The following is a 72,089-nucleotide window of genomic DNA, read 5'->3' on the forward strand; positions in this document are numbered from 1 at the left end:
TCGGCAAATTTTCAAAAATACATTGCTAGCACCTCTCTCAGGGCCATGGAGGGGGTCTCTGCATGTAAGTAGCTCTAACACATAAGCTCTGTGGTTTCACCAGAGGTCTTGGACTCCCAGGTATGGTGGTCATGTGCTAAGGGATGCATGTGTGTCTGTGTAGACAGCCTGAAGCATCAAGAGGAGAGCTTCCATTCTGAGCTGTCTCCTTTGCCAAAGGCTGATCCTGGGCTGTGAGCAGTTCACTTCTTTCTCTTCAACACTGCCTTTTCCCTTGGCAGAGTCCTCTCTTTAAAACGCTCCATCCCTCCTGAGGAGTGGCACACAGTGGCAGTGGCAGAGTGAGCGAGACAGATGGGGTTTTGCCATGGCTGCTTCAGCATCATGCTAGCACAAAAGCTTTCCGAACCGTTCTTGTTGTGCATGTGCTAGCATAATTGTGTCATATGTGTCTTGGTGTATTTTTGTATGTAGCTGTCCCATTTTCTCAGAGGATGTCACATTCATTAAGAGTAGAAACAAGTCTGCTGCACCTTTATTATTTTTGGGGAAGGATCACCTACTGATGAGCAGGAATGCTGCCCAAGAGATATGTGGGGGATGTAGGCTGAACATTTATTGACATTAATCTCTCATGTCCTAGCTTATTTTTTCTTCTTCGAACCCATTCATCCTTCCTGGCCCCTACTACCTTCACGTTCTTTTTCAAATAATACATGTATTTATATTTTCAAATAATAAATATATACTTCTGTTTAGATATATATATTTCTAAAGATAAATATATATATTTCTAAGCAGAAATCCTTTAGACTAAAGAATGAACAGAAACCTAAGTGATAAAATAGCTGCCTTGGTCAAAATAGGGGCCATGGTAAAAAGCTCTGGCCACTTGTCCTCTTCCTTCCCTTGTGGCAAGTCTCTGAAAGGGCTTCCAAAAGCCCTTAGAGCTTCCTCTGAGCAAAATTTGAAAACCCTGGTATAGAACAATGAAGGAGATCCTGCTGAATAGCATTGAGAACTATGTCTAGATACTCATGTTGCAACAGAAGAAAGGGTGGGGGAAAAACTGTAATTGCAATGTATACATGTAAGGATAACCTGACCCCCTTGCTGTACAGTGGGAAAATAAAAAAAAAAAAAGAAAATAAAAAAACAAGCAACATTAAAAAAAAAAAGAAATCACACAATGTATATTCTCATACTACAAAGCAATTAAATTAGAAATCAATAGCTCTAAAAAAAATGATTCCTAGATAATTGGAAAATGTGGGTTCTAATTGTGACTTGCATTTCTACTAATAGTTTGACAGTAGGAAAATCACTAAATTGCTTTGAGCCTCAATTTTTGCATTCATAAAATGTGTATAATAATATATTGCCTTGCTCAGCTTACATCAGAGTGGGGCTATGAGAATGAAATAAGTCATAAACGTGAAAGCCTTAACCTCTCTAATAAAATCACCCTTTAGATTATTGAAATCACAGAATCACAAATAATGACATCTGAAAGAGCTATCTCTGATACTTTGTGTCCTTGATAATATCCCAGGTCAGTAGCCACCCACTCCCTGTTCATGTTGACAAGGACATTGTGGGAATGAGCGTGGTGTTTTCCAACATGTCATGAGACAGAAAGCCCATATACAATGACATGAAGGGCGGTGACTAAGCATAGCAAGAAAGAAACAAAGTCACAGTGGGCTATAGGCTGTCCTGGCGTTGGCAAATTTCTGGCGGGGTTAACAAAGTAAGGATGACACCGTTGATATGAAATGGTAGGCATATGATGTGCAGACATGAAATATTTGGAAGTGACAAATTAATCTCATTTGTGCCCAAGAATATCTGACTTGCAGAATGTAAAATGACAGGATATAAGAAGAATTTAGGAGTTCCCATAGTGGCTCAGCAGTTAATGAACCCAACTAGCATCCATGCGGACTCAGGTTCAATCCCTGACCTTGCTCAGTGGGTTAAGGATCCACCACTTGCTGTGGCTGTGGTGTATGTCAGCGGCTACAGCTCTGATTGGACCCCTAGTCTGGGAAACTCCATATGCCGTGGGTGTGGCCCTAAAAAGACCAAAAAAAAAAAAAAAAAAGTGTTTAAGAAAGCAGAAGAATATAGGACAGGGAAAAGTGAATAAAAAGTATTTGGGCTATTTGACTTGAATAAAAAACCCCAAAGAGTGATCTGATAATTGGTTTTTAGGACACAAAGACATTTATTATATAGAGTACGGTCTGTGGTTAGCTCTTCACAAAAAAATTTACAAGGTCTCATAGGCCTTGGCCATCAGGGAGACTTATAGAAAATGGAAGAAGGAAGGCAGCCTATCAGAAACTGCCATCAAGTCCATTTGGCTCCTCTGCCATCAAGTCCATTTGGTACCTAAGTCATTTCAGAGAAATGAAATCTCTCTCATTTTTTGAGATAGAATTGATCCTAGATGGGATTAAGGGTGGAATGAGATGGAGGAATAGGACCCGAAGCATGATCTTGAAGAAAAGCTGATGATTGACACTGGGCAGATTCAGAGCCAGGAGGTGGGGAGAGGCATCTGCTTAGCAGCCCTTGAGTCTTCAGAGATGACAGAACCTGCTTCAGTTATCAGAACAGATTGGCTTCCATACAAGATAGATAAGGCCAGAGAATCTCATAATAAGCAGCTTTCCTTAATTGATATGTGGGATGGCCCTGGCAGGCAGAGAAGCTCAACCTCCATCAAAGATAAGCTTGGCTTGTGGTCAGGCTGAAAGGGCTTGTCTTGAGTTGTTTCAGGTCATTAGGAACAATTTTCACAGTTGGAAGCCCTGAAAAGGAGAAATGATACACAAAGCACAAAGTGTCCTCTATGGGTTTATAGACTTTCTGCATCTTAATGCAAAGGATTCATCACGTTTTGTAGAGTTAGTCCACATAAAACGAATGTGTGTTTATGCTTTTAAGGGTCAGTGTTCCTTATGCTGTTCACTGAAATTCCATATACTGAGGAGTAGGTTGGAAATACATCCCCCAGGCAGGCCAGAGCAATTATAAGTCTCTTACGCCATAGACAGATTTCCTGGGTAAGGTATTGCTGTCTGCCTTTGTAAACCACTGGACACAGGCCTGACCACCTTCTAGGTTTGAGGAGAACAGAACATGATCTAAGGAGTCAAAGGGGTAAGAAACAAGATTTAACAGGTATCACATTTTGTTGTATTTTCCTTTCATTTTTCTTTTGGGAAAGATTTTAATTGTCCTGTGGTCTAGCTAAAAAGAAATTTTACAGACCCCTCTAGGGCATAAGGCTAGAGAACAGTTTTTATATCTACTTCCAACTATCAGACAAAAGTTTAAGCAGCTCTCATGCTTTTTATAGTGAATTGTTAGGGGTCTTTTAAAAACCACCAAGAGTTATGGTCACCCTGTCTTTACTTCTTTTATTCCTTGCTGTACTGATGATAAACCATTGTCTGGAGTGATTTAATGTTTTAGTTGTGTCTCAAGTCTATATTATTAATTAATCAATAGAGAAAACACTCTTCTCTATAGAATGGGGTCAATCTACGTCATAGGTTATCCTCAGAAAGTGTTGTTTGGTTGCCTTGAATTTGGTTCTGCTCTAAATTGGGATTTCAGTGTAAAAAGGTTAAATTTCTTTGGGTGGCTTTGCATTAGTCAGAATTGAAACAGAATCTGTAACTTATAAGGGGTTGTGGAGAGCAACGAATTCAAGACACCTGGGAGTTTTGGCCAATATAATCCAGCTAGTTAATGGAAAAACTAACACCATGATATGTTGAATTTTTTTGCATGTAATACATCAGAGCACCTTTGTCATGCCTATGTCTAGATAATCCCCAACGTGGAACTAGACTCATAGGAATATAATTGGGATGCATTTGAGCCTGTAAAACACTAGGTGGCACCTGTTTCTTTGTGCACTTGATAGGCAGATAGTGCTTCAGTTAGACTTGCGCATTGAGAGAGGAATGGGCAATAATTTGCAATCTGTAATCTTTGTTCTTTTATAGGTTTGTGTGAGCTATTATGGCACCTATGACTTATGAACCAGTGAAAGTATTGCAAGTAAGATGTACCAAATTTTTGGTGGATATAAATACTCCTTGTAAGGACAGCAGTGTTTAAGAAGTATTATTTACCTAGCCCTCTTACCTTGGACATGAGGTATCTAGAATGTTTTAAAAACCTATGACTTTATAAAAATAATCAAAAGTATTGGCTAAGAGAGAATGAGCCTGTTTAATGGAATGAGAATTATATTATTATACTATGTAAACTTTGAATGATAACAAGTGGCAGTGTGATATTAACTTCAGTAGTGTACCTTTAGTAGAGTTTGGTAAAACCATGTAATCAAGTGAAGGTAAGGGAACAATCACTGTTCTGAACCAGTCTCATTTTCTTAAATTTTTAGATTCTAGGGATCATACTGTGGAGGGATTAATGTTCCTCTCTTCCATGTTTAAGATACTGATGTCATGTTCTTGAGTCAGGAACCTCTGCTCCCCTGCAAAACCACCTACAGAATCCCTGATTTTTGTTAAGTCTCCCTGGAAGTTCTTTGTTTTTCTCTCTTCAGCTCTGCTATCTGTATCTTTACTCAGAGTACATGGTTTAGCAAGATGCTTACTGCTCTCCTTCAGCAGTTTTAATTTTGCCTCTTTTGGTGGAACTTCTGTAACTTTCAGATAAAAGCTGAAAACATGTCCCTATTTATGGAACTATAGATTTCAAGTTCTGCTATCAAAGGGAGTGATCCTGTAGACAGATCCTGGATAGCTGGGTACAGGGGTTATTACAGCAAAAATGAGCCCACTGCAGATTCTAATGGAGTCTTAGCCTTGCTTTGTTTCTGTGTTTTCTTCAAGATCTTAATAACCATCATGTGATAATATTACTTTAGAGGAGGAAAAGAGGGCCTTTCAAAATTGTGATCAAAGTCAATGTCAGAATCTCTTGCTAATGTCCCCATCATCTTTCTATGATCAGAAACAGATTTGGTATTTTACTCTTTAATAGTTTCATTCTACTTGAATACAACCACAAGAATCTCTCTTTGCCTCCAAGCTAGGCATTAAGGAGGATTGTTTAGGTTGCCAGTATTGTTCATGGTAGGTATGGTGGGGAGGTTGGTATCATGTTATATTGGCAGAAGGTGCAACTTGACTCATTTAACATGTGTGATGGTCTGCATTGAGAATGGTGTGTTTTAAAACTGAGACATGGAAGTAAATAAAGTCATGAACATAGTTATCAAATACCAAGGTGGGAAATTTTAACATGCTAATAAAAATGTGAATTTTCATTAAGCTTCCTCTACAACCTTAAAGAGTAAATCTTATATACCAGGATGCTGCATATTCTACAGAGAATTATAGAATAGATGAATAGCACCTATATAAAGAAAATCTAAAAAATCCTTGACAAAACACCAAATGCCAAATGTGTTTATGATGCTTTGTATAGAGGGGAGAAACTTGAAGAAATCTCATATAAAATAGAGAAGGGAAAACAAAGGCTCACTAACATTCTTGTTGCCATTATGAATCTTTTTTTTCTAGGGTTAATGGCTGTACACAAGACATGTACATTCATCTACCCATGACATCTGTGCAGAGCATGGAACAGGGTATCTCTAAGTCTGTAATTGCTTGCCACCCTGTGCTGGGGAAAATGAACTCCTGATATTTGAGAAGGAACAGATTTTGCTGTTTTTTTTTTTTTTTTTTTTTTTTTTTTGGCAAAGCAGTGGTGTGCTTGTCATTTAAGGTTCTTAGCTACATTATAGACAAACAAAAGGGATCTATTGCTACTGACTACTTATAGAAGCAGAGAAATTGTTTTTGAAAAAAACATATTTGGTGCATAAATATGCCAAAGGAAAGGTTCCAATAGCAGATTTGCAAACATTTAGGATGGCTTTTAACACTTAATTTACTAGAAGACACAGAACCACTGGTTTAAGGTTTCTATTGTATAAAAAGGAAGAAACGAACACACTTCAATATCAGTTTTTCGATGGAGAAAATCATACTCTGCTGGGATAAGTAAATCTTCCATCAGTGAAGGACTTTGAGGTCCTTGAAAACTTAATAAAATCTGAATAGAAGCTCTCACTGGCATTTTTGATCTAGTCCCTTTCTTAATGCTGAAAGCCTTGCTCTCGCTCCAGTTAATACATTAAGTTTGCTTACTTTGTATGGCCACACATCAGCCATTGCAGTGACCAGAGAGGAAATCTTGGTTTCTTTATTTTGTCACACTGGTGGGAGCTCAAAAGCTGTACTGAAAATAAAGTGCTTCTCTTGGTTCTGCTTTGAAAATTGCAGTTGATCAATGTGATGATGCTGCATTGCCAGTATGTTTTCTGGACTTTGCATGACACGTATTTCCTTAAAAAGATGAATGCCTCTAATAAAAATGAAAGAAGAGCTGGCACAAGCAGAGTATCAGCAGAGTACATTATTAGGGAGTCTTCAGAGTCTCCAGAGAGGAAAATGCTTTTAATAATAATTTAACAAGTATTTATCGAACACCTGCTTTATTCTAGGCATTGTGCACGAAGTGATAAATAAGACAGAAAAAGCCATGGCTTGACTGGAGCTTATATTCTGGTGGAGAAAGATGGCCAATAAATAAGTAAATACATATATAAGTAATTTAAGGTCATGTTGAATATTTTATTCCAGTTACCCATTACTGTTGTAAGGAAGGAAAAATAGTTTTTGTTCTAACCATTCTGAATTCTTGGCTGAATCTTTATAATCAAAGTCAGATTAATAAGGGAAAAACAAATAGTTTACTAACATGTGTATGTCATATATACTTGGGAAATACACATGGAAATTAAACTCAAGCCACCAACTTAAATACCATATTCAGCTAAAGACAAAGATTTGTTGGGGAGAGGGAGGCCAGTTCTGGGAGCTTACCAGGAAAAGCACCATAAACCACGGTAAGGTTTGCTGAATAGGATTAAGTGTACAATCTTCTCCCTGACAAGTTTCTTTGTGATTTAGAGTCATGCTTCTCTTCCTGGTATAGAGAGGAAGACTCTTACAAATGGAAATCTCCTTTATGTAACTTTCCCTTAAAAAGCTTAGCTTATAGCTTGTTTTCAGAGCTTCTGCACTGTCTGCTCCTTCTCAAAAGTAATCAGCTCAAAATAATCTTTATGCCAAAGAAGCATATTTTGGTATACCATATTCTGCTCTCCTTCACTGTATAATAAATCACCCCAAACTTAGTGCCTTAAAACAACTGTTTTGTTCTTGATTTCAAGGGCTACAAATGGGGTGGATTTGGCTGGATGGGCATCTCTGATCCCACGGCATTGCCTGGGGCAACTGGGCATGGAGGTCTTACATCTAAGATGACATCTGCACTCACATGTCTAGTATCTTGGTGGTCTTGCCCTCCTCTTTCTCTTGCCATATCGGCTCTCATCCTCCAGGATGGGGCTTAGTGTGAGTGACTCTATCTGGGCCCAATATGGTTACTTTAATAGCAGATTTATCACAAAATGGTTATCTCTTGGGGGTCATACTTTTTACGTGGTGTGTGGCTTCCAAAAACCGCAAAGTACCACTGATTTTGGCAGTGGTACAGTGTTATTTTTGATGTATTCAATTGGTCAAATCAATCTCAGTGCCCACCTAAATTCAGGAGGGGTTTGAGAAATAACGTCTATCTCTTAATAGGCAAGTGGTAAAGTCCAGTTGCAGAAAAGCAGGTCTGTCCATCTTTGGAAAATATAGTAGATTATATGCTTGAAGAAAAGGAAGCATTGGAGAGAATGGGTGGGGGAATGATGGAATCATTTTTAGTTACAGCAGTAGCCATGAGCAGGAGTGTGAGAAGGTTTCAGTCAGTGTGCAGTAGGTTCTAGTCTGAGCAAGCCTGAGAAAATGACCAGTTTACATTCACATAATGTTCCATGAGCAATATTGATGCCAGAGGTTGGTAAGTAGAAAGGTAGAAGTTCAACTGGTCTTATTTATCTACCTCCTCTGGACACTCGCTTCATTCATTTCATCCTTACTCATTTACATTCTTCTTTTCTGCTTACTTGCTGGAGGCGATAAATTTCAATGCTGAATATTTAGATATGGTTGTGATGCAAGGTTCCAAAATGTAACACAAGCAAAAACAGATGTATCAAAATTGATATTTCTTGTGAATTCTCATGTTCCAAATAACTGGAGCAGGGTTGTAGGTGGCAGCACTGTGAGATGGGAGCAGAGAACTCTCCAAGGCATTTTACGATAATGTCCATCCCAGTCCAGGAGTGTTTTGTCTCTTAATATTTTTGCAAAATCATCATGGATTATTAACCACAACTTCTTAAAGTCTTCCCAGGAAGTCATGTACACCATTGGCAAGCTATGTGGTCATGTTAAGCAGCTCAGCCGTTAGAGAATTTCTTTGAATTTCTAGTACCAGGATCCCTTCTAAGTAACCAATCCTAGTTCTATGTGTGCCTTCAAGTAAACAGTCCCCAGATGTGTTGTTTAACATCTCTTGTATCAGTGGCTCTCATTTTTCTTTTCTTTTGTTGCCTAAGAATTTCTAGTGGGCTTTTGAAATGCAGAGTCCCAAGCCTCACCTTTGGACACTCTGATTTAGTAAGTATAGCAGTAGACCTGGGCATCTATATCGTTTAAATACTCCAGATCATTGAAGCAAGTGCTTAAAGGATATACTGCTTTGAGTTAATGGCTCTATATGATTGTTGGTAGCCACAGTAAAAAAAATTTTAGGTCATATAATAATATGAAATCCAAGGAATGCTCAATATATTTAAGAAACATAATTTCTTTTAACTTTGATATAATCCTGACTTGGTTAAGGCTTCATTAATGCCTTTCTATTTAATTTGATTCAGTAGCTGTTCATTAAGCACCTGCAATGAGTAAGAGACCATGCTGGGTGCAAAGAGAGTCACAAGATGAATAAGACATGATTCTGGTTCCCAAGGAGACTACAACCTTGACTTTCCATTTGGTAGTTTCTTTTCACTAATAACTATAATAGAGAATGACTTAATTAAATCTAGGAAGGTAAAGGATAGAAAAAATTGGTATAATTCCACTTCAACTAAACTCAGAATTTAGAGACATAGAGTCCCAATTTGCTAGACATTTGTTTTGGTTTTGTGCCTTGAGCAAAAAACACTCTGAACATCTAGTCATTACTTTTATATCTAAAATAAAGGGGTTATATCATATATTTTTGAAGTACTTTTTCATTTTTTAAATTTATTGATTCTATATTAAGGATATTATAGCTTTATGTTAAATATCTAATTAATAAAAAGAAGATGTAAGAATTGCTAATAAGCACTGGAAAATATGCTCAATATCCTTGGTCATGAAATCACAGATAAATTAAAATCAGAGGGAGATATCATTTCCTATCCACTAGAATGGTTATAATAAAAAAAATAGACAATAAAAAGTGTTGAAGAGGATGTGGAGAAACTGGAGTCCTCATACATTGCTGGTGAGATTGTAAAATGGTGCAATTGCTTTGGAAAACAGTTTCACAGTTTTTTAAGAAGTTAAATATACATTTACCATATGACCCAGTAATTCCTCTACAGGGAATCTACCCAAAAATGCCTACACAAAGACTTGTATGTAAATATTCATAACAGCATTAGCTATAATAGAGAAAAGTGGAAATAATCTAAATATCTTTCAATTGAATGGATAAATAAAGTATGATATTTACATAGAATAATATTAAGCAATAAAAATGGGCTTCTAATGCATGCTATAACATGGATGACCCTCAAAATATTATTTTAAGTGAAGTATGCCATGTGAAAAAGCAATATTATATGATTCCATGAATATTCTATATATGACATGCTCAGAAAGGCAAACAGAGACAGATTAGTGGTTGCCTGAGGTTGGGGGTGGTAATGGGTGCAGGGTGACTGCAGGTAGACACAAGGCATCTTTTTAGAGGAAGCAAGTATTCTAAAACTGGATTTTGATAATGGTTGTATAGCTCTATAAATTTTCTAAAAATTATTGAATTGTTCACTTAAAATGGATGAATTTTATTGTATATAAATTATGCCTCAAAGTTGGTTTAAAAATGAACAAACCAATACATCTACTATTAAGTAGATTAACAGCTCAGGTAATTATTGTTTGCTTTAGTCCCAAATAGAGCTAGTAAATTTCTACATCAGGCAAAGAAGAAAATATCTACATATACTTCCTTCACTCATATCCAAAATTAATCCATCCAAATTAATAATTTATTCTCTATCCAGGTTAATAATTTAACCTTATCTGAGGGGTAAACTGTTGGAATACATGCTTTATTTTTTTTAAATCTTTTTTTTTTGTCTTTTTAGGGCCACACCTGTGTCATATGGAAGTTCCCAGGCTAGGGGTCAAATTAGAGCTGTAACTGCTGGCCTACACCACAGCCACAGCAACACAGGATCTGAGCTGCCTCTGTAACCTTCACCACAGCTCATGGCAACGCCAGATCCTTAATCCACTGAGTGAGGCCAGGAATCAAACCTACATCCTCATGGATACTAGTCAGATTTGTTTCCCCTGAGACACAACAGGAACTCCTAAATGAAGCTAGTTTCATAGTTGTGACAAAATAGTAACATTACTTCTACTTTTATTATCACTGTGATTTTAGTTTCAATTTTTGCCTTATCAGCTTTTATTATTTATTGTATTGAGGTATAGTTGATTTACAGTACTGTGTTAATTTCTGCTGTATAACAAAGTGATTCAGTTTTATGTGTATGTGCATTCTCTTTTGTATTCTTTTCCATTATAGTTTATCTCAGGATGTTGAATGTAGTTCCCTGTGCTATACAGTAGGACCTTGTTGTTTCTCCCCTCCATATGTAAGAGTCATCTACTAACTCCAAACTCCCAATCCATCCCTTCCTCCCCTGCCCAACTTGGCAACCACCAGTTCGTTCTCTATGTCTATGAGTCTAGTCTGTTTCAGAGATAGGATCATTTGTATCATATTTTAGATTCTACATGTAAGTTATATCATATGGTTTTTGTATTTCTCTGATTCACTCCATTTAGTATGATAATCTCTAGTTCCATCCATGTTGTTACAAATGACACTATTTTATTCATTTTTAAGGCTGAGTAGTATTTTTTTGTATGTATGTGCAAAATCCTCTTTATCCATCCATCTGTTGATAGACATTTAGGTTGTTTCCATGTCTTGGCTATTGTGAATAGTGCTGCTATGAACATAAGGGTACATGTATCTTTTTGAATTATAGCTTTGTCTGGATATATACCCAGGAGTGGGATTTCTGGATTATATGGTAATTTTAATTTTAATTTTCTGAGGAACTGCCATACTGTTTTCTATAGCGGCTGTACCAATTTATATTCCCACCAACAGTGTAGGAAGGTTCCCTTTTCTCCACATCCTCCTAAGCATTTGTTTTGTAGACTTTTTAATGATGGCCATTCTGATTAGTATGGCAGGTGGTACCTCATTGTAATTATGATTTGCATTTCTCTAATAATTAGTAGTGTGGTGCATCTTTTCATGTGTCTATTGGCCATCTGCATGTCTTGCCTTATCAGCTTTAAATCAAAGGAGCAAAAACAAATAAACCAAGCCTTGAATTGAGTAAAACATTGATCTGAAGGGAACAAGAGCAGACTCATTTGCCTCATTTGACATTCTTTTAGGGCGTTTATTTTTACTAATTGACTTGTCAATCTACAGTGGATAAGCCAGCCTCTTAGCTGTTGGTTTCCTTACTTGCCTTGGGAAATATCCGTGGTTGAGTTATATGGTGAGACTAAAGTTATTGGTGGGAAATTGCCTTGTCAAGGATGAGTCTGCAATAATGCAATCTCTTTAAAAAATTTTTTTAAATTAAAGCTTAGTTGATTTATAATGCTGTACCAATTTCTGCTCTACAGCAAAATGACCCAGCCATATATATATACATATTTTTTTTTCTTATATTATCTTCCATCATGGGCTATCACAAGAGACATTATATAGTTCCTTGTGCTATACAGTAGGCTCTTATTGTTTATACATTTTAAATGTATTAGTTTGCATCTACTAACCCAAAACTTGCCGTCCATCCAACTCCCTCTCCTTCCACATTGCATGCCACAGGCTTTATCATTGATCAATTTATCATTAATTCCTTAGTTACATCACTGTAACTAGGATAAATTTTAAATGCATGCATAAAAGTGTAAAAAACCCTTAAATATCAATATTACAGATATTTATATCAATTACATATAAATTATTTTAGATTTTAGTGTGTATATAATTTTGATTGTTTTCCCTCCCTTTCCTATTTTTCTTACACAGCCATGGTTGCCAAAAAGGCTTGGAGATATAGTTGATGATGGGTGGGTAAAATAATCTAAATTTCATAGGAAAGTAAGGTGAGGAATTCCTTTTCTATTTCTTCCTTAGATCTTAAATATGTGTCAGTTGAGTTCATTTATTCAGCATGCATCTTTTTGGGTACCAATTGTGTACCTGGGTGGTGATTCTAATACCAGATGATTAAGAAAGTTTTTTTGTTGTTGTTATTGAATTAATATTTTTAATAGTAAGTACCAAATACATACTTTTTTCTAGCTTTATTGATATATAATTGATATATAATATCATGTAAGTTTAAGGTATACAATATGATTTCATACACATATCTATTATAAAATGATGACTATAATAACGTTAGTTAACACATCCATTACTTCACATACTTACCGTTTTGTATGTGTGATGAAAACATTTAAGATTTATTCTCTTAGCAGAGTTCCCACTGAGGAGCAGTGAGTTAAGGAGCCAGTGTTGTCTTTGCAGCAGCGGGTTTGATCCTTGGCCCAGCACAGTGAGTTAAGGATCTGACATTGCCACAGCTATGATTTGGATTTGATCTCTGGCCTGGGAACTTCCATATACAAGTGCAGCCAAAAAAAAAAAAAAAAATTTACTCCCAGCGACTTTCAGTTATGCAGTACAGTATTGTTAACTATAGTCACCAGGCTGTGCTTTACATCCCAAGACTTACTCATCTTATAATTGGAAGTTTCTACTCTTTGACAAACATCTCCCCATTTCTCTTCCATCCCCCACCCCACCATCTGGCAACTACCGTTCTCTCTGTCCTATGAGTTTGGAGTTTTTAGATGTCACATAGAAGTGAGATCATGCAGTATTTGTTTTTCTCTGTCTGATTTATTTCACCTAGCATAATATCCTCATGGTCCACCCCCATTGTCACAAATGGCAGAGTCTCCTTTTTTTATGCCTAATATTTCATTGTTTATATCTTGGCTTTAAAGCTGAAGTGACTATCTTGTAGGCAGCATATAGCTAGGTCCTGCTTTTTATTCATTCAGCAATTCCATGCCTTTTGATAGAGAATTTAGTCTATTTACATTTAAAGTAATTATTGATAGATAAAGACTTACTAATGCATTTTATTGCTTTCAGTCTGTTTTGTAATTCTCTTACTCCTTTCTTCCTCATTTGCTATCTTCTTTTGTGAATTGATGATTTTCTTCTCTTTTTTTGTGTATCTATGGTAGGTTTTTGCTTTGTAGTGACCATGAGGCTTACATAAAGATAAAGGCATCTTATAGATATGACAGCATACTTTATGCTATAGCTACATCTATCATGTGTAAACCCTTCCTTTTACTCCCCCTTTTGTATTTTTTCATATCTCAATATACCCTTTTTATATTGCATATTCATCAACAGATTATTATAGCTATGTTTGTGTTTAATACTTTTGTCCTTTGATAGTTACTCTAGAGTTAAGTGATTAGCACACCACCATATCACAGTCTTAGAGTATTCTGAATTTGACTGTGTATTTACCTTTACCAGTGCGTTGTATATTTTCATTTGTTTTCATATGTTACTAATTAGTATCTTTTTGTTTCCAGTTGAAGAAATCACTTTAGCATTTCTTGTAAGTTAGATCTAGTGATAATGAACTCTTCCAGCTTTTGTATTCTTTTTTTTTTTTTTTTTTCGTCTTTTTGCTATTTCTTTGGGCCGCTCCTATGGCATATGGAGGTTCCCAGGCTAGGGGTCGAATCAGAGCTATAGCCACTGGCCTACGCCAGAGCCACAGCAACGCGGGATCCGAGCCGCGTCTGCAACCTACACCACAGTGCACGGCAACGCCGGGTCGTTAACCCACTGAGCAAGGGCAGGGACCGAACCCGCAACCTCATGGTTTAACCACTGCGCCACGACGGGAACTCCTGTCTTTCATCTTTTTAGGGCTGCACCCAAGGTATGGAGGTTTCCAGGCTAGGGGTTGAATTGGAGCTGTAGCTGCTGGCCTACACGACAGCCAGAGCAAGGACAGATCTGAGCCACATCTGTGACCTACACCACAGCTCACGGCGACACTGGATCCTTAACCCACTGAGCCAGGCCAGGGATTGAACCCGTGTCCTCATGGATGCTAGTCAGATTTGTTTCCACTGAGCCACGATGGGAACTCCCTTGTTTGGGATATTCTTATCTCACCTTTGAAGGACAACTTTGGTGGTTGAATATTCTTGGTTTGCAGGGCTTTGTGGAGTTTTTTTTTCCTTTTAACACTTTGAATGTATCATTTCACTCTCTCTGGACTGAAAGGTTTCTGCTAAGAAATCTACTGATAGCATTATGGAGATTTCCTTGTATAAGAACTTTTTTTCTCTTGCTGTTTTTAAAATTCTTCTTTGTCTCTGATTTTAAACAGTTTTATTATAATACGTCTTGGAGAAGATTGTTTTAGATTGAAATTTTGGGGTAATTTATTAGCTCCATGAATGTGGGTGTTCATATTTCTTCCCTGATTTGGAAGATTCTTAGCAATTATTTCTTTAAGTAAGCATTATTTCCCTTTCTCCCTCTCTCTCCAGCACACCAATAATTTGCAGATTTTTCTTTTAATAGTATACCATGATTCATATAGTGTTTCTTTACTCTTTTTCATTCTTTTCTATGTTCTCCTCTGACTGAATAATTTCAAAGTATTCCTATCTTCCACTTCACAGATTCTTTCTTTTGCTTGATCTCTTATGAAGTTGACACTCTTTATTGCATTTTAAAATTTTCATTCATCATATCTTCAGTTCCAGAATTTTTTACATTCTTTTTTATGGTTTCTGTCTCTTTGTTAAATATCTCATTCTATTCATGTTGTTTTCTTAATTTCATGTAATTGTCTTTCTGTATTTTCTCGTAGCTCACTGAGCTTAATGCAGATAGGTATTTCAAATATATTTGTCTTTATCAGATAAATTGCAGATTTTCATGTCTTTGGGATTGGTTACTATGAAATAATTGTATTCCTTTGTGGTGTCATATTTCCTTGACTTTTCATGTTCCTTGAAGTATTGTGTTGCTGTCATCACATTTGAATTAGCAGTTATGTCCTTCAGTTTCATTTCAGCTTTGGAAGAGAAATACCTTCTATCAGCCATGCTAGGGATTCTGAGGCTTTCTCAGACCCTCTGTGAACATCCCTGCTTTATACTTCTTGCTCTCTCTGTGGCAGAGTTCTTGAACCTGTGTGTTTCTCTTGCAAAGCCAGGCTAAGTGCTGACAGCTTCCCTTTTGCTTTTCCTGGAGTGGTGCTGGATGCTCAAAGCTGTAATTTCCTTCTGGGCTCACAAATTTAGGCCACTCTCTGTGTGTGCTCACTAGCTCTTTGTAAAATTCACACTAACTGGCATTGGGTGCTCACACAAGGAGCAAGCTGTGAGGTGAGGGTGTGTGTGGGTGAGGGCATAAACTGCTGGGTTGCCTGTGGGCCAGCTGAGGGGATACACAGATGAGGAGTCCCCAGAGGCTTATAGACAGGCCTCTTGATGGAGTCCACAATGCCATTAGCATGACCTGTTCTGCACCTTGGCTGCTGTTCTTCCAGGTGCTCATCACCCTGCAGCTCTGATTCGACCCTCAGCTCACAGCTCACTGTTCTGGATGAGGTGAGAGAGGAATGGGGATCTTTGGCAGCCTCCTACACAGCTGGAGAAGCTGGGTGCTCACTCTCGAATCTGACTTGCTCTTGCAGGAGAAGTTGTTGCATTGAGAAGGCCTCTCTTGTACTGGGCTGTGCTGTCTTGGGGGAGGTGTGATGTGGGTAAGTCGAGATCTTTCTCTTGCTCTATTTGAGGGGTCCGATCTCAGAGTTGCTGCTACAGTGTACTGGAACTTTCCCCCTAGATTCCTGGACTTCCACAAAGGCTTGCTTGTTTATGGGTGATTGTCTAAGTTATTGTTCCTCAGGGCCCTGAGACCATGGCTGAGAGGGCCTGGAGGTGGCTTCAAGGCACTTAGTCCACAGGGTCTGTTTGCTGATGCACAGATGGGCAAGACACCTGGAGCTCTGATGTGTAGTGCTAATGAAGAACCAAAGCCAAATTGGCTGTAGCCAAGTGTTCAGGGGTAAGGAGCTGTTTCTGGGTCTACAGCCAGGACCTTGGTCAGTGAGTCTGTCTCTTGGGTGCAGCCTGTTTTCTTTCTTGGACTGTACAGGGGTTTCACATCTCTGACATGAACCCACAGCTCCCACAAAGCCACTTTTATATAGGGATGAATGCCAAACTATTGTTGTTAAGGGGGATACAATGAGGGATGTCTTATTTGGCCATCTTCCTCAGACTTGGATTCTTTGAGTGGTTCACAGGCTGGTGGGGGAGGGGAGAAACTGAAAGCTCAGTACAAATGGTGTGAGAAATGCTAGATAATGTAGACTTGGGTGCTATGGGAACTGAGGAGCAGGGATACTTTCACAATAAATCATGCAACCAACCTTATCCATGGATGTTCTTTCTTGACTTCTAAGCCAATTTAATACTCAGCTTAGAAGGTTTCAATTTTTCTTAGCAATGTTAGTCTCATATCTATGCAAAGATGTACTAGAAATTCTTAATGCTTGCAAAGTTATATTTCATGTAATTGGTTGATGGTTTGCCATTACATTATTTGGTACAGATAATTTTAATCTAAAATATATATTTTTTGTGCCCCCTCCCCACTATGGCATGCGGAAGTACCCAGATCAAGGATCAAACCTGAGGCACAGTTGTAACCAGAACCACAGCAGTGACAGCCCAGATCCTTAACTCACGGAGCCACAACTGTTTATTTTTTATTTTATTTTATTTTTCTCTTTATGGCTGCACCTGCAGCATATGGAAGTTCCTCGGCTAGGGGTAGAATTGGAACTGCAGTTGCTGTCCTGTCCACAGCCACAGCAATGCCAGATCCTAGCTGCATCTATGAACTATGCTGCAGTTTGCTGCAATGCCAGATCCTTAACCCACTGATTGAGGCCATGGGTAGAACCATATCTTTGAGAACGCTCTTTCAAGTTTTAGCCTGCTGAGTCATGACAGGAACTCCTTAATCTATTCACATTAAGATATAATAATCATGGGAGAGATAATATTTTAAGCAGTAAAAACTCCTTAACCTAAAATGTACACATACTTTTTGGAAAGTAGGTTCAGATGGTGGAGAGAAAAGAAAAGTCTGAAGCCTTTGGATACCATATGAAGAAGATGAGTGGAAGGTTGTACAGTAAAATAGGGATAAAGATAACGAAGATAAAGGGGAAATGTATAGCAAACCAGTCCTAACTTATGTCACAGTTTCACTAAGGATCCCCCTCATAGTACATGTAAATCCTGGTAAACATTTCTGCTTTAAGTTAATGAAGATGTGGCCACAGAGGGGCTAGGGGCTTCAACCAAAGCAAACCACAAGGATAACTCGTTAGCCTCCTCTGCTGTCAAGAACCATGACAGCCCTTCATTGTGACCTGAAACCTGTTGTTGACCTTGTTTCCTCCTAAAGTAGTTGCTTTCCCATTGATTCTCTGGCTTTGGTCTCTCTCTGTCTGGTTTCTAAACACATGGACAGCTTTTTGACTGGACTCAGGCATCCTTCTTGTGCTTCCTTTCAGAAAATCCTCTGGTTGATACACCTGACACCTGGAAAATGAGCAGTGATTCTAGGACTCCAGAGGTGAAGCACATTTGGGATTCTGATTCCTGGGAATCATGATAATAATTAATCATCCGACTAAGGTCCTATTTTATAATTCCTTAGAGAAAGTTATTGTGTTGCAAAGGTGATTCATGGACCAGACCTTTGGACCAGACATCATCTGATGGGGTTCATTGAAATTGTAGATCTTTGGTCTTATTCAGGAACAGAACATCTAAGGGTGGACCCTGGGGACTGTTATGTTTGATAAAGTTGAGAATCTCTGGAAAAGCTACTATAGGACATTTCCACAGGACTGAAGCATTTGAAAATGATTGGATGACATTTAAAAGGACCCCCCCAAAAAAAGCAGGACCCTCATAAGCCACAAGAGGGGTTAACAATAGGGGAGCCCACAGAGAATTGCAAGGATCTGTTGAAGCAGAGCATTAGGAGTGCATCCAGTGCATCAGGACTGCATCCATGGGCACCCACAAGGGTTGGGGAACTTCAGGGGATGGCAGACCAGGTGGGTATCACACACCACAGCTGCCATCCTAACAAGGGACAGTATGCACACACACACTGAGTGGAAGTGGTTGCTGATTCCACATCAGGATTGATTTTTCTGCTCCATTCCATGGGTATTTACTGAGCACTTACTGTGTATTTATCATTGAACTAACTACTGCTGAGGTACATAAAAAAGACCAGGGCTTTGCCCTCGAAGAACTTGTGATTTAATTGGGGAGCCACATGGAGAAGAGTCCAAGGAGGGCAAACAGTGAAGTGCTAGGATAGCATCAAATTCTGTGAAGTGAACAATGAAGGGAGAAAGTACATATGATCATCATGTTTTCATAAATAGTGATTACTGCTCTGATTGTCACCGTGGGCTCTAGGAGGTTAGAAAAGGTCACACTTGCCTCTCATGTCAGGATCACTGTCAGAAGCATCATCTTTTGGCCAATTCCACTGTGTTTTTTCATGCCTGTAGGTGTGGAAACTGCCAGGGACATTGGCAGTGGTGGGGTGGCCTCATGAGGCTTCCTTTGTCTGATGCTTTCTTTGCATTGTTGAAGGGAAGGACAAGTCTTGTGCAACCTGCCAGAATGATTACAATCCCCCTTGGATTCCACTCAAATTAAATTCCTACTTCGTTAATTAATTTGTTGCTGTCCTTGTTCTACCTCTTGCCATTGTCTTTGCCCATATGGTGCTGGGTTACAGCATCGAATAATCAGAGATAGGAGCACCTGGCACATGGTGAGAGCTCCATAAATACTTGTTATTGCCAGTATTATTGTTCTCATCATCTCCTCCTCCAGTGTGCAAAATTATGTAAGAACACAGATGTATGTTTCTTCTCATGGAATCTTAGGGTTGATGGGAAATTTCAAAACCTATGTAGTTTAATTTAATTAATTGATATTAATATTAGAATCCTCTCTGCTATATGCCTGATGAATATCCAACCAGGTGGTTCTGTCAGTTCTTCTGTTCTTTCTACCATGTCCCTGTCTTCTTGGTCAGCTCAGAACGCTGCTAGATGACATGAGCAAGGTCCCAGGGAGGGCTTCGTGTATGTCCATCTCCCCCAGAATCCTCCAACCACAAAGGGTACAGCAGCTCAGTTTATTGTCACATGCAAAGCAGTCTCTGGCTGTCATGTCCCAATGAAGCTCTATCTCTCCCTTAAGCAGAAGCTGGAATCTGGCACTTGAACTTTATTTTACCATGAGCAAACTCTCACATCTCTGTACATTTTTTGCTCTTTGGTAGAACTAGGAGCAGGGCTTCAGTACATTCCTCAAACATACTCTTTTTTATTTTATTTTATTTTTTATTTTATTTTCCAACTGTACAGCAAGAGGATCAAGTTATCCTTACACGAATACATTACATTTACATTTTTTTCCCCACCCATTGTTCTGTTGCAACATGAGTATCTAGACATAGTTCTCAATGCTACTCAGCAGAATCTCATTAAAAATCTATTCTAAGTTGTGTCTGATAATCCCAAGGCCCTGATCCCTCCCACTCCCTCCCTCTCCCATCAGGCAGCCACAAGTCTGATTTCCAAGTCCATGATTTTCTATTCTATGGAGATGTTCATTTGTGCTGGATATTAGTTTCCAGTTATAAGTGATATCATATGGTATTTGTCTTTTTCTTTCTGGCTCATTTCACTCAGTACGAGATTCTCTAGTTCCATGCATGTTGCTGCAAATGGCATTATGTCGTTCTTTTTTATGGCTGAGTAGTATTCCATTGTGTATATATACATCTTCCGAATCCAATCATCTGTTGATGGACATTGGGTTGTTTCCATGTCCTGGCTATTGTGAATAGGGCTGCAATGAACATGCGGGTGCATGTGTCTGTTTTAAGTAGAGCTTTGTCCGGATAGATGCCCAAGAGTGGGATTGCAGGGTCATATGGTAGTTCTATGTATAGATTTCTAAGGTATCTCCAAACTGTTCTCCATAGTGGCTGTACCAGTTTACATTCCCACCAGCAGTGCAGGAGGGTTCCCTTTTCTCCACAGCCCCTCCAGCACTTGTTATTTGTGGATTTATTAATGATGGCCATTCTGACTGGTGGGAGGGGGTATCTCGTGGTAGTTTTGATTTGCATTTCTCTTCTAATCAGCGATGTTGAGCATTTTTTCATGTGTTTGTTGGCCATCTGTATATCTTCCTTGGAGAACAGTCTATTCAGGTCTTTTGCCCATTTTTCCATTGATTGATTGGCTTTTTTTGCTGTTGGGTTGTATAAGTTGTTTATATATTCTAGAGATTAAGCCCTTGTCCATTGCATCATTTGAAAGTGTTTTCTCCCAATCTGAAAGTTGTCTTTTTGTTTTCTTGTGGGTTTCCTTTGCTGTGCAAAAGCTTTTCAGTTTGATGAGGTCCCATGGGTTTATTTTTGCTCCTATTTCTATTGCTTTGGGAGACTGACCTGAGACAATATTCATGATGTTGATGTCAGAGAGTGTTTTGCCTATGTTTTCTTCTAGGAGTTTGATGGTGTCCTGTCGTATATTGAAGTCTTTCAGCCATTTGGAGTTTATTTTTGTGCATGGTGTGAGGGGGTGTTCTAGTTTCATTGGTTTGCATGCAGCTGTCCAGGTTTCCCAGCAATGCTTGCTGAATAGACTTTCTTTTTCCCATTTGATGTTCTTGGCTCCCTTGTCAAAGATTAATTGACCATAGGTGTCTGGGTTTATTTCCGGGTTCTCTATTCTGTTCCATTGGTCTGTCTGTCTGTTTTGATACCAGTCCCACACTGTTTTGATGACTGTGGCTTTGTAGTATTTCTTGCAGTCTGGGAGAGTTATGCCTCCTGCTTTGTTTTTGTTTCTCAGGATTGCTTTGGCGATTCTGGGTCTTTTGTGGTTCCATATAAACGTTTGGATTGTTTGTTCTAGTTCTGTGAAAAATGTCATGGGTGATTTGATAGGGATTGCATTGACTCTGTAGATTGCTTTGGGTAGGATGGCCATTTTTACAATATTGATTTTCCCAATCCAGGAACATGGAATATCTTTCCATTTCTTTCCATCTTCTTTGATTTCTTTGATTAAAGTTTTATAGTTCTCAGCATAGAGGTCCTTTACCTCCTTGGTCAGGTGTATTCTGAGGTATTTGATTTTGTGAGGTGCAATTTTAAAAGGTATCGTATTTTTGTATTCCGTTTCTAATATTTCATTGCTGGTATACAGAAATGCAACTGACTTCTGAATGTTAATCTTATATCCTGCTACTTTGCTGAATTTTTGATCAGTTCAAGTAGTTTTGGGGTTGAGTCCTTAGGGTTTTCTATGTATAGTATCATGTCATCTGCATACAGTGACAGTTTTTTCTCTTCTCTTCCTATATGGATGCCTGTTATTTCCTTTGTTTGTCTAATTGCTGTGGCTAGGACTTCCAAAACTATGTTGAAGAGCAGTGGTGAGAGTGGGCATCCCTGTCTTGTTCCAGATTTGAGTGAGAAGGCTTTCAGTTTTTCCCCATTGAGTATTATATTTGCTGTGGGTTTATCATAAATGGCTTTGATTATGTTCAGGAATGTTCCCTCTGTACCCACTTTAGCGAAGGTCTTGATCATGAATGGATGTTGGACTTTGTCAAATGCTTTTTCTGTGTCTATTAAGATGATCATATGATTTTTGACTTTTTTTTGTTAATGTGGTGTATGATGTTGATTGATTTGCGTATGTTGAACCATCCTTGTGAACCTGGGATGAACCCAACCTGGTCATGGTGTATAATTTTTTTGATATGTTGTTGGATTCGGTTGGCTAAGATTTTGTTGAGAATTTTTGCATCTATATTCATCAATGATATTGGGCGATAGTTTTCTTTTTTGGTGGTATCTCTGTCTGGTTTTGGAATGAGGGTGATGGTAGCATCATAGAATGTCTTTGGGAGTATTCCTTCTTCTTCAACCTTTTGAAAGAGTTTAAGGAGGATGGGCACTAATTCCTCTTTATATGTTTCATAGAATTCACCTGTGAAGCCATCTGGTTCTGGACTTTTATTAGTAGGGAGTGATTTTATGACCTCTTCAATTTCATTTCTAGTGATCGGTCTGTTCAGTTGGTCTGTTTCTGCTTGATTCAGTTTTGGCAGGCTGTAAGATTCTAGAAAATTGTCCATTTCTTCCAGATTGTCAAACTTATTGCCATATAGTTGTTCATAGTATTCTCTTATGGTTTTTTGTATTTCTGCAGTATCCGTTGTGATTTCTCCTTTTTCATTTCTAATATTGGTTATTTGGGTTCTTTCTCTCCTCTTTTCAGTGAGTCTGGCCAGGGGTTTGTCAATTTTGTTTACATTTTCAAAGAACCAGCTCTTGGTTTTATTAATTATCTCTATTGTTTTTTGAGTCTCTATCTTATTGATTTCTTCTTTGATCGTTACAATTTCCTCCCTTCTGCTGACTTTAGGACTTTTTTGTTCTTCTTTTTGTAATTTATTTAGGTGTAGGATTAAGTTTTCAATTTGGATTCTTTCTTCTTTTTTGAGAAAGGCCTGTATTGCTATAACTTTCCCTCTGAGCACTACTTTCACAGCATCCCATAGATTTTGAGAGGTTGTGTCTTCATTATCATTTGTCTCAAGGTATTTTTTAATTTCCTTCTTGATTTCCTCATTGACCCATTTTTTTTTCGTCTTTTTGCTATTTCTTTGGGCCGCTCCCATGGCATATGGAGGTTCCCAGGCTATTGGTCAAGTCGGAGCTGTAGCCACTGGCCTACGCCAGAGCCACAGCAACGCAGGATCCGAGCCGCATCTGCAACCTACACCACAGCTCACGGCAATGCCGGATTGTTAACCCACTGAGCAAGGGCAGGGACTGAACCCGCAACCTCATGGTTCCTAGTCAGATTCGTTAACCACTGCGCCACGATGGGAACTCCAACCCATTGGTAAAAAAAGGTAGCATGTTGTTTAGTCTCCATGTAGTAGGTTTTTTCTCATTTCTTTTCCCATGTTTGATTTCTAATTTCATGGCATTTTAGTCAGAGAAGATACTTGAGATAATTTCTATGCTCCTATATATACTGAGGTCAGCTTTGTGTCCCAATATGTGGTTGATTCTTGAGAATGTTCCATGTGCATTTGAGAAGAATGTGTATTCTGATTTTTTTTGGATGTAGTGTCCTGAAGATATCAATTAAGTCTAACTTTTCTATTGTTTCCTTAGGATCTCTGTTGCTTTATTGGTTTTCTGTCTAGAGGATCTGTCCATTGATGTGAGGGGGGTATTAAGGTCTCCTACTATGATTGTATTCTCATCAATATCTCCCTTTATGTCTGTTAATATTTGTTGTATGTATCTGGGTGCTCCTGTATTTGGGGCATATATGTTGACGATAGTAACATCCTCTCCTTGGATGGATCCCTTAATCATTAAATAGTGTCCTTCTTTGTCTTTCTTTATGTCTTTTGTTTTAAAGTCTATTTTGTCTGATATGAGTGCTGCGACTCCTGCTTTTCTGTCATGTCTATTGGCGTGAAATATTTTTCCCCACCTTTTCACTTTCAAGCTATATGTATCCTTTGTCCTAAGGTGAGTTTCTTGTAGGCAGCATATTGAAGGTTTTTGCCTTTTTATCCACTCAGCCACTCTGTGTCTTTTGATTGGGGCATTCAGTCCATTGATGTTTAAGGTAATGATAGATGATTATTTATTGCCATTTTGAACCTCGTGTTCCAGTTGATTCTATGGTTGTCCATTCTTCCTTTCTTTCTTTTTTTTTTTTTCATTTTTTGCGAATGCAATATTTGTTTTTGGCTTGTGGTTGCCCTGTTTTTTAAGTATGGTAACCCCTTCCCATAATTGTGTGTTTTAGCCTGATGGTCCTGTAGGTTCAAACACTTCATTACTATATTAAAATTAAAAGAGAAACGTACAAACAAACAAACAAAAAGGGTCTATTTATTTCCTAACATCCCGTGCCCACATTTTATGAATTTGATGACTCTTTTTCTTTTCTTTTTAATTTTATTTTGTTTGAAGCATGTTCATGATTAAATCTGTATGCTGGCTTATTTGAGTGACTGCTCTCTGATTGTGGTTTCCTCAGTCCTAGTTCTTCCTCTTCTTCTTTTTTTTTTTCTTTTTTCTTCCCTTTCTTTCCTTCCTTTTTTTTTTTTTTTTTTTTTTTTTTTTTTTTGGTTTAGAGAAGCCCTTTCAGTATTTCTTTTAGCCTGGGTTTTGTATTGCTGTATTCTTTAAGGTTTTTTTTGTTGGGAAAAATTTTTATTTCCCCTTCTATTTTAAATGATATTCTTGCTGGATAGAGTATTCTAGGTTGCATATTTTTTCCTTTTAGCACTTTAAATATCTCTTGTCATACCCTCCTGGCCTATAGTGTTTCTGTAGAGAAATCAGCTCATAATCTTATGGGGGTTCCCTTGTAGGTAACATTCTGCTTTTCTCTTGCTGCCTTTAGGATCCTCTCTTTATCACTAACTTTTGCCATTTTTTATTATGATGTGTCTTGGTGTGGGTCTGTTGGGGTTCAGTTTGTTTGGGGCCCTCTGTGTTTCCTGTATCTTGAACTCAGTATCCTTTAGATTTGGGAAGTTTCCAGTGATAATTTCTTCAAATATATTTCCCATTCCCTTATCTTTTTCTACTCCTTCTGGAATTCCTATTATGCGTAGATTGGCCCGCTTTATATTATCCCATAGGTCTCTTATATTGCTTTCCAGTTTTTTGATTGGGTTTTCTGTCTGTTGACCAGATTGAGTGATTTCCATTATTCTATCTTCCATATCACTGATTCGTTCTTCTGCATTATTCATTCTGGTTTTTACTGCCCTTAGTTCAGTTTGCATCTCTGCAAATGAATGTTCTAGTTTTTCTTTTCTCCTGCTTATATTTTCTAGTTCCTTTCTGAGGGTGTCTGCATTATTGTTCATATCTTCTCTTAATTCCTTCAGTATTTTCACTATTTCTCTTTTGAACTCCAGGTCTGTCAGACCACAGAGATCTGTGTCATTGTTGACTGTTTTGGGTGAGTTCTCCTGTTGGTTTGACTGGGGGTGGTTTCTTAGCTTCTTCATCTTGACGTTTTCTTTTTCCTGGTGGAGTTGTACTCTCTGTGACTGGGGAGTGTTTGCCTTGTCAGTGCCGTGGAATGTTTCCTGAGGGCTGGCATTGTTGGTCAGTCTTTTTTGAGGCAGTGTGGCTTTTCTGGAGTGTTGATGGGGCTAACGGGTTCTTTGAAGCAAAGGAGGACTTCCTGAGGGCGGTCAGGACTGGGAAGTCCACACCACGATGGTAGCAGATTTCACTTGGTCATGCAGAGCTTGCTCTGGTGTTTTTAGGCTGTGGGGTTCTTGCAGGGGATTGGCGGTGTTGGGCAGCTGTTGCTCAGGAGTGCAGCCCCCCCTGGAGGCTGGAGCAGCTATCTGGGTCACTGAGAACCCAGGAGGCTCTTCCCTAGGTCAGCCCAACTCAGAAGGACTGTCTGAGAATGTAAGCACATCTTTTCACAGTCTGGCCAAACTCGTTGTAGCTTTTCTGGGCTGTAGGGGGTCCTGCAAAGAGCTGGCAGTCCTGTGCAGCTGCTCTGTGAGAGTGCAGCACCCCCTGAGGGCTGGAGCAGCTAGCTGGGCCTCTGAGAATCCAAGAGGCTCTTCCCCAGGGCAGCCCAACTCAGAAGGACTGTCTGAGAATTAGGCAGATCTTTTCACGGCCTGGCCAGGCTTGTTGTAGCTTTTCTGGTGTGTGGGGGGTCCTGCCGGGAGCTGGCCGTCCTGTGCCATTGTTCCGTGGGAGTGTGGCTCCTCCTGAGAGCTGGAGCAGCTAGCTGGGCTGCTGCGAACCCAAGAGGCTCTTCCCCAAGGCAGCCCCACTTGGAAAGACTGTCCGAGAATTAGGCAGATCTTTTCACGGCCTGACCAGGCTTGTTGTAAATTTTCTGGGCTGCAGGAGGTCCTGTAGGGAGCTGGCAGTCCTGTGCAGCTGTTCCGTGAGAGTGCAGCACCCCTGAGAGCTGGGGTGGCTAGCTGGGCGCTGCAAACCCAAGAGGTTGTTCCCCAGGGCAGGCTGACTCGGAAAGACTGTCTGAGAGTTAGGCAGATCTTTTCACGGCATAGCCAAGCTTGTTCTAGCTTTTCTGGGCTTCACACCTTTTCTCTGGGGCTGGTGGTGTTTGGTGCTGCTCCGCGGGGGTGTAGTCACTCCAAAGGGCAAGCAGACGAGTGCAGGGACAGCCACTGTGGTGGTGGGCTTCAGGCAATTGTTGAGGCCAGCCCTCCTGGCCTCCAGATGGCAGGCAGCCCCAGGTTTGGCGAGTGCATAGGGGGTGGCATGGTGGGGGTAGGGGATGTCCTGGGAGGCACAGCTTTCTGATAGCTAGCGGGCCGGTAAGTTTGCTGTGGCATGGGGAGTATTCTCTGGGGACCCACCCCTCCCCAACATGGGCACAGACCAGGTTCTTCTCCCAGGTTCCCTCTGATGTGGCTTTCCACTTCCCCACCTTAGAGTATTGCTCCCTCCCCCTGCGACAGCTTTGCTTTCTAGTCTCCCAGGCAGTTTCTGCCCCATCAAACTTGACAGACCAGTTTCTAGAGCTCCCAAGCAGTCTCCGCTCCACCCCACCCCCCCAGCACTTTCCCGGGACTAACCTCCGGAGCCGAGGTCTTGGTGTCCAGACCCCACCCAGGTGTCTCAATTTTTGATGACTGTGCCTGTAGTTCGGATGATACGTTCGGTTCTCCATCTGCTTTTCAGAACTCCGACTTACTGCTACACTCTTCTCTGCATCGGAGATTCTCCCGGTTCAGTTGATCTTTCCCTCGAGTAGGTGACTTTCCAGGGTGCAGGATCCCTTTCTCCTCCGCAGTTTCCTTTCAGGAATGCCTGGCCAGCTCGGATTCAGCTTCTCTCACTCTCCTCTTTTCTCTTGTTTTACCTAGTAATGTCATGAAATTCTTGCCATTATTGGAGTTTAGGTTCTTCTACCAGTGATTGGTTGCTGTTCTGTGTGAGTCATTTATCTGTAGATGTGTTTTTTTTGTGTGTGGTTGTAGGAGAGGGCGAGCGTGTCCTCCTACTCTTCTGCCATCTTGTCTCTCTCTCTTTTTTTTTTCTTTTTTTCTCTGAATATACTTCTTTTCCCTCATGCTCAGATACACCCCATCTGGACCCTGTGTAAATTTGTGTTGGTGTGTGTGTGTGTGTGTGTGTGTTGAGGAGAATTTGCCGAAGCAGAAATAGGTTTGTAGGCTCAGAGCAGTTAGCTTGGGGTCAGAATATCTAGATTCAGCTCTCAATTCAGATTTGCTGGTAGCTTTGGGCTGCTTATTTAATATGCCTGAGCCTCAGTCTTCTCATCTTTAAAGTGGAGACAGAAGACAGGATTAAGATGGCAGACTAGAAGGACTGGAGCTCAACTTCTCTCCTAAAAACAGCAAAATTCACAACTAAAGGCTGATCATTCTTTGACAAAATGGACCAGAAACCTTAAAAAAGATACCCTCCTCCAGAAGAAAAAGAGGAGGACACATCAAGAGGTAGGAGGGGCGATTTCATATATAAACAACACCATACCTCCTAGGTGGGAAGCTCCACAGACTGGAAACTAACTGGTTCACAGAGACTCAGCTACAGGAGTGAGAGTTCTGAGCCCCACATCAAACTCCCATGTGTGGGGATCTGGCACTGGGAAAAGAGCCCCTGGAGCATCTGGCATTGAAGGCCAGTGGGGCTTGTGCACAGGAGCTCCACAGGAATGGGGGAAACGGAGACCCCATTCTTAAAAGGCACACACAGACTTTCACGTGCACTGGGTCCCAGGGCAGAGCGAGGTCTCCATAGGAATCTGGGTCAAACCTGACTGCAGTTCTTGGAGGACATCCTGGGAAAACAGGGGTGAATGTGGCTTGTTGTGAGGGAAGGACATTAAAGGCAAAGCTCTTGGGAATATTCAGAAGCCATGCCTTTCTCTGGAGGTGGCCATTTTGGGAAAATCAGCCCCATTAGAAGCAGCTAACAGCAGAATACAGGAGGCAGAAGAACGAATAAGTGAGGCGGAGGACAGATTAGTGGAAATTACAGATACAGAACATAAAAGAGAAAAAATATCAAAAAGAAATGAAGAGATCTCAGAGAACTCTGGGACAACGTGAAATACACCAACATCTGTATTATAGTGGTGCCAGAAGGAGACGAGAGAGAGAAGGAGACAGAAAAAATATTCTAAGAGATAATAGCCAAAAACTTCCCTAACATGGGAAAGGAAACACTCACTCAAATCCAGGAAGCACAAGAGTACCATATAAAATAAACCCAAGGAGGAACACTCCAAGACACATATTAATCAATCTGACCAAAATTAAAGACAAAGAGGAAATCTTGAAAGCAGCTAGGGAAAAGAAACAAATAACATATAAGGGAACCCAGATAAGGTTATTGGCAGATTTTTCAGCAGAAACTCTGCAGGCCAGAAGGGAGTGGCATGATATACTTCACGTGATGAAAGGAAAAAACCTCCAACCAACTTTACCCAGCAAGGCTCTCATTCAGATTTGAAGGAGAAATCAAACCCTCACAGATAAGCAAAAGCTGAGAGAATTCAGCAACACTAAACCAACCTTACAACATATACTAAAGGAACTTCTATAGACAGAAAAAAACAAGAGAAGAAGGAAAAAAAAAAGATCAACAAAAACAAATCCAAACAATTAATAAAATGGCAATAAGAACATACATATCAACAATTGCCTTAAATGTTAATGGACTATTGCCCCAACCAAAAGACATAGAGTGGCTGAATGGATACAAAAACAAGACCCATATATATGCTGTCTTCAAGAAACCCACTTCACTTCTAGGGACACATACAAATTGAAAGTGAGAGGATGGAAGAAAATATTTCATGCAAACAGGAATCAAAAGAAAGCTGAAATAGCAATACTCTTATCAGACAAAATGGACTTTAAAATGAAGAATATTTTAAGGGAGAAGGAAGGACATTATTAATGATCATAGTATTAATTCATGACGAAGATACCAATTTTAAGTGTCTAGGCACCCAACACAGGTTCCCCACAATATATAAGGCAACTGCTAACAACTTAAAAGGAAAATAGACAATAACACAATAAGTGGGGGACTTTAACACTCCACTTACAGCAATGGACAGATCAACCAGACAGAAAGTCAATAAGGAAACACAGGCCCTGAATGATGCATTAAACCAGATGGACTTAAGAGGTATTTATAGGACATTTCATCCAAAAGCAACAGATACACATTCTTCTCAAGTGCACATGGAACATTCTCTAAGATTGATCACATCCTGGGCTACAAATCCAACCTCGGTAATTTTATGAAAATTGAAATCATATCAAGCATCTTTTCCGATGAAAACGCTATATAACTGGAAATCAACAAGAAAAAACCTGCAGAAAACAAAAACACGTGGAGACTAAATAACATGCTACTTAACAACCAATGGATCACTGAAGAAATCAAAGAGGAAATTAAAAAATACCTAGCAGCAAATGACAATGAAGATACGACACTCCAAAACCTATGGGATGCAGCAAAAGCCATTCTAAGAGGAAAGTTACAGCAGTACAAGCCTGCCTCAGGAAAGAAGAAAAAGCTCAAATAAATAAGTTAACTTTACATCTAAAGCAGTTTGAGAGAGAAGAACAGACAAGATCTAAAGTTAGTGGAAGGAAAGAAATCATAAAGATTAGAGCAGAAATCAATGAAATAGAAACAAAGAAAACCATAGAAAGATCAATGAAACAAAAAGCTGGTTCCTTGAAAAGATCAACAAAATTGATAAACCCCTAGCCAGACTTATCAAGAAAAAAAGAGCGAAGACTCAAATCAATAAAATTAGAAATGAAAAAGGAGAAGTAACAATGGACATCATAGAAATACAAAGGATCATAAGAGACTACTATATGCAACTATATGCCAATAAAATGAAAAACCTAGAAGGAATGGACAAATTCTTAGAAGAGTACAATCTTCCAAGACTAAACCAAGGTGAAATAGAAAAGATGAATGGACCAGTTACAAGTACTGAAATTGAAACTTGATTAAAAGACTTCCAACAAACAAAATCCAGGACCAGATGGCTTCACAGGCAAATTCTATCAAACACTTAGAGAAGAGCTAACACCTCTCCTTCTGAAACTATTACAAAAAATCGCAGCAGAAGGGATACTCCCAAACTCATTCTATGAGGCCACCATCACCCTGATACAAAACCAGACAAAAAGATACCACAAAAAAAGAAAACCACAGGCCAATTTCACTTATGAACATTGAGGCAAAAAGCCTCAACAAAATACTAGCAAACCGCATCCAACAATACATTAAAGGATTGTACATCATGATCAAGTGGGATTTATCCCAGGGATGCAAGGTTCTTCATAGCTGTAAATCAATCAGTGTGATACACCACATTAACAAACTGAAGAATAAAATCCATATGATCCTCTCAATAAACGCTGAAGAAGCCTTTGACAAAATCCTACACCCACTTATGAAAAAACCCTTCAGAAGTGGGCATAGTGGGAACCTACCTCAACATGATAAAGGCCATATATGACAAACCCACAGCAAACATCATTCTCAATGGTGAAAAGCTGAAAGAATTCCCACTGAGATCAGGAACAAGACAAGGTGCCCACTCTCGCCATTGCTCTTCAACATTGTTTTGGAAGTCCTAGCCACAGTAATCAGAGAAGTAAAAGAAATAAAAGGAATCCAAATTGGAAAGGAAGAAGTAAAACTATCCCTATTTGCAGATGACATGATACTACACCTAGAGAATCCTAAAGACTCTACCAGAAAACTGTTAGAGCTCATCCACGAATTTGGAAAAGTCACAGGATACAAAATCAATACACAGAATCAATGGCATTTCTATACCCTAACAATGAAAGAGAAGAAAAAGAAATTAGGAAGCAATCCCATTTACCATCGCATCCAAAAGAATAAAATACCTAGGAGTAAACCTACCTAAAGAGACAAAAGACCTGTACTCTGAAAACTATAAGACACTGATGAAAGAAATCAAAGATGACACAAATAGATGGAAAGAAATACCATGCTCGTGGATTGGAAGAGTTAATATTATCAAAGTGACTATACTACCTAAGGCAATCTACAGATTCAATGCAACCCTATCAAATTACCAAGGACATTTTTCACAGAACCTGAACAAAATATTTTAAAGTTTATTTGGAAGTACAAAAGACCCAGAATAGCCAAAAACATCCTCAAAAAGAAAAACGGAGCTGGAGAAATCAGGCTCCCAGACTTCAGACTAGACTACAAAGCAACAGTCATCAAAACCATATGGTACTGGCACAAAGACAGAAATATAGATCAGTGGAACAGGATAGAAAGCCCAGAATTCAACCCATGCACATACAGCCAGCTCATCTATGAGAAAGGAGGCAAGAAAATACAATGGAGAAAGGACAGCTTGTTCATTAAGTGGTGCTGGGAAAACTGGACGGCCACATGGAAAAGAATCAAATGAGAACACTCCCTAACACCATACACAAAAATCAACTCCAAATGGATGAAAGACCTAGATATAAGACCAGACACTATAAAACTCTTAGAGGAAAACATAGGCCAAACACTCTCTGACATAAACGACAGCAACATCTTCTCAGATCCACCTCTTAGAGTATTGACAATAAAAACAAAAATAAACAAATGGGACCTACTCAAACTGAAAAGTTTCTGCACAGCAGAGGAAACCCTAAACAACACAAAAAGACAACCCACAGAATGGGAGAACATCTTTGCAAATGAATCAACTGACAAGGGATTCATCTCCAAAATTTATAAACACCTTCTGCAGCTCCATACCAAAAAACAAACAACCCCATCAAAAAATGGGCAGAAGATCTAAACAGACAGTTCTCCAAAGAAGACATACAGATGGCCAAAAGACACATGAAAAGAGGTTCAACATCACTCATTCTTATAGAAATGCAAATCAAAACCGCTATGAGGTCCCACCTTACACCAGCCAGAATGGCCATTATCAAAAAGTCTACAAACAATCAGTGCTGGAAAAGGTGTGGAGAAAACGGAACCCTAGTATACTGTTGGGATTTTAAATTGGTGCAACCACTGTGGAAAGCAGTATGGAGATGCCTCAGAAAACTAAACATAGAACTCCCATTTGATCCAGCAATCCCACTCCTGGGCATCTATCCAGAGAAAACCATGACTTGCAAAGACATATGTACTCCGATGTTCATTGCAGCACTCTTTTCAAAAGCCAAGACATGGAAACAACCTAAATGTCCATCGACAGGGGAGTGGATCAAGAAGAAGTGGTACATATACACGATGGAATATTACTCAGCCATTAAAAAGAATGAAATACTGGCATTTTCAGCAACATGGATGGACCTAGAAATTATGCTAAGTGAAGTCAGCCATACAATGAGATGCCAACATCAAATGCTTTCACTGACGTGGAATCTGAAAAAAGGACAGACTGAACTTCTTTGCAGAACAGATGCTGACTCACAGACATTGAAAAACTTATGGTCTCTGGAGGAGACAGTTTTGAGGGTGGAGGGATGTGCTTGGGTTGTGGGATGGAAATCCTGTGAAATTGGATTGTGATGATCATTATACAACTACAGATGTGATAAATTCATTTGAGTAATAAAAAAAGAAAAAAACTACAGATGTGATAAATTCATTTGAGTAATAAAAAAATAAAGTGGAGACGATCATAATTAGTAGTTTCATCTAGGATTAAAAGAGATGGTATGTGTGAACTGCTTACCACAGTGCTTGCCTCTCATAAGGATCTCATGTTCATCTCTTATGAATTAAGACTTTCCTGGACTTGGCTGAGGTTGTGAACCAGAAGAAAGTCAACAGTGAGAATCACTGGCAAGAGAAATTCCTCTAGCTGCTTCCTCGAGGGTATGGGGAGATGGATGGTAACTGAGAATTAGCCCCTAATAATCATTGTCTCAAGCACTGGGCGGGGAAGGGCTTGGACAAGACTTCAGAGATGATGGTGTTCCTTTCCCTCGTCTCAGTCACATACACAATCTCACCTAAATGGCAAAGGCCTGCCTGTCAGCCCTGTCGCCTTTTGCTGCCTGGTGCCGCCTCTCACTTATTCTGCTTGATCTGAGGTGTTTTACTTCAGCCTCTCTGCTGCTCTAAGTGTACAGTCTTGTTGGGTGTGATAGATAAACACAATAACAAAACAAAGCCCTTTCTGTTTTGTTTGTAGTCCTAGATCCTTTCCTAGCCCAGAATGGGAGATTTCGGGGTGGGGAGAATGAGCCCACAGGCAGTATTTGCTGTCCCCTCTCCCTCCTCACATCCTGAGTGCAAAGCTGCCAGTATCCATCATGTCACATTGCTCCTTTTTCAACTCCTCAGCCCCCGAGGCTGGGGTGAGGATTTGCATTAATGTCAGAGGAGGCCAGGTTCAATGTCAATTCTTGCGTGTCATGCTACTAATGACCTGCAGCTTCACCCATAGTGTTTTCCCCATATATTGCTTTTATACTCTATAAAGAGAATTCCACCTGTTTATCATCTCTGCCTTGAATATACTGCAGACAGAGAATCCTTGTTTTCCTAAATGGGACAAAGTTTGAAATACTGACATTAGTCAGGAGGAGAGCAGGTCAAGACACGCTTTTAGCATGTAGGTGCTCTGTTTTGGACAGTGGGAGTGGAGTTCAAAAGCATTAGGAAAGGTAGTACTTGTGGAGATTTTGTGTCTAAGAGTGAGTCCTCAGCCAAATTTCCTTTAAGACAAAATAAAGAAAGGAGCCCTTCTACTTACTAGACAGGATGATGGGGCAGAATATACTGTGTCCCAGAAGCCTGGGCCAAGGGAAGTGAATGACCTTGGGATCCAGAAAGGTGGTTCTAAATCTAGATTCAAGGTCCTTTGTGACCTTGGCTAAGTTACCTGATGCCTCTAAACCTCAGGAACATCACCTATAAAATTGGGAAGTGAGGAGGGGTGCCATGTAGGGATTTGAGATTATGTAAATATACAGCAGTAGTTTCACAGTACCTGACTAATGTCTGCCATTGCTCTCTTCCCTTCCCTTTCCCTTCCCTTCCCTTGACTTAAATTATTCCCATCCCTTGTTTGCCTTTTCAAGTTTTTTTTGGTGGTGAAGACAGTCTTACACACTTGAAGAAAAAAGTCGCCACCTTCATCAAGCTTTTTGAAAGTTGCTCAGAGGCCTGTCTACTCAAAACTATACCCTTGACTTTGTCACCATATCTAAATTATTCTGAGTCAATTTTTTTTTTTTACAGGGGGGTTCAGACACAGGAGGTGTTTGTTACATGAATGTAACCTGGTTTCAAAGCACTAAAGGAAGTAGATACACGAAGCTTGAGTTAACCAATTTGAAGAAGATGGAGAGAACAGTGTTTAATGGAGGAGGGAAGGTGAGGGAAGAAGCCAAGAGTTGAGTGCTGCCTGGGAGGAAGTCACAATATTTTGACAGACCCCCAGGGGATGGTGGGTGGTGTGGAGTAACGAGGAAGGTGGACCAAGGGCAGAGAACAAAGAGCCGCCCATTGACTTGGGGCCTGCCATATATAAGAGTTTATGTTTTATCTTATATGTACTTTTATTCCTACTCTTACATCTTGGCTATCAAAAATATAGAGATAAAGAGGCAGAAGTGGTTTGGTTTGGTTTGTTTTGCACCAAAGTCTAACCATTTGGCAAATGATTACTTGGTATGCACTTAATGGCACCATAGTGTATATAGTTCAGCCCATTTGAACAAACAGTTCTTCCCCAGGAGAACTTTTTTACTCTGGCTTGATGGCACTAAGAAATAATTTTAGCATTTAGGCCATATATATATTCCTTTCCCTCCCCATTCCATCTTGTTTATTGCGGTAAATACCATTTCGAGGATTTAAGCACAGAATCCAGAACTATTTTATTTTGCCTATCATTAGTATTTATATACACAAATACAGACTTCTTATCAAATCATACCAACAGTAAAAGATGACAGCGAATAGCTACATATTGATGTATTTACATATAATGTTGGCATACTCTAAAAACACAGGGTTTCGGTTGCTAATAAGGCGTGATTGATCTAAGAAATAATGATAATGTACCATACAGCTTCTTGTTAATATCTGAAAGTATTCTGCATCTCATTTTCATTGGGAAAAGAGAGATGTAAAAATTCAGGGTCTAATGGTCAAATGATCCTGCTGCTACCCAGATAACTGTCATTAATGCACCATGATTATGTTGATGGATCTTTCCAATTTTGTCGGTTTCTTCTGTGTCATTATTCCTTCAGCTGGTTAGTTGCTGCCTTTCATATCAGCCTTCCTCCCTTCCCCCCAAAAACCAGTTAACGGTGCTCACATTTCTGTTGCTAATCTTTGGTTTATTAGATCTTTTCCTATAATTGCATTTCAGGGGCTCTACTGAGCTGCAGGAATAGTTGGTGTGTGTCAGGTATTATTGTAAGACTCGGGGATGGTAATCCTGGGCTTTACAAGGTAAGACAAATGTGGTATCAGAGAAAAATAGATTGTTGATGGTGAGGCTTAGTAAGAAACATTTGTTTTCCTTCCAGCCTTGGTTGTTAAATTAAATTATGACTTTGAGGAACAGGGGCTCTAAATTCTTTCTTCCTGCCTTGAAAGCATATTCAGCTAGGATTTTATGCTGGGTCCTTTCCCTTACCCTGTCAGTGGCTGGCACCCTGATGAAGACTTCTGTCAGCTTAAGATAAATCATATTTCAAACATATTTTTTTTTCAGATTGGACAGCCAAAATTAGTGCAAAGAATGTCAGTCTGTTGCCAGATCTGTCAATATAAAGTTTAGATCACAGTTAACTGGTGCCAGTTTAGTTAACTACCTGACAAAAAAGGCTCATAATATGCCATGAAGAATGATTTCATTCTTAAAATGATAAATGCTCAAAGCCAGCAGGGATGCTGAAGCTGACACTGGCCCTTTTAAAAAGGGCTTGATAACATTATGGAATAATGGAAGGAAGGAAAGCTTGACCTGGAAATAGATGGAGGTTTATTTTACACAACTTATTTACTACCCCTAAGCACACTCAGTTTGAAGCCACGCAGAGATTTGTCATGTGATAAAATAGCCTATTGGTTAGTACAAGCTGCTTTTAAGGATTTTGTTGATATTCCAAATTCCAAAAGGACAGATGCAGGCTCAAGATGGTTTAGGAGTAGATATGTTTTGTTGTATTCATTAGTGTAAGCTCATCCGTGTTAAAAAAAAATAGAAGCAAAAAATGTAATGATTCATACATATTACATTTCCTAGTCTTTCGTGAATCCCAGGCAGATGTTTCTAATCAGTTTGTGCTTTTATTCCATGTGACAACTCAGGGATTCATGCTCTTTTCATCTTGTACCTGTACCATCTTCCAGTCTAGACTCTTGTGTTTCAAACTTGAATGCATATATGTATCACCTGGGGAGCTTATTAAGTACAGATTCTGTTTTAGGAGGCCAGGGATGGCACCTAAGATTTTGTATTCTAATAAGTGCCAGGTGATGCCAGTGCTGCTGATTCATGGGCCAGACTCTGAGAAGCAAGGATCTGAAGGGCTTCATCATCAACTGCATCTAGCTGATGAAAGAGAGAAGAACATGAATCATGTGGGGGGTTTCTGTGGGGCAGGCTTGGAAGTGACGTATATCATATCTGCTCACATGTTATTGACCAGAACTCAGAAGATGATTGCACCCAACTCTTGGGAGGCTAAGAAATGTCAGTTAGTTCAGGAGGAAGAGGAAGCACATCTTAGCATCCTGAAGTTTTTGCCACATTAGATGATTTCAGGTGCTAGAGCTCAATTATTTTTATAATCTCATAAAAATCCTATGTAAGAATTCTTCTTAGGGGGTTCCCGTTGTGGCTCAGCGTGTTATGAATCCGACTCATATCCATGAGGATGTGGGTTTAATCTCTAGACTCGCTCAGTGTGTTAAGAATCTGGTGTTGCTGTGGCTTTGCTGTAGCTGGGCAGTTGTGGCTCTGATTTGACCCCTAGCCTGAGAACTTCCATGTGTTGTGGGTGCGGCCTTAAATATAAAAAATAAAAAAGAATTCCTCTTAGATTTTACTTTGCTCTCTTTTTTTAAACATTAAAAAAAGGTCATCATTTTGCTATCCTTCTCTGGGAATGATAATAGTTGGCACTTATAAATAACTCTTTTGAAGAAGGCCAGTTTCTTCTGAGCCTGGTTTCATTAATCTTGTGGGTTTGAAATGGGGTGGGGTCACCAGTCTCACCTTCGGAATGCTTAGGTATGCAGAACAGACGTGGCCTCTGTGTGGCAGCTAGGGTAGCAGCTCTGCAGGGTGTTGTGTCACCACCATCAGCCTCCTCCTGGAATCCTCTGTGGTTTCTTCTGGTGGCAATGCCCACAGCTCTTCTGATTCTCTGTTCTTCTTATTGGAGGATTTGCCTTATCCCTTAACCGGATAGAATTTTTCCCTTAGCTCTGTGCTGTGTTTGTATTCATATGGTGCATTTGTCCTTTAAGGATTCAAGATCCATTTAGAGCGTGTAATTCATTTTAAATAGCTTAGTAAAAAGTTAGCTGAACTCAAGCTCCAAGGACAGTTTCAAACAAATGAATATGTTATTGGAACTGGTCTTCAAACAGATACAGAAGGGAATGTCTTGTAGTCTATGAGTGAGGCACTTGTTTGATTTCAGCTTGTGGTCATCTGGGCATAATTCATAATTATGGTACCTAAGCCATAGGTGAGGAAAATGAAGACTTATTCCTACTATTTTATGCCAGTCTGGAGGGGAAAAAAACTCAAAGTGTGTTATAGGTTTTGCAATTATATCTTCCAAACTTAGATGTGGTCTGCATGCTAAATAAGTTTGTCGTAATTGGTGGTTTTTCAAGCCTAATATATGTGTTAGATTATAAAGGCTGCCCCGGTAAAATGAAGTTTTCTCTTGTTCTTTCTGTTTTCTCACTTATACGCTGAATGAAATCGTTTGTCAGCCTCCAAGAAACCTGTAACAAGGAAAAGTTTAATGTTTCAGTAACAAACTGGCAATTTCTTCTCTGCATCCAAGGACATACTGTATTTTCTGGAATTTTTGAAAAAATACGACCTTAGAATATATGTTAAAAAGCTGGGGCAGAAATTTCATTTGATTGCTCATGGGAAGTAAAAGGCCTTTCACCTCAAGGTTCCCACCACCAATCTGCCCAATGTCTAAGCTTCTGCAATCCATGTGTCAGTTTTTCTCTTTAATGGTATCTTTTCTCACATATATTTGGGAAAAGTAGAGTTAATTTCAGTTTACCTTTTGAGTCATCTGATGTACGTGCTTCCTTAAGGCCAGTTCTACCTTGTTGGTCCCAGTTCCATCGTTGTCCTCCCCTTGCTTTGCTCCTGATCACTCTTGCACTCTTAGACAATAGTCCACTCTGAAGAACCCTCCCTCTGCATAAGCATCAGCAAGAGGGTGATCCAAGCCAGACCATGGTCCTCTTTCCTTTTTGCTCCTTGATTTTTCACCTTCTCCAGTGTACATTGTATAGGTATATACAACCTGATGAATGTGCTGGGGAAACTAAAAGGAACGACATCATAGAAAGAGAAAATTTTAATTCTGTGCCTCATGTGAAAGTTCCTGTAATCCAAGGGGAAACCATACAGGTATTTAAATGCTTTCCAGATGTTGTTTCAAGTAAATGCCCCATTTCCTATCTTTCAGGATCCTTGGGCTTATGTCTACCTTCATATAAGGAAGAATGTCTCCTACTTAAAAACTCTATAGGATGTATCTTCACCTTCTTTTAGACTCAGTGTTGCCCTGGATCCCTCTCTTTTCTTCATATGGTAGTAGGACTCAGTAGTCCCAACTAGTTCACAACCCTAACCTTTGAGATTTCAAGTCTTCAGTAATATCTAGTGGATTTAATTAGAGCAGGCTTGGCAGGAAAGTCTAGGATGAACCTTGGAAATCTTGGTCCAGTAGAAACATCCAGAATGCATTTAGAAATTTTCAATTTGGTTTCTCTCTAATACCCATGCCAGAGGGAAATGGACAATAAGAATTGTTCTTGGTCATCATATCAGCAACTATTGAGTAGAATGACTATATGTGTGTACATAAAATCACTCACTCCCCAAACAAATATTACTACTCAAGAACAGTAGTGTTTAGATCCAAGTTAAGCAGAAAAGTATTCTATGAAGCAAAACCTAATCTCCATACTCCTGAATTATGCCTGGCAGATTCAGGAGAAATTTTGCCCTGTTCCTGGCTTTTTTCATCCTCCAGGTCCTGGGTAGGACCTTGAGTCTCCTGCTTAAGAAATGCAAGTCTCAAGCATACACAGAACATTTTCAAGGTTAGATCACATACTGGACCACAAATCAGCCTCTGTAAATTTAAGAAAATTGAATTCATATCAAGCATCTTTTCCAACCACAATGCTATAAGTCTGGAAGTCAACAACAAGACAAAGCAAAAAACAAAAACACCTGGAGACTAAACAATATGCTACTAAATAACAAATGGATCACTGAAGAAATCAAAGAGGAAATTAAGAAATACCTAGAAGCAAATGACAACAAAGACACATCATTCCAAAACCTATGGGATGCAGCAAAAGTAGTTCTAACAGGGAAATTTATAGCAATACAAGCCTACCTTAGGAAACAAAAAAATCTCAAATAAACAACCTAAATTTTACCTAAAGCAAATAAAGAAGAACAAACAAAACCCAAATTTAGCAGAAGGAAAATAATCATAAAGATCAGAACAGAAATAAATGAAATAGAAATGAATTAAACCATAGAAAAGATCAATGAAACTAAAAGCTGGTTCTTTGGAAAGATCAACAAATTGATAAACATTTGGCCATACTCATCAAGAAAATGAGAGAGAATCAATAATATTAGAAATGAAAAAGAAGTTACAGTAACAGTACAGAAATACAAATGATCTTAAGAAAGTACTATGAGCAACTATATGCCAATAAAATGGACAAGCTAGAAGAAATGGAAAAATTCTTAGAAAAATACAATCTTCCAAGACTAAACCAGGAAGAAATAGAAAAGATGAATGGACCAATCTCAAGTACTGAAATTGAAACTGTGATTAAAAAACTTCCAACAAACAAAAGTCCAGGACCAGATGGCTTCCACAGGCAAATTCTATCAAAAATTTAGAGAAGAGTTAGCACCTGTCTTTCTGAAACTACTTCAAAATATTGGAAAGAAGGGAGCACTCCCAAACTCATCCTATGAGGTCACCACCATCTTGATACCCAAACCAGACAAAGATACCTACATTAAAAAAAAGGAAAAAAAAAAAAGAAAATTACAGGCCAATATCACTGATGAACACAGATGTAAAAATCCTCAAGAAAATACTAGCAAGGAGTTCCCATCATGGCACAGCAGAAACAAATCTGACTAGGAACCATGAGGTTGCAGGTTTGATCCCTGGTCTCACTCAGTGGGTTAAGGATCTGGCATTGCCTTGAGCTGTGGTGTAGGTCACAGACATGGCTCAGATCTGGCATTGCTGTGGCTCTGGCATAGGCCAGCAGCTATAGCTCCAATTGGACCCCTAGCCTGGGAACCTCCATATGCCATGGGTGCGGCCCTAAAAGGACAAAAGCCACACACACACACAAAAATACTAGCAAACTAAATCCTGCAATACAGTAAAAGGATCATACACCATGATCAAGTGGAATTTATCCCAGAGATGTAAGGTTTTTTTCAATATCTGCAAATCAACCAGTGTGATACACCACAGTAATAAACTGAAGAATGAAAAAACATGTGGTCCTCTCAACAAATGCAGAAAATGCTTTTTTTGCAAAATCAAACACCCATTTCTGATAAAAACCCTCTGGAAAGTGGGCATAGAGGAACCTACTACCTCAACATAATGAAGGCCATATATGACAAACCCAAAGCTAACATCATTCTCAATGGTGAGAAGCTGAAATAATTACTGCTATGATCAGGAACAAGGCAAGGATGTCCACTCTTGCACTTCTATTCAACAGTTTTGAAGTCCTAGTCACAGCAATCAGAGAAGAGAAAGAAATAAAAGGAATCCAAGTTGGAAAAAAACAAGTAAAACTATCACTGTTTCAGATAACATGATACTATACCTAGAAAATTCTAAAGATGCTACCAGAAAACTCTTAGACCTCATCAATGAATTTGTGAAGTGTAGGATATAAAATTAATACACAAAATCGACTGCATTTCTACATACTAACAATGAAGATCAGAAAGAGAAATTAGGGAAATAATCCCATTTACCATCTCATTAAAAAGAATAAAATACCTAGGAACAAACCTACCAAAAGAGACAAAAGACCTGTACTCTGAAAACTATAAATGCTTGTGTAAGAAATCAAAAAGGACAGATGGAAAGATATACCATGCTTTTTATTGGAATAATTAATATTGTCAAATGACTGTATTACCCACGGCAATCTACAGATTCTATGCAATCCCTATCAAATTACCAATGGCATTTTTCACAAAACTAGAAGAAAATATTTTAAAATTTGTATAGGAACACAAAATGCCCTGAATAACCAATGCAATCTTGAGAAAGAGAATGAAGCTGGAGGAATCAGGCTCCCTGACTTCAGACTATACTACAAAGCCATAGTCATCAAAACAGTATGATACTGGCACAAAAAAAGTAATATAGATAGATGGAACAGGATAGAAATCCCAGAAATAAAACCCATGCACCTACAGTCAATTAATCTATTACAAAGGTGGCAAGAACATACAGTAGAAAAAAGACAGTCTCTCCAATAAGTGGTGCTGGGAAAACTGGACAGCCACATGTAAAAGAATGAAATTAGAACACTCTCTAACACCACACACACACACACACACAAAAAAAAAAAAAAAAAAAACCTCAAAATGGATTAAAGACCTAAATGTAATACTATACTAAATGTATAAAATCTTAGAAGAGTTCCCGTCATGGCACGGTGGAAATGAATCTGACCAGGAACCATGAGGTTGTGGGTTCAATCCCTGGCCTTGCTCAGTGGGTTAAGGATCTGGTGCTGCTCTGAGCTGTGGTGTAGGTCGAAAAATTGGCTCGGATCTGGCATTGCTGTGGCTCTGCTGTAAGCCAGCAGCTGTAGCTCTGATTTGACCCTTAGCCTGGGAACCTCCATATGCCGTGAGTGCAGCCCTTAAAAAAAAAATCTTAGAGGAAAACATAAGCCAAATGCTCCCTGACATAAACCATCTCATACATTCATGACAAAAAAGCAAAAATAAACAAATGGGACCCTACTCAAACTTAAAAGTTTTTGCACAGCAAGGGAAACCATAATCAAAACAGAAAGACAACCCACAGAGTCAGAGAAAAATACTTGCAAATGAAGTGACTGACAAGGGATTAGCCCCCAAAATATATGAAAACTTCCTGCAGCTCAATATCAAAACTACAAACAACCCCATCAAAAAATGGGAAGAAGATCCAAACAGACATTTCTCCAAAGAAGACATACAGATGGCCAAAAACACCTGAAAAGATGCTCAATATCACTAATTATTAGAGAAGTGCAAATGAAAACTACTATGAGGTCCCACCTCACACTAGCCAGAATGGCCGTCATCAAAAAATCTATAAACAATAAATGCTGGAGAGAGTGCAGACAAAAGGAAACCCTCTCACCCTGTTGGTGGGAATGTAAATTGGTGCAACCACTGTTGGAAAACATATGGATGTTCCTCAGAAAATTAAGAATAGTATTGGTCCAGCAATCCCACTCTTGGGCATCTATCTGGAGAAAACCATGACTCGAAAAGATTCATGTACCCTAGTGTTCATTGCAGCACTATGTACAATAGCCAAGACATGGAAGCAACCTAAATGTCCCTCAACAGAGGACTAGATAAAGAAGATGTGGTACATATATACAATGGAATAATACTCCGCCATAAAAAGGATGAAATAATGCATTTGCAGCAACATGGATGGATGTAAAAATCATCATACTAAGTGAAGTTAGACAGTGAGAAACATCATATCACTTATATGTGGAATGTGAGAAAAGGATACAAATGAACTTATTTGCAGAACAGAAACACAATTTTGAAAAACTTACTGTTACCAAAGGGGACAGGGAGGGAAGGGTGGATTGGGGGGTTGGGATGAAAATGTTCTAAAATTCAAATGTGATGATTGTTGTACAATTATAATAAAATTCATTGAATAATTTTAAAAAAGAAATGCTTGTGAAGCTTAATCCATTACACCGAAGGCTACAGAGATACCCAGACAAAGGTTTGAAGTAACTAATTTTTGATATGTAAAGATTGATCACATTCCTCATCAGGACATTTCCACCTGACTCTCATTTCTTTAGGTTTAAGGAAGCATCATTCAGGTTGGGGTGGGGAATTGGGGAGGCAGTGTTACCTCTTTCAGTGGCTTTATTTTACTCTTCTGGTGTAGAAAACCGTAGATATTGTTTGCTTGTCGAATATTTGTAGATAGGTATTTGAAACATAAATAGAAGCATAATTTTCATTCTGAAGGCATAAATTTATATTTTTTTAAATGCAAGGTATTCTTTAAACTCAGTATACTTAGAGAGTGACTCTTTCTTCCTACCCTTATATATGGGCTTCTCAATCAAAGGATATTAGCACCATCCAGGGTCCTAAACCACATTAATGATATATATACTAAGTTATACATTTAATATATCTAATATACTGGAGTAGGTCATTATCTGGTCTAATACAACTTAGTTGTTAAGAGTCTTCAGTTTTGTGGGCCTACAGTAAAAATAGTACAATTCTGTTAGTGTTGAGTTTCTTAAACATCACATGCATCTTTAAAGTAAGAGACAGGAAAGAGAGCTTGAACTTCAAGAATATGTCCCAAAAAATCAATCACAGAATCTGACTTTTAGAAGCAAACTCTAAAGTTGTCTAGAAACCACAAATGAAACTGAGGGCCAGAAAGATTAGATTAAGTGACTCCACTGCACATCATTTAAAAACAATTATGGTGGGAAAGAACATCAGTGCAGCCACAATCTTTTTGCATTGCCAAATCCTAAATCAGTCAGAGAGATGAAGAGAAAAACAAACAAAACAGTAGGGGCAAAAATTCACTGGCTGAAATCTTACCCAGATTTGAATGCTGCTAACAGGAGTGGACAAAATCGAACCATGCCCCAACCATGTGAATCACAGAGCACTGGAGTTGGGGTGGTTGTTGGTGGTCAGCCAACTCTGTTATTCCAAAGAGTAGTCTCCAAGAAATTGAGTGGCTTATCAACATCACCTTGTTTCTTGTAGGATTAGAATTCAGGTCTTCAAAAACTTCACACTAGGATCCAGGTCTTCCTATCAGTGATATCTAGACTTGTATGGAGGTGCTTCAGGAGCAATCTTGGGGGATGAGGATGTTGATTCTTTGGCACTATGGCCCACTCTATGGCCCCATTTGGAGTTTCAATTGTTTTAATTATTGGAGTTCTTTTTTTTTTTTTTTTTTTTTTTTGCTTTTTTAGGGCCGCGCACATGGCATATGGCAGTTCCCAGGCTAGGGGTCAAATCAGACCTACAGCTGCTGATGGCCTACACCACAGTCACAGCCATGTGGGATCTGAGCCACATCTGCACCCCTAACACAGCTCATGGCAACACCGAATCCTTAACCCACTGAACAAGGCCAGGGATCAAACCCACATCCTCATGGAGACTAGTTGGATTTGTTTCCACTGCGCCACAATGGGAACTCCAATTTTTGGAGTTCTAAGATTTCACTCACACAGGCTTTTACTATTTTATAAAAAGGATGAAAAGATTTTGTAATATAATGTATTTCCATTTATGGACTGCAAACAATTTGTTTGGCTTGCAAACTGTGAATGTCTTTTTTATGCTCATTAATGGCTCCTGATCTTGTAGTTATTCTTGTTTTGTTCAATAAAGCCCTAAATAATTAGGCTTGTTGTCTTCAGCAGATGATATAGTATATTTTTTTCTATAAATACAAGTTATATTTCCAGGCATTTAGGCAAGAATCAAAATTCCTGATTCATTACCTCTTGATTCTAATAAAAATCTATTAAAATATTTAAGACTAAATAGTTTAACCTCCTAATGAATGCATGAATAATTTTCTTTTAGTCTTTTCAGATTTTTGTTAGGTTCTAGATACCTGGGGATTTCTTTGCTCATCTTTTAAAATAAACTCTTATTAATAAAGGATGGAGGATAATTTATAGACATGAGGCAAAGTCTAGACATTGTGAATTGAGTATGAATGCAAAACCTATAAAGTTTGAAAAATGGTCATTGAGCCCAATATTCTTGGGATTCCTTATAGCTCACAAAGAATGTATTTGGATCCTTCAATACTGTTCCCTATGGCTTAGCAATTATGAGTGGTTTTTCTGTCATCATCTGTAGAAGATAGAGCCCTTTAAGAGAACTGGAAATCAGAGACAAGAGAGAGTGTGGGAATTCATGTTCATAAAGCCTAAACTTTTAGTTTAATTTTTAGGTCTCAAGTTCTCATAATCATGCTCCAGAAAATCATGACCAGAAAAGACTACAAAGAAGATGAAGGGAAGAGAAGGAGAAAGGAAGACATTATTCAGTTGTTTTTATTGTCTATGAAGGCAGAACATATGCTTTTTATCTGTGAATCTTTTATTAATAAAGGAAGAATCTCTAGATTTTAAAATGCATGAGATCTAAAATTAGAACTTCCTCAACAGTGGTTATCAGGGCCTTTTCAACTTCAAGGGGAAAAATATATTTATCAAATTTCAAAATGTCTGATAGAGACCTGTATCCATTCCTAAGGACATTTGCACAGCCTACCTAAACGATCAGTTTTATCCAATAACTGAGCCTGAAATAGGAAAATGCTAACAATTAATTATCAACATCTAGTCCCTAGATTTTGATTTTTTGTGTTATTAAGAAAAATAATGTCTAATTAATACTACATATGGAATTAATTATGGAAATACTTTTGGAATATCCTTGGAATTTGGGGTTTAAATCTATTAAATGGTTTAATAGTTTTACTTGGTGTATGTTCATGTATCACACTCTTTATTAAGATATTTCAACTTGTTTCTAAGGCACATTTTTGAGGGGAGGTGGGTCAAGGGTCAGGAGATTTCTTAATGCAAAATTTACCATGGAAATCTTGAGGGACTTTACATGATTGAAGACAGGATCTTCATTCTGACAGTTTAATGTATTTTACATTATGATGGCATTGCATGCTTCACAGTTCCTGAAAAAGAGCTTTCATTAGGTCTCAAAGTAGCTTCTTTTTCTGCCTGTACTTCCTGTTCTCCCCCCCCCCCCCCCCGCCCCGCCTCACATCAGGTCTCAGAGGGGACCTATTTGTGGAGGGAGATAATTTTGCCACTGGAGAAGGATGCATGTGGTTCTCTGCCTTGAGTAATATTAGTTACTTAAGAAAATGCCTGTACTGAAAGTGTTTTGTCCAGCCATGGAATGGCCTCAAAGATCAGCCCCCTGACTATATCCTGGTTCACGGCTCCTTGTAAAAATTCTATGTGTAAGAATTATGTGTGTAATTCTGCGGCTTTCCTGATGTTGGGAGCAAGGAAATGGATATTGACACCAGATTTCCATCTGCCCATCTCTCCCACCTATTTACTTGCCCTGCATGTGAACGAACACATGCGTGTACTGTATGCACCTCATTTAACCAGGGCACACCTTCCCCCCCCCAACAATCTAAATTCTGGCCCAGAATCCTCCATTTCTTTGTTGTAAAATTTTGAATAAACATTTCGATACCCTTGGAGTTCCCGTTGTGGTGCAGTGGTTAGTGAATCCGACTAGGAACCATGAGGTTGCTGGTTTGATCCCTGGCCTAGCTCAGTGGGTTAAGGATCCAGTGCTGCTGTGAGCTGTGGTGTAGGTCATAGACGCAGCTCAGATCTGGTGTCGCTGTGACTGTGGTGTAGGCCAGCAGCTGTAGCTCTGATTCAACCCCTAGCCTGGGAATCACATCCTTGAGTGTAGCCTTAAAAAGCAAAAAAAAAAAAAAAAAAAAAAAAAAAAATTGATGCCTGAGTTTCAATGTCCTTGTCCTGTAACAGGGAAATCACAGTATCGCTTATTAAGTCCTTGCTATGTATTTTAATTTATTCAGTTCTTCAGTTCAGTCATATTGAGAAATAAATATTATTAGTCCCATATTATTGGTGAGAAAGTAAGGCTCAGAGAATTTCACTGAACTGCCCACTGTCTCATAGCTGGTGAAGGCCTTAGGTTACTTTTGAGCCAGTTAGTGTCTGACTTCAAAACTAATGTTTTTTTCCATTATGACAAGCACCTGTCAGAAAATGCAAGTCCTGTGCCATATATTATTATGTAAAATGCATGGAACATTCCAAACTGCAGAGGGCTATAAAAAGAGAAAACACGTTATTATTTATATAGTCAAAATGTTGTTTTTAATAATAATACTCTGACAAGACTAAACATTCAACATATTTTGGTTTCAGCTTCCAGCCTCCTTGAATGGCACAGATAGCCTTGTCTAAGAGGCACTCTGTGTAATGCTACTAAATTCATTCAGAATTTTGGCAAGTGTAACAGGCATCGATGTATGTGACTTTTGTTGATAAACTCTTCTGGGATGGATTATGATTGTTTTCAGTTCAAGTCAGATTATCTCTTTGATAACTTGTGAGAAGAGATGGACATTGTCTGAGGCAGTCTTTAACATTCTGGAGAAATTATTTCAGATGGATAGGTATTTTCAGAAGTGGGAGAATTCTGATTATTAGAATTAGAAGGAAAAGCAGTGGCAACTTTTATGCACTTTCAAAGTCTGAGGTCAGTTTAGGAGAGCTGAAGGCCAAACTGATGATAATTTAAAGGTTATAATGAAGTATGATAGAATGTTTGTCTATTGACCATTTTAGCTACTGCTCCAAATCCTGCATATTTCACATTTTATTCCCGAGTGCTAAATAACACGTGGAATAAGAATTAAGTTTATTGTGATAACTTCTGATTTTTTTTTTGACCTAGGATAGCAAAGTCCATTGTAATTTGCATGGATTGCCTCTGCAGCTGTCTGTGTCAGAGCCCTGAAGAATTTGCACTGGTGTGATAAGAGGAGGTTGGAGCACAGTGACCCAGCAGCTGCTCCTTCCTTGGGATTTAGGATTCTGGGCTCAAACCAAACTTCCTATTTGGGAAGGAGGAGTGGATGGACAGGTTCAAAAAGAGCACATTATTGCCAAGCTCAAGGTCCCCCTCTCCTAGGATTCATTCCCACTTGGCAGTAACAGTCTCTTCTTCTGACCTCCAAAGGTACAAATTGTACATAACACAGGAGAGAGTATGCTGCTATTATTTTGTGTTTCCTATCTATGTATTCCAGTGAGATTTCACATACCATGGGGACCATTTACTCTCTCTGTGTTGCTCACAGTGCTTAGTGCTGAGAGCATATAAAGCGTGCTTTAAAATCTTGTTTAATTACATTACACTTTTTTCTTTCATAAATCATAGTTGATCCCATTTGGAGATATATTTTAAATTCTGTAAGTGATTCCAGTGCTATACCTTTAGGAAAAGAAATTTCTTTGTGAAAATCTTCACAGATGTAATTTGTAATTTTAAAGTTCCCATCTTATATCCACATGAGCCAAGCAATGATAGCTAGTGGTTTAGAATGAAATTTATACTGTTTGTGAATGAGGGATTCTTAAAAAGTTGAGTGGGTTTTTTTTGTTTTGTTTTGTTTTTTTTCGATAGTTAAGAAGTAGATTTGTTGAGAGAGATAGGGTGTGGCCCATCTCAAAAGGTGAGAGAGCAGCCCTGGGAGAAACACACCAAGTGTTCTTGAAAAGAGATGATAAATATTTTCTAAAGAAAGTTTATACAATTACAAAAGTATCCCTTGCTTGTGGTAAGGAAAAAAGTCCAAGCAATAGAGAAGTATTTATTACAAAGGAAACATACCCATTCCACATTCTTCTCCCAGGTGGTAGATGAAGTTTTAGCCCTGTCACCTTCACTCTCTGATGACTCATCTGTGACTGTGTTACCTTATTTTCAAAGAGACTTTGCAAATGAAATTGAGGTCACTAATCAGCTGACTTCAAGATAGGGAGAGTGCCCTGGGTTATCCAGGCAGGCCCAGTATAATCACACGAGCCCTTAAAAGCAGAGGCTTCTTCCGTCTGGGGGCAAAAGTCAACTGGTTTGAGAATGGGAAAGGTTATTGTTTAAGGAGGACCAGAGAGTTGATCTGTAGATGCTAAAACAAGTTCCTGGCTTTCAGCTAGCAAAGAATTGGGTGCCTCAGTCAAACAACTGTAAGGGACTGAGTTCAGCCAACAACCTGAATGAATTTGAAAGTATATTTATCCCAGAGTCTCCAGAAAAGAACATAGGACTGCCAACACCTTGATATCAGTCTTGTGATAATTCCAACCAGGGGAACTAGCTGAGTCAGGCCATAACTGGACTTCTGACCTACATAACCAAGAGGTAATAAAATGGGTATTGTGTTGAACTGCTAAATTTTTGGTGACTTGTTAGGACAGAAGTGGAAAAGGAATACACCCATGTCTGTTCCCAGGAAGTTAATGGTTTTACGTGATCCTTCAGACCATTGACTGCATCGAAACATTTCTGACTGAAAGTCTTAGTAGCACAGTTTACTTGTATTGTCATTGTGGAAAAGCCTTGCCAAGGAAAGCTAGACTTTTCATTTTTTTTTTTTTTTTAGGTCTGTACCTGAGGCATATAGAAGTTCCAGGCTAGGGGTGGAACTGGAGCTATAGCTGCTGGCCTATGCCACAGCCACAGCCACGCCAGATCCGAGCTGTGTATGAGACATACCCCACAGCTCATGGCAACACCAGATCCCCAACCCACTGAGTAAGGCCAGAGATAGAACCCTCATCCTCATGGATCCTAGTCGAGTTTGTTGACCACTGAGCCATGAAGGGAACTCCCACACTTTCCAATTCTTTACATTTTTTTTTTTTTTTTTTGTCTTTTTGCTATTTCTTGGGCCGCTCTCGCGGCATATGGAGGTTCCCAGGCTAGGGGTCAAATCGGAGCTGTAGCCACCGGCCTACGCCAGAGCCACAGCAACGCGGGATCCGAGCCGCGTCTGCAACCTACACCACAGCTCACGGCAACGCCGGATCGTTAACCCACTGAGCAAGGGCAGGGACCGAACCCGCAACCTCATGGTTCCTAGTCGGATTCGTTAACCACTGCGCCACGACGGGAACTCCACACTTTCCAATTCTAATGCATGAATTCACATTTTCAACTAGTCTCATCAATGAGAATTTCTACTGTGCAAAATTTTAAAAATCAAATGGGAAACTACCTCATTTATCATTGTTTGCCTTGGTTGTCTATTGTATAGTTTATTCCTTCTTTTATAAATGATCATTTTGAGCCATTTTACTTCTATTCGGGATGTTTTCTGACTTCTGTGGTGACAGAAACTTTGACTTAAGGCAATGAGCTTTTGATCAGGGACAGAAGGATCAATGTGAGACTCTTCCTACCAAGGGCTCTGGTGGGACGCTAACATTCCATACAGTTCACTTAATTTTTCTGCTAAAATTCAGGCTTTATGGAGGAAAACCCAAGTAGAAGACTAAAAATATAGTCTTTTCATAGTGGGTGGGAAAGGGGGAGGGAATAAAAATAAAGATGAGTTTACTGCAGTGTCCTTAAACTTTGCTTTTGGCCTTCCCTTTGCTTAGAGTGTGCAGAGCCAGCTTCTGTGTTAAATCTAAGCTTCATTTCCTTGGTCATTAAACTAAAGTGGCTGTTGACCTCTTTGTTCACCCACCCGTGTGTTGCTAAGGGGTTTATCACTACAGGTTAGCGCCCAGTGATTGATGGGCTGGACTTTGGACTCCATTTGACCTAATCATAAGAGTAGTGGTGATGGAAATTTACCTAGTAAAAAGATAAATTCTAAAGCTGAGATTCAGCAGATGTATCAAAGTTTTTCCATCTTATGGCATTTTAAACTTTCTGTTTTATTCTTATGAATACATCAAGCCATAATGGGTAGTCTAGGGTAGAAATGCTGACTACTTTAAGGGTAACACAGACCTATATGGGCCTGCCTGGTAAGTGGTGAGACAGGTCTCAGGTCTCTTTGCATGAGGACTGACGAGACTTCTAGAAGAGAAGGACAAGAGTTATGGCTTTAAAAAAACAAACAAAACAAAACAAACAAAAACCAAGAGAAAGAAAAGGGAGTTCCTGTTGCGGCTCAGTAGGTTAAGGACCCAGCTTTGTCTCTGTAAAATGCAGGTTCAATCCCTGGCCTTGCTCAGTCACTTAAGGATCTGGCATTGCTGCAAGCTGTAGGTTGCAGATGCAGTTTGGATCTGGCATTCCTGTGGCTATGGCATAGGCCTCAGCTGTAGCTCTGGTTTGACCCCTAGCCTGGGAATTTCCATATGCCACAGGTGAGGCTGTAGAAAAAAAAAAAAGAAAAGAAAGAGTGATGGCTTTGATCTAGTAGTAAAGACCTAGTTACCAGAGGGAAATGAAGTTTCTGAGTAGAGAGGAGACCCCTTGATTGTGAAACAAATGCTGCCTGGTTGGCACCAAGAGCTCCTTAGCGACAATTCCTGGTGGAGCAGTGCAGCTGCAACCCCAGGCAGGAGATGGTGCCACGTGGCAGTGCTTCAGTCTATCCAGGAACTCCAAGAAATGCTGAGGAAGAAAGGAGACTTTTAAGAATTTGAAATGTTTAGTCAGTGAGCGGGGAAAGAGCTGGTGAAGTTTGAAATATCCATGTGACCTGACCTGAAGCTTCCTGAAGCTGAGCAGACTCTCCAACCCAACCTCCAGTATGGTTTCCAGTGATCTCTGCTTCCTGGTATAGATGCCTGTATGTAATCCCCTCCTACATTAAATTTAGCTGACCTGTGAAACCAGCAGGATGTTTTGAACATGTTGGTGTGTGATTGCCTAAGTGAGGCCACAAAGGACATTGCAACTTCCACCTTTCCTTTTCTCTGGGGAAAGTAGCTTTTGTATTGTAAGGATGCTCATGCAGGTCTATGGAGAGGCCCACCTATCAAGGAGTTGGGGCTCCAGCTATCAGCCATGTGAATGAGCCATCATGGAAGCAGATCTTGCCTCCCACCCCCAAGTCAAGCCTTCAGATGACTGCAGCCCCAGCCAACTTCCTGACATCAACCTCATGAGACACCCTGGGTCAGAATTACCTAGCTAGGCCACTCTCAAATTCTGTTTTTGTTTTTTTCTTTTTAGGGCTACACCCACAATATATGGAAGTTCCCAGGCTAGGGGTTGAATCAGAGCTGTAGCCACTGGCCTACGCCACAGCCACAGCAACACCAGATCCAAGCTGCCTCTGTGACCTGCATGACAGCTCATGGCAACACTGGATCCTTAACCCACTGAGCGAAGCCAGTGATTGAACCTGTGTCCTCATGGATGCTAGTCAGATTTGTTTACACTAAGGCACGATGGGAACTCCTGCTCTCAAATTCTTGATGCATAGAAACTGAGATAGTAAAGGTTTGTTTTTTTAAGTTACTAATTTTGGGGATAATGTATTTTGCAGCAATAGCTCCAACATTGCCCTCTCCCAATATATGCATTGTTGTAGATGTGTAAACCCCATTCTCCACTACATTCTCAAATATTAGTTCTTTGAAGGCAGAACCTATATCTGATTCATTTTTCCCTCCACAGTTCTCAACATAGTGCCTAACGTATTCTCCTTAATATACAAACTTTTAGAAGAAAAAGAACAAATGGCCTTGGACAAGTACCAAATTTCCCAATTTCTTTAAAATGGTATCTAAACTAATTTAAAATATTTCATCCTGGTAATTACAACTATCAGAATAATCTTAAATTTTGGAGATGAATCCCTTGTCAGTTGATTCATTTGCAAAGATGTTCTCCCATTCTGTGGGTTGTCTTTTTGTGTTGTTTAGGGTTTCCTTTGCTGTGCAGAAACTTTTCAGTTTGAGTAGGTCCCATTTGTTTATTTTTCTTTTTATTATCAATACTCTGATAGGTGGATCTAAGATGTTGCTGTCATTTATGTCAGAGAGTGTTTGGCCTATGTTTTCCTCTAGGAGTTTTATAGTGTCTGGTCTTATATCTAGGTCTTTCATCCATTTGGAGTTTATTTTTGTGTATGGTGTTAGGGAGTGTTCTCATTTGATTCTTTTCCATGTGGCTGTCCAGTTTTCCCAGCACCACTTATTGAACAAGCTGTCCTTTCTCCATTGTATATTCTTGCCTCCTTTCTCATAGATGAGCTGGCTGTATGTGCGTGGGTTGAATTCTGGGCTTTCTGTCCTGTTCCACTGATCTATATTTCTGTCTTTGTGCCAGTACCATATGGTTTTGATGACTGTTGCTTTGTAGTCTAGTCTGAAGTCTGGGAGCCTGATTTCTCCAGCTCCGTTTTTCCTTTTGAGGATGTTTTTGGCTATTCTGGGTCTTTTGTGCTTCCAAACAAACTTTAAAATATTTTGTTCAGGTTCTGTGAAAAATGTCCTTGGTAGTTTGATAGAGATTGCATTGAATCTGTAGATTGCCTTAGGTAGTATAGTCATTTTGATAATATTAACTCTTCCAATCAACGAGCATGGTATATCTTTAATCTCCAAAATTTATAAACACCTTCTGCAGCTCCATACCAAAAAAACAAACAACCCCATCAAAAAATGGGCAGAAGATCTAAACAGACAGTTCTCCAAAGAAGACCTATGGATGGGCAAAAAACACAGGAAAAGATGTCCAACATCAATCATTATTAGAGAAATGCAAATCAAAGCCACTCTGAGGTACCACCTCACACCAGCCAGAAAGGCCATCATCAAAAAGTCTACAAACAATCAGTGCTGGAGAGGGTGTGGAGAAAAAGGAACCCTATGACACTGTTGGTGGGATTGTAAATTGGTTCAACCTCTGTGGAAAACAGTACGGAGATGCCTCAGAAAACTAAACATGGAACTACCATTTGATCCAGCAATCTCACTCCTCGGCATCTATCCAGATAAAACCATGACTCGCAAAGACACATGTTCTCCGATGTTCATTGCAGCACTCTTTTCACTAGCCAAGATATGGAAATAACCTAAATGTCCATTGACAGAGGAGTGGCTAAAGAAGAAGTGGTACATATGCACAATGGAATACTACTCAGTCATTAAAAAGAATGAAATACTGGCATTTTTAGCAACATGGATGGACCTAGAAATTATCATGCCAAGTGAAGTCAGCCGTACAAAGAGATGCCAACATCAGATGCTTTCACTGACATGTGGAATTTGAAAAAAAGGACCGACTGAACTTCTTTGCCGAATAGATGCTGACTCACAGACATTGAAAAACTTATGGTCTCTGGAGGAGACACTTTGGGGGGTGGGGGGATGTGCTTGGGTTGTGGGATGGAAATCCTGTGAACTTGGATTGTGATGATCATTATACAACTACAGATGTGATAAATTCATTTGAGTAATTACTAATAATAATAAAGAATAATCTTGTCTGTGGTATGTAAGCATCTGTAGGAATGGAGTAGAGTTTTGGCAGATAGGAGAGGTAAAGAAGGAAAAAGAAGACAGTGATTTTCCTTTATTTATGTCTCTTACTTGTTTCTGCTGCTCCTGTAGCTTTGGTTATGGCCCCCTAGACAGGAATCAAGATGATTGTGGTTTTGTGGTTGTGGTGAATACACAATGAGTAGTGATGGATAGCTCGGTGGATGGATGGATGGTTATATAGGTCGATAGATAGACACACAGGCACACAGACAGATAGGAAGAAAGACAGATATCCTAATTTAGAGGAAAAAAATCTTTTGCTCACTTCCACATCTGTAGTTTTCTTTATCAGCAATACCCTGATGATGAGATGTTTTGAGCTTTTCCTTTAAAAATCTTGCTAATATCTATCTGTCTGATGTATTCATCTTCCAGTCACATACTCATAACCTTGACAACAACTTTCTGAAACTGACATTTAATATAATATTTTTAATAACTCTTGGGGATTAATGAAAGAGCAGAATGAAAATTATTTGTTAAGCAAATAACTTTGCTCTTGGAATTGAATATTTACAAAATGTTTCTCAACACACCCTGCGTTATTATCATTTTATTAACAAGGAACCTGAGTCTGGAGTGGTTCTGAGCTTTTTCCACATGCACACAGTGAGTTAAAGGATGGAGTGTGATTAGAACCCAGATCTTTTAACTCCTAAGCCATATATCCTACAGAGAGGCCTTTTTGAAGCACGAAGAAAAATCAGTGCTAAGCTCCTTACATGTATCTCTTCTCTAGTACATCAATTATATACTAGAGCACATAGTACAGAAACATCAATTATGTTTATTTTAAAGAAGAAAATTGCTGTGCTAGGCTTATTAAAGATTGGAGGTCATTTAGAAATGTTTTTATATTGGAAGAATGAGATAGAGGAAATAAGTGCTTCTAATTTTCCCCAATGTGGTCTGATATATGGTAAATATCACTAATGGACCCCAGTTCATCATCATCATCATTAACATAATGATGATGATATAATGATAGGAAAATAGCAATAACGATAATAGATATAATAGAAAGAGCCCCAGTCTGAGCCTAATCAGTGTTTACTCATGTATTCAGACATGTCCAGAATGTCTGGTGGAGGGGGTGTCTGTTTATATGAGAGGCCCTGAGTCTCCAGGGCAGAACACACCCTAGAGGAAGACAAATGAGTTGAACAAAACTGGTTCAAAGGTGGTGGGCCAAGAGAAAAGAGGAAGGTGACCTTGGATGCTGCCCAATAATGTTATTCTCAGGCTAATGTAGCTGCAGTGTGGGTAGTAACTAATTCAAGGCCTGTGTACCTTGTCTCCCTGAGGGCCAGTGGATGTTTTGGGTTGTAGAGGCTCTGGTGCTGGCAGCTCGTGCAGGAATAGGATATGGCATCCTCCTCAGGAACCTTATGGCCGGAAGAGCAGGCTCTGGTGGCTGCGGCACAGGTTTGCTGGGCACTAGCAGTGGCACAGGCATCTTTAGCTGGTGTCCATAGTAGCAGTGGTGCCATCAGTGGACATCAGTAGGATAGCTGATGCCCAGGTTATGGCCACGGCAAGCTGATGCTGTGGAGAAGTAAACCATTACCAGGGGACTCCCAGACTATTTTTGAGGAGTTTGAGGGGGGGGAGGGACTCTAAAATTGGAGAGGAATGATAAATTAGAGAAATACTGATTTTCTGACTCTAAGTGTGCCACTTTTTAATCAAGTCAGTATGGACGTATTTTAGGATGTCGTTGTTAGAGAAATCATTGTCACAGTCCAGCTTATCCTTTTAGAGTCTCCATCCAGGAATGTCAGGTTTGCTATTGAAAATGCATTCATCTCAGAAGACCTCAGTAATTAAAATAATCATAGTACACGTTATGCAAGTGAGTATAGCAGTCTGATATCTTATTTCCTGTCAACTCAATAAGTGTATTTTATTTTTATTTTTTGGCTTTTAGAGCCCCACCAGCAGCATATGGAGGTTCCCAGGCTAGGGGTCGAATTGGAGCTGTAGCCTCTGGCCACAGCAATGCAGGATCTGAGCTGTGTCTGCAACCTACACCACAGCTCATGGCAACGCTGGATCCTTAACCCACTGAGTGAGGCCAGGGATCGAATCCTTGTGCTCAAGGATGCTAGTCAGGTTCGTTCACCACTAAGTCACGATGGGAACTTCTCAATAAGTATATTTTAAACCGGGTAATATTACTTGTAATTGTGTAGGATTACCCATTTTCTGCACCTTGGCTTGGTGATGTTTCTCTGACTCTCTAATGAGCTCTTGCTTTCCAGGTGAGGACTGAATGGATCTCCTGATATTAGAACAACAGCAACAATAATAATATCTCAACCTTTAGGTCTAAATCACACCCCTTCCTGGATCATTGAGAGTAAATATACTGTAAGATTCCAAGTAAAATCAACCATATTCAACCTCTGTTTAGCCGCAGGGTGAAAATATGATTTGTGTATGGAGCAGGAGAAGGCTTCCTGTTCCAGGTGATACTCCTCAGGTGGCCACTAGCTGAATCGATCAGACAGCCTCCTCAAATCCAGTTTGCTGATCTCTGGAAGCACAGGTAGCCTTGGATTAGAAGGAAGTGTCTGTGTTCTGCCTACCCTAGTGGTAGTGACAGCATGGCCCTGAGTTTGGTGACATCAGGTTTCCATGACTTCCTAAGGAGTGGTGGCCACTCTAGTGGAATAAGTAGGAACACAGGCTCCACAGCCAAACTGTTCTGGCTCAAAATCCCAGCCCTGCCCTGTATCAGCTACGGTGACCTCAGGCAAATGAGTCAATCCTTTTTTTTTTTTTTTCTTCTTTTAATTCTTCCAATAATGAGCAAATCTTTGCTTCAGTTTTCTCCTCTTTGGAATAAAGATTATCTACCTCACAAGACTGTTATAGAGATTGAGTGAAATAATAAAGATAAAGCTCTTAGAATGTCTCTTGTTTCATTGTACACATCTAACACGTTAGCTTTATTACTATTTTAATCATTATTCCTTGGCCAGTTTAGCATGAACTGGTATTGATGAAACCTGTATCTCAGAGAGGTGAAGGTCACTGCAGCTTTTAGTATTCTAGCAGCAGGAATTTGTGAATATTCTCATTGGGGCCTTAATTAGTAGGTTAAGTCTAACAGTTTCCAGTTTCTACGTCTCCTCTTTTCTTTGTGAAATTTCTAGGAGAGAGTAAAATGGTCTAACTTCGATGAAATATCTACCCCTTAGCTAAATAGCTCTGGCCAGGATTATTGAACAGAGGCATGAAAACTTGCCCCTGTGGGGCCAGTCTCAGAGAAGGCGTGGTAAGCTGGTGACTTCCCCATCCATATCTGCTAAATTAGGCCCACCAGCAGTCACAGAGAATCTGTGTTTCTGTGGGTGTGTGTGTGCGCTAATATGGGTGGCGATATCTGTGACTGACATGGTATCATTAACCAAAACTGCTGATGTGACCAAAAACTAGCATAGTTTTTCTGAAGAGCAATTTCTTGAATCCTAGCAATAATCTTATAGTTTTGCGTAGATTTTGACCCATCATTTTATGTATGTATGTATGTATGTATGTATGTATGTATGTATTATGGCTGCACCTGCAGCGTATGAGAGTTCCTGGGCCAGGGATTGAATCTGAGCTGCAACTGTGACCTACAGTGTAGGTGTGGCAATGCTGGATCCTTTAACCCCCTGTGCAGGGCTGGGGATTGAACCTGCACTTCCTCAACAACCTGAGCTGCTACAGTCAGATTCTTAATCCAGTGTGCCACAGTGGGAACTCCTTGACCCAATCAGTTTAATTCTAGACATTTACTAAGAACGTAAAGGTTATCGTAAATGATTATTGTAAAAATTCTATTATGAAGATATTCATCAGAACATTTTTATGATATAAACATGGAAAGAGCATAACTATTCAACTAGTGTACAGTAATGGTTGAATATATGTTGGTACACCTATGGATGTTTATTCTCAATAGTTATTAAAAATTTAATTTAGATGTAATTTAATAAGATGCAAACTTTATTCACAACATATTAAGTAAAAGAGCATATTACAAAGTTGTTTGTGGGATGATTCCTTTTTTGTAACAATGAATAAAGGACATGCACATAGAAATAAACTTAAAAAATGTAACAAAGTGTTAATAGTGACCACCTTGGAGTAGTGAGAGTACAAGTAATTTTTATGTTGTTTTTTTTCTTGTCAGAATTTTCAATTTTTCTTCAATAATTATGTTTTCCTTTTGTAATAAGAAAAAAATGCACAGAGTAATTTAATGTGAATCTGTGAGCTACCACATCTGGGTAAGATCTTTCAAGCAACTGACGCTAAGACACATTAACAGGTCCCTGTTTCACTGTGCCCATAAGAGAAAAACAAATCCAATTGCTGGGGGTTGGGGGGGTGCAGAGACAGGGTGGGGGAGATACACAGCTCTTTCCAGCACTAGGATCCATGAGAAAAATAGAAATTTATCCTATGGGTCCTCTTACAGAGGTCATGGGTAGTATAAAAGACAATGCATTTTATTTGAAAGCATCCTGAGAGTAAATATAGTCCTGAGTTTTTTTTTTTCCATTTTCAGGTTTTTAAAAAAATTTTTTAATTATAGTTGATTTACAATGTTCTGTCAATTTCTGCTGTAGAGTGAAGTGACCCAGTTATATATATATATATACATTCTTTTTCTCATATTATCTTCTACCATGTTCTTTCACAAGTGATTGGATATATTTGCCAGTGTTATACAACAGGACCTCATAGCTTATTCATTCTAAATATAAGAGTTTTCATCTACTAACCCCAAACTTCCAGTCCCTCCCTTTCCCCTTTGGCAACCACAAGCCCATTTTCTATGTGCATGAGTTTGTTTCTATTCTGTAGACAGGTTCATTTGTGCCATATTTTAGATCCCACGAAGTGATATCATATGGTATTTCTCTTTCTGACTTCCCTTAGTATGAGAATTTCTAGTTCCATCTGTGTTGTTGCAAATGGCATTATTTTGCTGTTTTTATGGCTGAGTAGTACTCCACTGTGTATATGTACAACATCTTCTTAGTCCATTCATCTGTTGATGGACATTTAGGTTGCCTCCATGTCTTGGCTATTGTGAATAGTGCTGCAGTGAACATAGGGGTGCATGTATCTTTTTGAATTATAGTTTTGTCCAGATAATATGTGCAGGAGTAGGATTTCTTTATCATATGGTCGTTCTATATTTAGTTTTCTGAGGAACCTCCATTATGTTTTCGATAGTGGTTGTACCAATTTACTTTCCCACCTACAGTGTAGGAGGGTTCCCTTTTCTCCACACCTTCTCCAGCATTTGTTATTTGTAGACTTATTAATGATAGCCATTTTGACTAGGTACCACCTCACGCCAGTCCCAAGTTTTATAGGGCTCTTCTTCATATTGTTCTTCAACATATGCTGATGAGAGACAGTTAAAGAACACCCAGAAAAAAAGCAAATTTAACTAGGAAATCAATACGACACCTTCCAATTGTATAATTTGTTTATTGGGCTTAACCTAGTAAAGATTACTGAATAGTTAAAAGAATAGGTGGATTGCATATTCTTCAATATTTTACTGATGAACAAAGAATATAAGGTTATTTTCCCTAGCAAGTAGCTGAGTTTTGCAATTTGATCTCATCTGTTACCTTGTATAGCTTATCCTCTGTCAGTCAACTGAGCAAAATCTCTTACAAGAGGGACAACTGCCCTTTATGAAACTGTTCTTTATGAAAATTAGGAGCCAGACAAGGAGATATGCCTATCTGGAGGCTGTGGACAAAGCATGGTCAAGATAATCCACAGACCGTAAATTTTGAACCACTTTAACTCATAGACAAATAGGAAGACAAATTGGACTCAAATACTTTCTCATAGGACTGTTATGTAAAACATGTGGCCCAGATGGCTTTATAAGCAGGAACAACCAAATACCTTGTCTATTAAAACTAAACAGATTCAAATAATAACAGCTACATTAAGAATAACATCCAGACAGAATGCTGATATAAACAATATAGATTTTTGGGGTATAGTTAAAGACAAAATGATTATACACCTGGTTTAAAAGAAATGTATGCTTAGGTAACTGATGTGAATTACTTAATTTTGGGTCAGCTAGGTAGCAGAAGACATTTACCTGAAACGATTACCCTTTCAGAATGGTTTACTTATGGTTCTTCTTCTTCTTTTTTTTGCTTTTTGGGGCGCACCCGTGGCACACAGAAGTTCCCAGGCTAGGGGTCAAATCAGAGCAAAAGCTGCCAGCCTATACCACAGCCATATCAACACAGGATCCAAGCCTCGTCTGCAACTTACACCACAACTCATGGCAAAGCTGGATCCTTAAACCACTGAGCTAGGCCAGGGATCAAACTTGCAACTTCATGGTTACTAGTTGGATTTCTTTCTGCTGCGCCACAACAGGAACTCCTATTGTTCTTGTTTTTGATGTTGATTAGCTGCCATGGCAGCCATTAAAATGATGCCCAGTTCTTTCCTGTAATACTGCGTTGTCTAGAGTGAAGAAGATTCATTCTCTCTGAGACCGGCTGGTAATGAACATGGAGGGGTATGTGCTATAGCCATTAGGGAAATGTTGTGTGGTGTATTTCCTATCTTTTGTTTCCTGCCATTCAAAAAGTTTTCTATTACACAAGGAGTTCTGTGCAGTTTTCTCCCAAAAAAGATAAACTCCCAATGTAGTAGGTTCTACACTGTGTCTCGTCCCCCAGTCAGCTTTACACAAAGGCAGAAATAAAAGTGCCTGCTGATTTTACACATGGTCTAAGAAATGTGAGGAGGAGAACATGGCATCTTTGGTAGTGGGTATTCTTGCATCTATTCTCTATATGTCTGTCCTCCCTGCTTATCAATTAAGTACCTTAATTGTGCTTGTTGCAAAAATTGAAATACTCAACTATTGTTTGATTGAGCATTTGAACCATGAACTACAGCAACACTTGGAAACTCAGTGAATTTCTCCATAATAATTATGGTTACAATGCTTAAGTACTACCAGGTGTATTAAAAATCCAGATGTTGGACAAGGCAATCTGGCACAGGGCAGTCAGATTGATTGTATAGGAAGTTGCATATTTTCTGTCAGTTTCACTTAAAATTTTATTCTTGGAAAAGGTGAGAGCTAGTAGGTATGTATATAGACTAGAATTTGGTAAATTATACTTGTTTAAATACATGGGTATAAGCGTCCTGTCGTACCACCTGAGACTGGCCTGGATTATTGGAACAAGCTGCTAATTGGTCTCTCTGTTCACTGCCCTGCTCTCTTGCAACCTAGTCTCTGCTCTAAAGCTAGAGGGATGATTTGAAAATGCAAATTATGATTGTCTTTCAGTGGCTTGCCATCATCCTTGGGCTATTATCTGGACTCTTGCCTGTGTAAAAAGACCTGTTGTGACCTGGCTTCTGCTTACACCTCTGGATTTAGTTACTACCCCACCCATCTCCCCATCCTCCCAGTGATGCTTTGAAACTGTAGTGCTGTCTCTCCCCTGAATTCTCATGACCTGTTCCTCTGCTGGCAGAAGTTACCTCCACCTAGCCAGCTCTCTTGGCTAAGTGCTTGTGTATTAGTCTTCATCAGAGCTCCCTGTACCAGAAGTCTGAGCTAGAAACCCTTCTTGTTTCTCCTACACCAGCCCAGGAGCCCCTGCATTCTATGAAACTATTGTCATTGCATTTTCAGTTCTCCATGCTTAAAAGTTTCTTGAGGACATGTACCAAGTCAATATTGTTTCTAGTTGTATTTCCAATACCTCCTTCAGTGGTTAGCATATATTTATGGGCAATTCAATGGCAGAAAGCTCTCAGAAGCACTAAGACAAGACTCTTCTTGGCCATAGGAAGGTGATGTAAGACATTTACTTGTCAGATAATAGAGTGTAGAATGGGACCGTGCAACAGAGTGCTCTGGGAATTCACAGGAGGGAGAACGTACAACTGTGGGCATTAGAAAGGACTTCCAGGCAAAGGGAATTTTCACAGTGGGCTTTGGATAGCTTCAACTATTATGAATGGGGAAGAAATGCATTTGAGGACATAGGAAATGAAAGTAAGGCAGAGAGCTAGGGAAATTAGCAGTGTTTGGTGAAAAATGATATGTAGTTTAGTCTGACTGGAATTTAGGGTGGGTGAAGGGATTGTCGGATATTGTGTTGGAAAAATGGGTTTGGCCCAGATTGTGGAGGCCAAGAATGCCGGCTCAGCTCACCATGAGCTCAGGCTGCAAGTCCAGTGCATGACACCTTTTAAAAGATGAGCAAGAGAAAAGAATATCGGCCTTCTTCATTGTATTGTGTTCTCCACAATCCCCTTTAAGGATGTGTATGGGTTTAAGTGCCATTCTTGTTATTTTAATAGAAAGATTTTAATAATGTTTATTATGGAACTGATGGAAAACATGAAGTGTTGTGTTTCTCCTGGAGTCATGCCTTACATATTGCTTACTCTTGGTGCATTTTAAATACTATCCAAAACACTCTTTAGAATGAAGTGGAATATAAACAAATTACTTAATAATATCAGTGAGCATAGCTGGAAAGCTCATGTTGTGGGTGTTCCTTGTTAATCCTTGTCAGAGGAGGTATGGCCATGGAGTTTGTCTGTCTTACTCTACCATAGCCAACTTCTACTAGAGGTCTGCTGTGAGCTTGAAACTCTTTATCAGAAGACAGATGCAGGATGGGGAATTTGGATATTGTCCAAAGAAAGGCAATAAACATGATTAATAGCTTGGAAAATAAGACCTCAGAGGGATGTTTAAAGAAGTCGAGAATCTTAATCAATAGTGAAAGAATGGAAATATCTTGAATCATAGTGTAGGAGTTTTTTCCATCATCTTCACAATGAATACATGAAGAAGCAGGCTTAACTTGTAGCAAGCAAATTCATATTAGATCAAACAGGATAAAATACCCCAAAATATTAACTTTGGTTTAACACTTACAGACTGAATTATTCGTTTAGAATAGAGTGCTGGTTATTGGGAACTGGGAGTTAGGGGAAGTGGGGAGATGTTGGTCAAAGAGTTTACAGATTTCCAGTTGTAACATGAATAAATTCTGCATTAGATTATAGTTAATAATACTAAGTTATGCACTTGAAGATTGCTAAGAGAGTAGATCTTAAATGCTTTCACCACAAAAAAGAAAGAGTAATTCTGTGACAGGATGGCAGTCTGGTAGTAATTATTTTGAATCTATAAGTATATCAAATCAACACCTTAAATTTAAACAAAGTTGTATGTCAATTATACCTCAATAAAGCTGGGGAGAAAAGGAATAGAGTAGATGCCTGTCTGAGATATTTGGGGCAAAGTAAGGAAGTACTGCATTTCCATTGATCCTTCAGATTTATTGTTGTTATTTAATAACATAAACCTCTGAAAGATTTGTGTGTCACAATTTGGGTTTTCTGGAAGCAGATGTCGAGGCAGTTAGAAGTGTAAAATATTTACTGGGGAGTGAACCTGTGATTGAGAGTGAGAAGCAGGATTGGGCAGGGGGTGCTGTCAGTCTGTGTGCCAACCTGGCAAAGCCTCTGCCAGCCCAGCAGGAGCTTGAAGCACGCCTTGCCCATGTGAGGGCTGATGCATTGGTTGGAAACAGCAGACCTTTGTGTCCCTGCTTTGTTCGGTCATTGGCTAGAGGCTGCTGCAAGAGGAGCATGCCCTTGGCTACCAATGTCTGACTCAGTCCTTGGCCACGGGCCACCCCACAAGTGGTGTGACCTCAGCTGGAAGGCTGAAGCAGCCCCTGATGGACTAACAGCTGGAGGCCGAGAGCAAACCACATTCTTTGCAGCTGGGCAGCGAATCCTTTCTGGAAGGGGAATCTGAGTGGCACATCTCTGAGTCTGCCACATGGTAAACAGCACACTTCTCTTCAATTGCAGTTAAATAAATATAAGAAAGCCACTTTCCATGTTCAAATGCAGTCTACAGATTATTATTGAAAATTTCACCTTGTTTTGGGGACACAATTACATGAAGTAACCGAAAGCTCCTAAGAATGATTTCTCAGATTTATCTAATGAAAGACCATAGCCAAAGAATAACAGTAGGCATTCATGATCAGATATTTTACCCACATTATTTGAAACCTTTCAACAACCTTGTGAGATAGGGACTGTGATTCAGTTTTCTAGTTCAGGAAGCTGTTGGTCACATTGTTTATGAGACTTTTTTTCTGGGTCCCATGTAGTAAATGGCAGAGCTGATACACTAGGTATTTGTGTAATTCTAAAGGCATTTTGCACTTTACCAAGGTGGCTGATATGAAAAATTACAAAGTGGAATATGACTGCTTTGCTTGTATTTAGTCAAAATAATTCTTACGTATTTTGTTCCAAATTCTGGGGATGTTTGATATAATCTTTATTGTATTAAAATAAAATATGGCTTTTGGCATATATTTAACAGGGTGGAATTAGCTTCTCGTTGGATTCTTTGTAATGCTTGGGTAATTATTTGTTATGTATGTATATATGTTAAATTACCACATTTGCTTGAAAAAGCTATGACTCCTTTCCATAGGACCTTCGTGTTTAGAGATCCTCTTTTTATTTCTAGCTTTATCTATTATTTACCTAATCTACTTTAAAAATAAGATAATATCACAGTCAAAATATAAAGTTCAACCAGACAGTGACATCAACTATAAGGAATTTCTGAATATATATAAAAAAAAGACTCATCTATCTCTATCTTTTCCAGTAGTTTATACACAAGAATATGTGGTAAGCATCTCAGTAATAATATTTTCCTAATTTTTTAAATGATGAAGTTGATTTCTCTTTTCTATTTAGAGGTCATTAGAATAAACTTTGTAATCAAACATCTACTTCTAAGGCTAGAAAAGTGATATTATAACTTGTTTAGATATTTATTGCTGGGTAAACTCAGCACCAGGGCACTTCATCAACTCAAACTTAATTCATTCAGATTTCATAAGAATCAGCTTCAGATCAGGCTAAAATTTGTTTTATTGAATAAAATAGTCATTTGAACAAGTTGGGGGAATAGGCTATTTATTCAAAAAAGAATAACATGTTAAATTGCTTTGCTAATGATGCAACTAGACAGCTGCCACCTCTGAATTGAGATGAAGACAGCCTGTGAGATAATAGAATATATATATAAGGTATTGCTCTCTGACCCTGGTTCTTGGCACAGAGCTCCCTGATTTCCTAAGTGATAAGAGCACAGGAGCATCTATCTTTTGTTTTCATATTTGGTCTTTGACCCTGGATCCTGACACGAAGCTCCTAAATCCTTTGGAATTTCCTGGGTGATAGCAGTGTCTTTTGTTCTAATGAGGTGGTTCTTTTTGAGATTCTGGATGGGGGCTAGTTACCAGAAAGACCAAGTCATGATCAGAAGCTTGGAATTTTTAGCCTTACTCCTCATTATCCAGAGAGGGGAGAGGGGCTGGAAATGGCATTAATAATTGATCATGCCTCTGTGGGGAAACCTCCATAAAACCCCACCAGTATGGGGTTTTGAGAGGTCGGTGAACACATCACATACTAGGAGGCTGACATACCCCAACTCCGTGGGAACAGGACCACATCTACTCAGGCCCTCCCAGACCTCGCCTTATGTGTCTCTTCATCTGGCTATTCATATGTATCCTTTATTGTATTCTTTAATAAACTGGTAATGCAAGTCAGTGTTTCCCCATGTCCTGTGAGCAATTCTAGAAAATCATGGAATCCAAGAGGGGGTCATGGCAACTTCTGATTCGTGTCCAAGTCAGAAGTTATGGGTAACTCAGGGAGCTAGTGCTTGAGATTGGCATCTGCAATGGGGACACTGCTGTGGGGCGAGCAGGGAATTTGCTTGTTTTATTCTTTTTTTTTTTTTTTTTTTGTCTTTTGCCTTTTTTTTTTTTTTAGGGCCACACCCACAGCATATGGAGGTTCCCAGGCTAGGGGTCAAATCAGAGCTGTAGCTGCTGGCCTACACCACAGCCACAGCAGTGCAGGATTCAAGCTGCATCTGTGATCTAACCACAGCTCATTGCAACGACAGATCCTTAACCCACTGAGCAACCACTGAGCAAGGGCAGGGATCGAACCTGCTTCATCATGGGTACTAGTCAGATTTGTTTCTGCTGAGCCACAACAGAAACTCCTTGTTTTAGTCTTTATTATAAAGACTGCTGATGTAATGAAATTATTAATTCAGGATTATCAATTGTCAGTTATCAATTTAGTGAATGGTTGATGGTGGAAAAAACATCGGAGTAACAAATACACAGATTACTATCAGGTTGTAAAGGGGAAAATATTCCTATTAAGTAGAGAAAGCAAACTGTCATCATCCTAATCCAGTGGCTAATCTTAGTATCATTAATCCTTAGTATCATTAATAATGGGTCGACCAAATAGTATGTGTTTTCTTAGGTGATGCAAAATGAATTTGCTAATATTGCTTATGATACTGTCTAGGCACATTGCTTTAAATGTAGCTCTCAGTTATGAAGTAAGAAACAAGCTAAATTTCACCACAAAGAAGAAATCAAATTCATTATCTTGTAAGATAATGATTCAGGGTTCCATATAAAAAGAGACATATAGAATAAAAGAACTAGGAGTTCCCTTTGTAGCTCAGTGGAAACAAATTTGACTAGTAACCATGAGGTTGCAGGTTCAATCCCTGGTCTTGCTTAGTGAGTTAAGATTCCGGTGTTGCAGTGAACTATGGTGTAGGTTGCAGACATGGCTCTGACCTGGCATTGCTGTGGCTGTGGTATAGCCAGCATCTGTAGCTCTGATTCAACCAAAAAAAAAAAAAAAAAGAAAGAAAAAAGAATAAAAGAACTAGGTGCATTGTATGGGCTTGGATTGGCTATGATTTACACAAGTAAGTCTTACAGGGTGTATTTGGATCCATGAATAGAATCTAAATTCTAATATTAGGCGAGATGAGCATTTTTTGAAACAAATATAGTGAATATGAACTGGGAAAAGTAACTTTTAAAAGAATATTGAGAATACAATTTCATTTAAAAAATGCAATATTTCATTGTTCAGAAAAAGTAGTATTTATTGTATGATATTAAAGAGAAGTATACACACACAATTTTTTTTTAATAAGACACTTATAGATTTCTTCGAAGATTTATTTTGGGAGGAGGGAAAATTACCCTTGGGGTACAAGTGAGAGGGGAGAGGGGATACACAGAGACCAAACTGCTTCACATTTCAAGGCAGAAACCTGCCACACACGTAAAGGTAAACTATCTGTTGCAGTCAGTTTGAACAGGTGTAGGCACAGAATGCTGTATATTGCATGCGTTTAAGTTTTTAGAATTTCTGGATTTGTTTAATTCAAATTGACCATCCCCTAATTGACTTAAATTAGTTAATTTTATTAAATCATGTCATATCTAGTCCCATTTGTTCATTATGTGTTTCAAAAAAAATCTGGAAATATCTCTTTTAATCTGTTTTTAATTTAAATGACTCTACCCCTAAAAGACAGAATCACAATGATTTGATGTAGAGTTGTAGACTTTAAATAATTGTTTCTTCTTTTCCTTCCTGTCTCCTTCCTCCCAATCATTTTTCTTTTCTTCCCTCTCTCCTCCCCGCCTCCCTGCTCTTTTCTCTTTCTTTCCATCATCTATCAACACCATATATTCATTTCAGATTTTTTAAAGAAAAATTTAAAGGCTTTTCCTTATAAAATGCCCCAATTTCATTCTCATCTGTTCCTCGTCAGAGAGGAGCATTATTTTTTTTAATATGCATGATTTAATACTGTTATATAATACAAATAATATTTCACTATTCAGCAAATCATAAATTTCCATAAGTTATTTTGATAAACAATACGTTATCTTTTTTACATGCTTTTGAACTTTATATATTTTATATTATGCTGTACTAATGCTTTGAGATTTTATTTCCCTTGTCAACATTAGGCTTTTGAGATTTATCCATGTTGCTATAGGAAGGTGGAATTAGTTTTTTCATTTTAGTTGCTGCATAGTGTTACATTTTATGAATCTATCAAGATATATCCTTTTTTAATTTATTCATTTTTAAAATTCATTACTTTTTAGTTTTTTTGTCTTTTTAGGGCAGCACCCACAGCCTATGGAGGTTCCCAGGCTAGGGGTTGAATTGGAGCTGTAGCCCAGGTGTAGCTACACCACAGGCACAGCAATGCCAGATCTGAGCCACGACTGCAACCTACACCACAGCTCACAGCAACACCAGGTCCTTAACCCACTGAGTGAGGCCAGGGATCAAACCTGAGTCCTCATGAATGCTAGTCAGATTTGTTAACTGCTGAGTCACGACAGGAACTCCAAGATGTATCCTTTTTAAATTTAAATACATTTGGGTTTCTTTTGTTTTGTTTTCATAAACAGTGCCGCAGTAATGTTTTAGAATTTCTTCTTGTGTGCATGTTAGAGAATTTCTTAAAGATATATACATAGAAGCTGAATCTTTACCTTTCCTAGACATGGCCAAATCATGCTCTAAAGTGGTTGTTCCAGTTCCATCTCCAGTAAATGACATCACATCTGGCCAACAATAGGTATTTTCAGACTTAAAAAATTTACCAGTTTGATAAGTGTGAGATAATACTTCATTGTTCTAATTTTATTTCCCTTATTACTAGTAGATTAAAAATCTTTTCACATATTAGGTGACTAATGGATTTCTTGTTTTGTGAAACAAGAAATTTTTCTGTTTTGTTATTGATTTCTGTGCATTCCGTATATGTTCTGGATGCTAAGTCTTCCAGTATGTGGCTTCTATTTTCACTACTTGTATCTTATTGTAAAAAAAAGTCTTGAGAGTTCCTGTTATGGTGCAGTGGAAACAAATCTGACTAGGAATCCTGAGGTTGCAGGTTTGATCCCTTACCTTGCTCAGTGGGTTAAGGATCCAGCATTGCCATGAGCTGTGGTGTAGCTTGCAGAGGCAGCTCAGATCCAGCATTGCTGTGGCTGTGGTGTAGGCTGGCAGCTGCAGCTCTGATTTGACCCCTAGCCTGGGAATCTCCATTTGCTGCGAGTGCAGCCCTAAAAAGCAAAAAAAAAAAAAAAAAAAAGTCTTAATTTTAATACTGTGAACTTTATTATTCTTTCATTTGAATTTGTACTTTACATGTTTTATATAAGAACTCTTTCTATCCTTAAACATCATGTGGTCTCCTTTATTTTCTTCTAAATGTTTGAAGTTTTGCCTTTCACGTTTAGGTTTTTAATATTCCTGGAATATTTTAATGTTTATGTAGTATAAAGTAGAGAATCACATGAATGTCTTGTTTTCTGATCACCACTCACCTATTAGCCCTTCCTTTTCCGTTGCAATTATACCTCTGTCATATAGCAAGTATCCAAACGTGGGGTTATGCTCCAGTTCCACTGATCTATTTGTCTGTCACACTCTCATTACTCTGCCTTAAAGGTGGGATTAGTTTTCTGTATTATACTGTTTAATTAGCTCCTTATTGACAAGTATATAGAGAGCTTCCAGTTTTTATGTGATAAGTTTGTATTTGCCAATTTTGCTGAACTCCTTCACTAATGGTTTGTTTACTGTCTTGAGTCAATGAGGCTTAGATCCCTCTGTCAACTTTATTACTAACTAGTTCTGTGACCTTGGGAAAGTTACTAGTGTCTCTAAACCTCAGTGTTCTCTTTGGAAAGAGGCGGGTCTTAATATCTCACCCACAAGTTTAGGTTTTTGTGAAGGTTAAATAAGAAGGTAAGTGTAGACAACATAACACAAAGGAGAGAACCTCCTCCCCCCAAAACTCCGGTTCTTTTTAAAAATTTTATTGTCTGAGGCAGAGTCTGACAATTCGTAGATGTTAAATAAAGGCTAATTAAATCAAATTTTACACACACACACACACACACACACACATGCGCACACACACGCTCTGTGAAGACCCTTTTAGCCATTCAAAGCTTCAGGTTACACTAGGGAATTCTTTTACTCATGAAGTCACAAGCTTCATTTGTTTTCTTTTTTTGAATAAGAACATACTACCTCTTTTATTAAAGAAATCCAAAACTTTAGGTGGGGGTGAACTATTCCTGGGGAGATAAGCATTTGGAGAACATCGAGTTATCTCTTGGTTTCAGGTAAGATGCATGTGCTTTGCATGATTCATTATAGATATTAAAGCTGTCAGAGAAAAAATGGCCATTACAATTATGTGACTTTAAAGTATTTCCAAAAGAGCCATATCTGTCATCAGTTATGAAAGCTGACCAAATGCACATGATGACAGACAGACAGCTGGTTCTCATTCATATTAAGTTCCTCTCAAGCAAAAGGAATGTTAAGGCAATCTGGCCGCATATTATGTTGATTCCAAAGTAATTACATTTGTTATGTCCAGGCAATGCAGTAAATCAAGCCATGGCAAGTAGGTGGATATTTCACAGAAGTAATTTTGGAGACCATTAAATATGATCACGTGTTGTGTTGAACCTTCTTCTGCATCAAGACAAATAATGCCCAGTCCAGGTGTGGGGGAGGGGAGGGAGCGGGGAAACAGCTTTATTTCCTTTGAAAGATAGGAAAACCATGTTTTCTCCATGAAGAGGCAGAATTTGTAAGAAACAAAGGAGTCTAGTTAAGGCATGTGGGGGTCAAAGGAATGGGCCAACTGCCCCTGTGCTAGAGATTTGCTGTCTCTCTGTTCTCCGTCCAAAGTCTGCCAAGTCCAGCTGCTTCCCAGGCAATCGTTTACCTCCCCCAAACACACCTGCTATCCCAGCACTTTTCTCTGCTGTGGGGTAGACTGGCCCTTAACCAATGTCTTAGCACAAGGGTTTATGACCCTTCTGATTTCATTAGAGTTAGAAACGCTGTACAGCTCACTCCCATTCACATAAAAGCCAAATGCT

This window comes from Sus scrofa, chromosome 15 (assembly GCF_000003025.6).
Source record: "Sus scrofa isolate TJ Tabasco breed Duroc chromosome 15, Sscrofa11.1, whole genome shotgun sequence".
In the NCBI taxonomy this organism is placed as follows: domain Eukaryota; kingdom Metazoa; phylum Chordata; class Mammalia; order Artiodactyla; family Suidae; genus Sus; species Sus scrofa.